Below are 63671 nucleotides of genomic sequence, written 5' to 3' on the forward strand. Positions count from 1 at the left end.
TACATTCACACAGAAAGTCTCAAGAGGCTTGCTTAATTCAGTAAAAATAATTCAGGTTTTATAACAAAAATCATTGCTTCATTCATTTGTTTACAAAATATATATCACGCTAGAAGCAACCGGTAGTATTAAGTAAAACATTCAAGTAGTGATACATTGAAACCCAAATTAAAGTTTTAAAGAGCTGTCCTGAGTTAAAAAGTTCATCGACAAGCAGTCTCATTGGCTGCATTTTAATTAGTAACACCTTTGCAATAAGGTAAACACCAAACATTGGTGTTTAGTGTCCGTCTGGGAGCCAGTAACTATGATTGCGATTAATAGCAAAACGGGAAGAAAAGAACTGAATTAGTCAGTCGAAAAAATTATGACATTTAATAAAAAGAAAATGTCTGTGTGCATGTTAAACACTACTTGTCAATGGATATCTATTATGAAACAAATAAATTAGCATCATTTTTAGAGAATTAAGCAAGCATTCCAAACCTTTCTGTGAGCGCTGTATTTAGCTGTGTCAGATCTGACCGTGTGAAGCGAATTATGCGTTTTTATTATTTGTAGTATTTGGTGCGTGATTTATTTCCGTACATACGTGGAATACAAACAATATGCATAAGCATATACTTGATTTTAATTATTATTACAACTTCTAAACCATAAAAAAAAAATGATTTGTGTTAAAACAAGATAAAAGTTTATTTTAGGTGAATTTCTAGTTTAGACCTGATACTATTTATTGTGGACTCCCAAGGAATTGTGGGTAAACTAGGAAATGTCTGGCATGACTTCTGGTATCTGATTTTAAATTCTAGGATCTGGGTTTTGCTCGCGCTCGCTTGCAGCTCTAGGTGACATTATCAGAGGGAGATGGGACAACGTCGCCAGGGAACAGAGGACAGTGACGTGTCTCAGGTATGCGTCCCTCGCACCGTGGGCCAAATCAATATGCACCTGAGCATGTAACCAGGATGGCTGCCGTGAGACCACGCACCCTGTCAGGAAGCATCAATTATTGAGAGGCTAAGGACATGCATCAAGCTTTCAGGGGGTGTGGCCACAGTCTGACATTAGTGTTACCCTACCCCAAGGTCACCTGACCGGGCCAGCCCTGATTGCCGATCTATCCCAGTACGTCAGCACCATGACCTTCCACGTGGCCATCGGAGGCGCGGACAGCTGCTGTCGTGAGGATGCCCTCGTGATGACATCACCCGCAACCTGGTGAACGCCATGCACGGTAATGTGAGAAGAAAATTCACGGCACCGTAAAAGGACTCATAAAGGGTACGGTTACTGTAATTAAACACCGGTAGCTGGCATAAATGTTGGATTCAGATTGCATGGTACCGTGAAAATTTACCGAATGGTTTTCAAGCATATCCGTCCAATAAAGTTCTTCAGTTGAAGATTGCAAACTATTTGTCCATAATATTGACAAATAGAGAACTGTTACTGATAGGAGTAGGGAAGCGTGACGTACAGCTAGGACAGGACATGGATGACCCCTTTGCTACTGGAAAAGTTGCTGGATCTGTTTGGACAGGAAGAACATGAAGCTGGAGCACTGGCCCGATAGATCATTCCGGAAAAGAGTTACTCAGGGCGTCACCTGGGGGCCACTTGACATCCCAGGGTAACCCTTACCAGCAGAGTGAACTGGAAGCTTAGGGCCAGGCAGCTTCCTGGCAGATATGTGTAACCTTGGCAAACATTCGTCCGGTTGCCGGGGGGACCTATGTTTGTTTGCCATGGCAACATCCGAAGTGACAGTGGTAAGATATTTCAGACGCCGGTGTCATGTCGGTCAGCGGGTTAGGGTACGGCTTCCAGAAACTTCTTGCTCACCTGTTTTAAGGGATACGTTTTATGCACCCCCCCCCCCAGGCTTCAGTTGTCTTAAAGGGATAGCCATGCATGCATGTCGTTAAAGGGGAAGGCCTCGCCACCGCAGTCGCTGACCTGGGCCGGCACGCTGTCATTAAATATTGAGGCTCTGTGTCCCTTATAGGAGCTGTCTTGCTCCGTCTTGGTCGAGGTAGGCTGATTAATATTTTAGACTGCAATCTCCTGCTTGACAAACTCTACCACATGATTGGACAAACTACACGCCCCCCCCCTGCCCCCCCCCCACCCCGTCCCCCCATTGCTCCCCTTTTCTCTTTTTAACCAAATTTCATTTACGAGGGAATTAATTACGGCCAGTGATTTTGGCTACCGGAGTCCCTCAACCTTTCCACTTATGTCCCCCCCCCACCCCGGCCCCCAGGGTCCTGGGGGGGGGGGGCACTCGCAATGAATAAAGAAGCATCCATTTTTTATGAAGAGCAGGTTATCCTATTTAGTCAGATTAAAAAAACAGGCGCTGTAGTGATGGCTCCACAGAAACAAGCAAAGCAGAAAATTCAGCCCCTGCCTTTCCCTCTATTCTCCACCCTCCTGCCTGTCCTGCCACCCCACCCCCCCCCACCCCACGAGAAACTGCCCCTCCCTGGGGTAGGGCCTAGCGTTTTTCCCCCCTTTCCTTTGTTTCCTCATCAGTTGGGTCTGACGGTTTCGGAAGCGAACCACACAAACACTCCCCGCTCCTCGGTGAAGCAACGGATGGAATTTATTTTAAAAATCACGGCACATTGTACTGATTTTCGAGGATTAAATAGCATATACTTGAATCATTATCATGCAGTTTATCAGTCAAATAATGCCTTGGCCTGACCTGAAGCTTACATGCTAATGTTATCTGAATTCACCAAGCACACCCATTGGATGCCAACTGCAGACACTGTGTGTGTGCACTATTTCGAATAACTCCACAGGGATGTCGACACATTTTGCATTTGCTTAGCCTTCATTCGAGAAACGTGAAACATTCCACGCATGCATTCTTTCTCGAGAAACGGGGAGTTGGCACAAAAGCAGCCAGACAGCACATACGTTCCATGGCACAAGTTCAGGAATCGAACCTGCAGCCTAGTGGCGCCACAGAGCTACCCTTTGAGCACGGTGTTTAGCACGTGCTGAGGAATACACATTAAGCGGCAACACAGAATTGGGCTTGGTGGGCTAGCCTCCTGTCTTTGCGAGCAGACGTTTGTTGGTTTGAATCCCACGGTTGGCAGAATAGTCATGATGCTGTTTGGTCCTTGAGCAAACCACTGAATCCCCTTGCAGGGGGGCACTGGATAGATGGCTGAGAAAAAGCTATAAGTGTGTGTGTGCATGCTTTAAAAAGAAGACCAAGATGGTGTATAGGGAAGCTGAACTTTACTGTACTCATGCAAACGAAGCAGCACTTACATCATATTCCTCCTAAAACCTACTGGCTGAAGTTGTGATGTAAGCGCATCAACTGAAAAAAAAAAAAAAAAAAAAATCCACAGTCTCCTCTCACACTAAAGCCAGATTCCCCGGCCAGTTTCAATAGATGCTAATAAAACATTGATTTATCCACTGAAAGAAGTGCCTTCATTTGCCCAATTAGCCCCAGCCTCCTATCAAAATGCCCATCACTCTCTGCAGACTTGGAAGCAGCTACATGAACTAAGTCAAATTCAGCTACTTTTCAACCCAATTTCAGAATTTGTTAGAAGTTCGAGAGGCGGGGTGGGGTGTGGTGATGGCCGGCCTCCGGCCTATAGGCACTCGGGGGGGGGGGAGGGGCGCTGCTAAATCATGCAGGACCTGGGGTCCTACTCAGGAAGACCGGGGGGAGGGGGGTTAAAACACGGGGAGAGGATGAGGATGGCTGACTCAGCAGGCCTGGGAGGGCCTCCAAGATGGCTGCTTGGGGGGGGTTTGAACCCTCTTTTTTTTCCTCACAACAACCACCAGCAACTGACCCACCAAAACCCCACTACCCCCCCACCCCCAACACCCATTCAGCCAAAATCATGGCCGCAGTAGCGGTCCAGCAGGACAATGAGAGCACACGCAATCCTCCATTACCTCCGTGCTTTAGAGTACACGGCCGTGGGGAGAGTCAGCGAGCGAGGATCGATGGGAAGGCCGTGTCTCTGTCGGCGAGCTGAGAGGAGCCGCCCCCCCGGCCCCTGACTCCCTCCCCGGCCTCAGCACTAAAGGGGGAGAACAAACGCAGCCACTCAGGCAGAAAAGAGCAGACATCCTGCTGGGGGCCCTCAGAGTGCAGAGGGCCGCGCTGCCGATACAGCACTGAGAGCGCAGGACCTTGGGGGCTGGTGTTCACACACTGATACTCACAGATCCACTCACTGATACACACACACTGATACACACAAACTGATACTCAGAAATACACACACACTGATACACACTGATACACACACACTGATACTCACAGATCCACTCACTGATACACACACACTGATACACACTCACTGATACACACTGATACTCACAAATACACACACACTGATACTCACACACTGATACTCACAGATACACACACGCTGATATACACAGATACACACACACTGATACACACACTGATACTCACACACTGATACTCACAGATACATACACACTGATACACACACACTGATACTCACAAATACACACACACTGATATATACAGATACACACACACTGATGCACACACATGATACTCACAGATACACACACTGATACACACACACAGATACCACACACACTGATACTCACAGATACAAACACACTGATATACACAGATACACACACACTGATACAGATACACACACACTGATACTCACAGATACACACTGATACTCACAGATACACACACACTGATACTCACAGATACAAACACACTGATATACACTGATACACACACACTGATACACACACACTGATACTCACACACTGATATTCACAGATACACACACACACTGATACACACTGATGCACACGCCCTTGACTGCATAAGAGCTGAGAAGCTCAGGGACATTCAGAAACACAGCAATGATACAGAGGACCCACAGCAAGGCCAGTAGCCCGTTCAGGGTGAGGAGAGCAGGGAAATATGGAGGCCTGCATTTGCCTGCAGTCACACACAGCTCTACCCAGAGCTCAGGAGCTTAATGGACCTGGATGCCCACCTGAATTATGAATGGAGTTATTGTGTACTGATGCATGGCATGAGGACATTGTGTGTCCTGATCACTGATCACTCTAAAGCAGGGGTGGGCAGTATTATCCTTAAAGGGCCGGTGTGTATGCAAGTTTCTGGGATAACCTTCAGGTCAGGTGTTCAATCCCAGGTGTGAAGACTCTTCAGCCAATCAGTTCTCTAATTAGTAATCCAAATTTGGGAGTTGCAGCAAAAACTTGTGACCCAACGGCCCTTTCTGGGTAAGACCGGTCACCCCTGCTCTAAAGAATCATCTTGCATTTACTCAGCCAACACTTTTGTCCACAGTGACATACAAGTGAGGAATTTTTGAAATCAGAGAGCAGCGTCAGCCAAAGTCCAGTAGCCCCTAAGCAGCTGGGGTTCAAATAGGCCCAACAGTGATAAGATTATTCTGCTAGTTTCTGGATTTGAACCCACAACCTTCTGGACACAGGTGCAGAGTTCTAACCTACTGATGCAAACATCATCCCACAGCTCCAGCTCCACAAACCATCCTTCACATCACCGTTAGGCGTTATCTGGGGTTGCTAGAAAGGATAGAACACATTTGGGTCACCATCAATGAAAGGTTCTTCAGAGAATTTCTTGTGGTTGGTTTGAGCCTTGGTAACAACCCCCCCCCCCCCCCCACCCCTACTAAGAACACAGTCCAGTCTCAGAGGAGCTGTCGGCCCTCCCAAGCCAAAAAATTGAAGAAGACTGATTTAAGCTTTTCACAATGTCAGTGTAAGATCTCATGACAGGTCTGACCACGGAACGACTGAGAAGATGCGGACGGGCTGAATATTTACAATATTTACAGAAATCACCAGGAATCCCACAGTGGCCGTAAGCACTCCGAAATATTTACCGAATTTTGATGAAACTGGTGAAGGCTTCACCGGAAAAAAAAAACACAAAGGTTTCGAAACTTGAAGACTTCTGTAAAGGCTTTTTATCTAGGAAACGGAAATGCTGCTGGACAGGACACACAGGCAGAATTTAAGAGCCTACATTTTAAATCAAAGGTAAGAGGAGATAAACACGCTCCCTTATTGACAGTTTTAAGAGCACTTCTCTAAATATGTCTGAATACTCCAGCTTAACAGATCACTCTTCCTTAGTTAAGAATTCTTGATTTAACTCTAACGGTGGGTATGTGGCAAGTAGCCAATTATAAGGCGGGGGTGAGTTTAACGTGCGGTGTCACAATGTCACGGTAAACTGGCTTCACTCTATGATGCCTCCGATTCTCGGTGACCGGGACAAGTTCCATTTATGGAAGATGGATGAGTGTATGATTGATGAAGTTACTGTACATCTGGCTGAAGAGCTGAATAGGTTTGTGAGTGGCTTGCGGTGAGGGCAGGCCGGGTTTCATTCCTCGGCTTGACCAAGTCAGTTTTTGTGAGGTTAGGATGCTGCGTCTGTGATCAGACGCTTGCTGTCCCAAACCCCAGGGTCAGCGAACTGATTTCAACCACTGAGCCCTTATGCAAAGCTACCTGTTTGACTTACTCAGAGTCACTGGGGGAGTTCTGAGCCTATCGGTGCAATGCAGGGAACAACCCAAGAACCCATCTCTGAATCTAGAAGGTCGATTACCTTTCTGAGCCATTCTCAGTGTGTTAAGCCCCACGGTGTCTCCTTATACAATCACAGAGCCTAACTACCCCCCTTCAAAACCAGTGCGTGAATGATTCAGTTGGGGGGGGGGGGGGGGGGGGGGGGGAGATACAAATAGCCTCATCAGACGGACTTGAAAGCGATGAGGTCAGCAGAGATTAGCAGCCGCTGCACCGCCACCAAAGGCTGCTCCTAGAGGAAACCGGCAAGCATCACGGTAGCCAGACTGAAAAAGCCACAAGAGTTTATAAAGAGAAACGTTGCTGTGTAAATATTTTTCCATTTGCTGTCTGGGGAATCATCAACTTTTAATTTAGCTGCTAATTAAATTAGCCGCCGTGCTGCCCAAAGGCTCCTGGAAGCAAGAGGAGGGACAGAGAGAAGCGAAGACTCGAGAATGAGTCACGTCCTGTGATTTTTAATGCAATGCCCCTCCACCAAGGGGCCACCCTCCTTTACAAAGAAAAGTTTTCAGAGTCTTGCTTGTATGACTTTGTGATTTTGAACACCCCCCCCCCCATTCCCCTCTAACCCCCGGCAACTTTTGGTTTGGCAGAGATCTTCTTCTGGAGGAAGACGGACTGTTACTGGTACTGCTACTTGTACTGGTACTGGCAGTACCATAACAAAGGAATTCTGGACTCCCTGACAAAATGTCACCTTTGGCCTCCTTGGTAAATTTCACCAAATGGAAGGGGGAGAGTCTCCTGAGGGCCCCTCCATTCCAAGGTCAGGGAAAATACACCCATTTCTCTCTCCTGGTGACAGCTCTAACTACTGGTACTGCTCCTTGTACTGATACTGCTACTGCTACTCATACTTGTACTAGAACTTCTACTGCTACTTGTACTGGTACTACTACTTCTGCTATGAGGAAGGCCGACGATGGTGGTGTCAGTAATTTGTGTAATTATAGCAACAATTATAATGAATATGCACTCATTTGCATGTCTTGGCTCCTGGGTGATGTCTGGCTGCTTTGGAATGCAGAAATCAAAGGCGTTAGAAGTGTGGTGGGGGTGGGTTGGGTCATTGTGGGGGGGAAGGGGGTGTATAGATTTGGGGAGCTGGGCTCGGGGGGGGGGGGGGGGGTTGCCCACTGGGATGGGCACACAAGGGGTAGGGTGGGGGCACACAAACACATGCCACTCAGTCGGCTGATGAGAGGACCGGGGGCTTCATTAGCGCGAGCCAGCAGATGACCCCAGCTGTCTAGCTAAGGGTGGTGATGGTGGCAGTGGGTTTTCGGGGGGGGGGGGGGGATGCTCACCGCTGTGCAGGACGGCCCCTTGGGCTCCGCCGCCCGACCTCCCGGCTCGCTGGATGGGCCAGAAAAATCAACAGCGCTCTGCTTTGAAGCCCCCTCCCTCTTTCTCTCTCTCTTCCCCCTCTTTTCTGCGCCGACTTCATGAATCATGCATGTCACCCTTTCCCCCCCCCCCCCCCCCCATATTTTTCTCTACAAGTGTCTGCCTTTTTTTAAAAAGCGGGGAAGCAACGAACAACAAAAGGTCCTGTTCCTGCCTGTGTCGCCTCTCTGCCGCATTGGGCCCCTTCCCACGCGTTGTTCGACAAATAGCTCTGCGTGGCTTCGCCGTGGAATCTGCCGTCGGGGAGGATCCGCCGCACGCCCCTGCCCCCCCCCCGCCCCAAAATACAAAAGCTATGGCTAATTAGCACGGCCGCAACTCCCAAACCCAATAAAACAATAAACCATGATCGGCAGGCCGAGGAGCCACTGGTGCTTAGCTCGCTAGCTAAATGAGCACTTTTATAAAGATCTGAGGAGCGTGATCGTTTTAATGTCATAATTGGGCTTCGGCTGGGGCTGCTAATTGCGCTAATGAGTCAGACTCCTCGACTGCGAAAAAGTGGCAAATTACCTCGCGAGGCTTGAAGGAAAGCTCGAAAAAATTACGGAGAAAGTTTGTAAAAATATTCCGTTTCGAAGTAGAAATCTAAACATAGAATATGTATGCAATTCTGGCCAACCAATTAGGCAGCACAGAGCGCTAGGGGACTATCTTCTGAGTGGGCACTGACTTAGCAAGGCAGGAACTTTGTCTCAGACAGGGGGTGCCAGCAACAATGGGTACGTAGGCTATCGCTTGGCAGGCCTATATCCATAAGTAAATTTTGGTACGGCGGGTAGATTTCACTGACTAGGGGGCTAAGGCAAATTTTGAAGGGGGTTCAAACTTGTCATTTTCCTACTTGGCCTGCTGCATGGACTTTAACGTGTGTTAAAATGTGATGTTAGAGGACAGATATGAAATGGACAAGGGAAGCTAGGACATAGTGGTCCGTCTCTGGCTCATCTTGGGGGCCGAGCTTACTAGCCCAGCCCCCTGCTGATAGCTTGTTGAGCAGCGGAAGATTACATCACGTAATTACGAATTTCCACTAAAGCGCAGCAAACGCAACAGCGGCCAGACAGATCGAGAGGCTTAACTCACTTGACCGTGAGCTTGCTGGAGACTTTGCCACCGGCGAGGTGAAGTAAACACACTGGAAACTCTCCGATATCGAGGGTAACGGCTACATCCGCAACTTGAAGAGTCGTGACCGAGAAGCGATTTCAGCCGCACAAGCGCCTGCAGATGTAGCTGTGAAGAACAGGTGCGGTGCATGTGGCAGTCATTAAGGGGGGCTCCAATCTTCCAATGCTCGTGGGAGTGTAATTAACATAAAAATGTTCTGAGGGCAGAACGAAAAATGATTCAGAGAGATAACCAATCGGACTGTAGAGGAGGTCCAAACCACTAGAGGAGGTGGAACAAAGACATTGATTGGTTGGTGCCTCTAGTTGCGTGGACCCCCCTCCTCTAGAATCTGAGTGGTTATCTCTAAACCAATCATTTTTCTTTCTGCCCTCAGAACATGCTTGTGTAAGTAAAACTCCCATGAGCTCTTCCCATCTGAAGACGGTTGGTTTAAATCCCTAGAATTGCTGCTATACTTATGAACCTAATAACCAGAATGGCTTCGGCGATGTTGACTTGATAAATGTCTACATTTGTTAGAAGAACAAAATATGTTACGAATTATGTCATAGATTTGCCGAAGATCTCACCTCAGGGCAGCAACGATTTTCGTCCCAGTCTGGCATGTTCCACTCCCCCTGAGAGTTCATACGAGTCCTGTGTGATCTCTGTCCAGTCCAGTCCCCTGAATCAAAAAGCTGACCTATGCACCACTTGCTAATTATAAATCTGGGACCACCATCGACTTCTTCCACTGGGGCCGGATCGCAGATCTTCTGACATAAAAAAAGATGTCCATCTGTTCCAGGCCTGTGGATTTGAAGACCGACTTGAGGCTGAAAAGTTCTGGGTGGACCAGAGCCCAGACTGGGGAGCAGAGGGTTGGTGGGGGCTCGGAGACCAGCCAGACAGGCTCAATCTTGGCTGAAACTGCTATCGCTAGTCGTCACGATTTTGGCAAGAGACCGACTCCCGTCCCACGGCCTGGGGACACACATCTTAAAAATATCTTTGATTGATGTGTGTTTTCTTTCTTTTGATCAGTAATTATCTTAAATGAATTATTTAGCATGGTAAAAAGTTAATAAAGAAATGCATATATGTTTATATAGATTGACTGTGTGAAGTCAGACGTCCTTTTATCGAGTTTGGGGCTGAGGATGCGGGGGCAGGTGAGATGGGCGGCAGGTGGGGGGGGGGGGGGTCAGCAAGGTGTTGTAGGGGAGGGAGTTACAGCTATGAAGTCCGGGCGAATCACCCTCTTAATTGGCAAGCATGCTTGGGCGCCTAGGAGAACTGTTACTATCATAAGAAATTGATGAATTAGCTGTGAGATAGAGGGAGAGCGAGGGAGAGATCTCTAAATCTTTTAGGAGGATAACTTACTTGGGCAAAACAGCTGTTTATGCATTATTTGTGCCGAGAGCCATTAACTACCGTTTAGGATGAAACCGGGGGTCTGGGCCGAAGGAGTCGCCCACAGGGGATGGGGGGGGGAGGGGGGTGTGAGAGAGGACTCCAGCAGTGTATCGTTTACCGAAAAGAAAAGATGAAAAATTAATTCACTGGTAGTTATTTTAAAGACTTTCAGATAAGCCTGTCAGTCCGCAGATGTCGTTTAGTGACAAACTGTCGGGGAGGGTTGGGATGGGGAAAGGGGGGGTGGGGATGGGTAGGGGGGGGGGGGGAGGGCGAGGAATCTGTGGTATGTTTTGAATGGGACGACATTCGCTCGCAAACTTTCGGCGTTGTCCTAGGGCGCCCGGCTTTGACAGGATGAAGAGAAAGTTTAAGTACACAGAGCCGGAATAAATTACACACAGTATCGCTTATAAATTTGTCAGTTTCATATCGAGGTCTGTACTGAAGCTCTTCAGGTCTGCACTCAAGGATGCGGGCAGCAGTTTCCCTCCAATCACCTGAAGCCGTGAATCAAAGGCTCTCGCTGGCAGAAGCCTGAGAGCGTGATGTCCGGAGGGTCCAGGTAATTCCGGGTTCTGCCCCTGAGCCTGTCTCGTTACTCGGATCAGAACCGCTGAGTAACAGCTGGGCCTCCGCTCCCATCACCAGCAACGAGCAGCAACTCAAACACCGACTATCAAAAAGTCACAAAGAAACGCGGCGCTCATCTGGAAACCCATCCGGGGGCAGGGGAGGAGGGTTGCAGGCCGACCTCAGGAGAAGGCGGCTTTCCCACTATTCCTGACTTCACCAGATAGATTTTCTGACAAAAGCAGTTAACGGCCTCAGCATGCGAAGCCCCAGAATCACAGCGGGAAGATCGGCAGCGGGCTTCGAGACGATCAACACAACAATGAACAACAAAATGCTACATTTCAAGCCTCCGTTACAACTCTACTCCTTATATTCAGAACATTCCGGCCCAAATGGGCCCCTCCTCGTTCGGTACCGACATAACGAGTCCGGCTGGAGTGGATAGATTCCGTAAAGTGGGCCGGGACTTCTGCTGGCCCGGGGTGAGTAGCCATTAACTACCGATTCATCCGCTCCTCGCGATTGAGATTGAGGTGCTGAAATGGTAATGTGTTTAAATGTCAGCGGAAAGGTAGGGATCTCATCAACCTTTAGCCGTCCAACCGCTTTGAATATTCTTATTGGCCTCATGTATTAGTAATGAGATTTGAAAAGTAAGTAAAATATAACCTTCACTCTACCTGAAACCATTAATATTAATGCTTCCTATTATGTGTACATGATCTGAAAGAATTTAACCCCAGACTGACGGAGCCGACTCAATCCCTGTTATATTTTTTATTTATTTATTTTCCATTATTTATTTTTTTTCTCACACCCCCCCCCCTTCCACTCCCACCATTCTCTGTAAGAGGGGGCTATTTACCATACCGAGATGGTGTTTGCCCAGGCCGGGGCAGGCCGGGCGGGGCCATAGTCGGGATTAATGAGGCGTGACTCGTGATGAGGGAGGTGGTTGACACAGGGAGACACATCGGGGAGAAGGGGGAGAGACATGACACCCCCCTCCCCGCCGGCACGCAGGCTACCCCTTGCTGAGCCCGCTGCACGCTGATCTGCTTCAAACCCTCTTCATGTTGAAGCCCAAGTAGTCAGGAATTGTACTGTCATTATTATGTTGATTTCGCCACATATGAAAACAAACGACATGTGGGCGAGGATCAAAGGACTGGATCAGTCAGTCCCCGGAGCATTTGGAAGGTAGGGGCCTTTCTTAGGGGCCCGAAGGTAAAGTCACTCTGCCAAACGTGGGATTTGAACCAGGAACTTCCGGATTATAGGTGCAGAATCGTAACCCACAGAATCACATGCTACCCACATTAAAAGGTGCTGGTGACTAATTACAGCCCTGCCTGGATCCAACTGTTCCCTTCTTGGGTTTACATAACCTGATAACTTCATAAGAGTGCCCATTTTTGGGTGTCTGGGTGTCCATTAAAGACCAATAACAATCAGATGCAATCAGCACCCTCTGCGGGTGTCTGCTATGGCCTGTTAACCAATCATACCCTCTTTGGGTGTCCATTAAAGGCCAATAACCAATCAAATCCAAATGGCATCATCTGGGGCCATCTACTAAGGCCTGATAACCAATCAGCCCTGTCTCTGGGTGTCCAATAAAGACCAATCTTGATGCTCCCCACATGTCAGTTGGTATCTTAGTTATGCTTCCTGGGTGTCTGGGATCACTTTGCACCTAACCCTACACAGTCGTTACCACTTTGCCAATAAAGTTAGTCTACACAATCCGTCCAGCAGGTCCTGAATCCCCCAGTCCCACCCCCCACCCCCGCCCCCCCAGGGCCCACTCTTGGGCTTTTATCCTGGATAATGGTGCCCGGCTACACCCAACTCAGCAAGGGCTCTGATCCCAGGCCTGATCTCGTACGGCCTTATTAGCCTCTGAATATTGATTTCTATAACAGAGGCTTCATTCCTGGCCTTATCTCATTAGTTGCGGATAATGCTGCACCCCCCGTCACCCCCCCATCCCTTTCACGCTCTAGACCCCCCCCCCTTCCCCCCTGCCATACACACATACAACCTCCATACACACACCCTGGAATCAACATCAACTATTTTGTTTTGCGTTTTGTTTTTTGTACTGGAGTTGCCTTAAGTTTAGCCCTCCCCCCCCCCCCCACTTCCCTGGATGTGGGGGGGTCACCATACTCTGTTCAAAGACCCTAGTCTTACCCAAAGCTATTAAACATTTACTAAAGTGGTCCACCCCAATGAGGACGAGAGTCAGTTCTGGGGGGGGTCATACTGAGGGTGACCTCAGGACAATATCTGGCCGGCCCGGACTCCAATAGCAGGTGCTGGTGAGGGGATTCACATTTATAAATTCATGATCTTTCCTGAACTGGATTCGGCGGAGTTTAATTCAGAATGTTCTTTTGGCCGTCCGTCCACAGCCAGGCAGCGGTGAAGGGAGCCATCGATCGGCAGAGGGTGACCCCCACAATCATATAGGGGGTGGGGGTCCATACATTTTCTACCCACTTCAAAGTCCTTTATTTTGGAAAGGTATGTGTGAGGTAGGTGGGGGGGGGGGATGCGGACAGCATGGTACAGCTTCACGTAAAGCCGCAGGCCGTGGATGGGGGCCAGGACGAGTGAGAGAGAGGGGCAACGTGAAAGATCAAAGAGATTTTCAGGGTGGAGGCAAGGTTTTTTTTTTGCGTGTTTAGCAGTAGATAATGGAGGGTGTGTTTCCTGAGGTGGGAAGAAGTTTAAGTCTCAATCAGTCGGAGTCGTGCCACTGGACTGCCATCTCAGACCATCAGCTTGGTGTCGATGATTCCCATTCCGGGCTGATTAGGAATGTTTTCCCGATTCTAGGGGGCTCTGTCTACTTCTACGAGTCGGAGCAGGATTATCCACCTTTTTAGGCTGTCCTGTGAAGACGACGGTCCGTACTAAATGCGTGTCTCTGACTGCAAGGACGGGAGGAAGCTTCCTGAAACATCGGGTTAGCATCCACTGCCGCTGCCAGTGTGTGTGCGATTTGAACCTCGCAAACAAATCGCATGACTATTCACAAAATGACTCCCCTTTTTATATGAAACTGCTTACCAAGAAATCAGTGGAATTCGTCTTAAGCATAGCGGGGAAAACATTGTTTGTTATGGCTATTCATTTCCTCGCTTAAAAACTTTTTAGTGTGAGAAGAGCACGGTGAAATGGTTCGTTGATGGGTCGGCGTTGTAGAGATTGTACACGTCTACGTTTGCGGATCTCTCTCGCTGGGGGTGTACGTAAAAGCGAAAACTTTGGCAAGTAACGAAAACAATGACGATAATCACAAACTCACAGCTCGGCAAACATTGGCTCGTGATCTCCGCTATGGTTCGCGGTCAGAAACAATTACATTTCTGCGATATCTCATCCCTTTTTTCACCCCCCTTTGGTTTTCAGTAATTTGATGTTGAAGCGAAGGCGATCGTTGGCTTTAATACAAATCATGTCTGAATCGTTACTTGAAGACCTTATGCCCCCCCCACCCCTCCACACACACACACACCCACCCCCCAGTGACGGGGGAATTGGTATAATGAGGCCAACTGGGATTTCAATCATTTCTACATCTGTTGAAAAATAAGGAGGAAAAAGAAAGAATAAAAAGAAAATCAACTATTTCTCCCCCCAAAATCTGATTCATTTTGAGGATTAATATGAAAAATCTTTTTTTCCCCCCCTTTCAGACTTTTGTGCTTTCTAAATCTATCGGCCTTGAACTCCTTTTATACATCCACATCAAATTCCCCCAGAAATTCCTTGCCCTCCTCACCCCTCCTCTTATGAAAATAAATAAATCCTTCTGATATTGTCTTTCGGGCACCTCTTCAGCGCGCTCCCCCGTTCCGCCGCATCCTCCCTCCGACTTATTCCTCGTTTCCCTTTTAAATGCTCGTCTGAATTTCACTCAGCCGAGTCTCTGGTCATATTGTGCCTTTCGCTGCTATTTGGCCCTACAAAGCAAAAAAAAAAAAAAAAAAACGACACACAAAAAACATAGAATTGAAACAAAAAAAATCCATAATCCTTTCTCTGCCTTTCCCCGCTGTTTCTATGATCTTATTGGATGACAAAAGTGTAATGATGAGTAATTAAAATAATAATAAAAATGTCTTTAAATAAAGACGGGGTCTACAGTTCCAGCAGTTCCAATATGGCATTGTAAATGTGCCCCGCTCCCCATCAATACCGCCCCCCTGCCACCAAAAGGCTCACGATGTCAACACCACGGCATGGCAGAACGGATAAGTCAATCTATTACCGTGTCGGGGATTCGTATTAACGTGCCCTGCTAACGAGTCAGAAGTCCAAACCCAGCCCACGGCTCCTGGCGGCGGGGCATCTTGGGGGGCGGGGGGGGGGGGTACCTGGTCTTTCCTAACTGTTCAACAGCGACGGGGGGGGGGGCGGACTCCGGTTTCCATACCACCGCGGCTTGAACTGGCGCTTAATTGATTTTTGCAAACTGACGCCTGGAACAGACTCGCCCAGGGTGACGTTCACACCTAATTAAAGCTTTGTTGGTATAAAATTACCGACAGGGCAGGACGCGGCCAGCCAGCCACCCCAGGATCCCCCTTAAGTTACCTTTTCTTTTAACGGCAAGTCACATACCAATATAATAATAACAGTTTTTTTACGGGGCATCGTAAAAGAATAATCATATATAACGAAACCAATCCCGGAGACTCCATAACTCAAAAACTATTCAGCTCAAAATAATGATCAGTAGCTGGCTGTTCAGATACAAAACAGATTTATAGGAGCAAATTAAATATGAATGATGTAGCGAATGCTATGGGAGCGCCATGTAAAACGGCAAATGAGTGCTTAGACAAAGAGAATACTCGATCTCAGTGAAGTGTGAGTGAGGAGCTCGAATGAGCCAAAAAAGTGCCAAAAAAAGAGGTCACTCGTTTGTTTCTCCTTTTCAATGCCCCGATGCCTGATGAATATCGGGGTTAACGCTCTCCTTTCTAATACAGACCATCAGGACTTACACGTGGAGCAGCTGGCACAGAGCCGCAGCGTGAGCAGATGTGACTGCAACAGCCCATCGTTAAACAGCCCATTATTATTATTATTATTATTATTATTATTATTATTGTCGTTATTGTTTCATGTTCATCAGGCGCATAACCACGTAGAAAAAATACGGGTGTGAATTCCTCGAAATTTGCCGGACCCTGCCCCCCCCATATTCATTTTTGGCTACGGATATGATTCTCGTATTACATTATTCAGAAGTACATGCTTACTGTCACACATATATTTAGCTACATTTTCATTACTATTAAGTGCAGTCTCGATTGAGTACTTAATACTCAGGTGTACCGGACAGTAGGTACTTATCTGCACCCTCTTTTCCACTTTCGAACACTCAGCACGCGGCTTTTTTTTCTCTCACGGCCAGTTGTTTCATCACTGTACCATCTGCTGCCCCAAAAACTTCTCACAAATGACAACGAGGTCAGAAATACTAATTAAAAATACATATCTTACCGACCCCTAATATGACAAAGGGGGGGGGGGGGAGTCGGTGCTGGACTGATATAACTTTTTTGTGTCGTCGCGCCCCCCCCCCCACCTTTCCCCCCACCCCCCCTTTTTTAAAATTTGTATGCCGACATTTTAAATTATGTAGCAGTCACTGTTGTTAAATGTTGCCCTTTCAATTTACTTAAATCGATAATTACTTTGCCAAATACCCGTTAAGCTTTTTGGGGTAATCGTGTGGGAAAGGACGATATCTATAGAGAAAGTGAACTGCCCGACACTTTTAATGCGGGGGGGGGGGGGGGGTGAAGCAGATATATTTTCATCCTGTCTGTTCGAAACCATCTTTATTTTTGCAGGGCTCTTGAGGATGATCAGTAACTGGCAATACCAGGTAAAGAGGTCATGCCGCACCCTTTCCCGGTGGCCCGGGACTCCGGCTCTTGCGGCCGCGTTATTGACCGCCAGTCTAATTGCCGCCCTCATTCTGTCCCACGGACAGCAACCAGAGCGGTGCCTTCGCTGAACGTTCATTAACTACGCCGTCTTCCCCCACCCCCAACCGAAAGACAGCAAACCCATCCCCGCGACTGTGATCTAAAAAGCGGCCCGTCCTCCTGTGGTCTGGGAGCTAACGCAGGTGCCATACAGAGTGACAGATGCGTCACATACAGGGCCACTTCAAGTAGCTACGTTTTTCTGATAAATATTAAAATATTCCGGGTAGAAGGGGTTCCCTACCGATACCGATAAAATAAAACCGCAAAACAAACTAAGTACATAACAATACCTTCTTCTCCGGTCACCGCAGAGAATCTGACTTTCAGGAGAAGAAAATGTTGTACACTTTCAACAACAAAATTATAAGTATTTTGCTGACGGGGCCTATAGCGTTCATTTTAGCATTGTTCATTTCAATTTATTTTAATGCATTTTAATATTTACTTATATACTATAACGCATTTGAACAAGTTAATTGTTAAACAAGGGTACTGTGGAACCAGTATCAGTCAGCAAGTACAGAACTTTTGTGCTAATATACTGCAACAGCGCCATCTTTTGGCTAATTTGACCAAAAGTTTGAAGTTATAAATGTCATTCTCGTAGAACATAATAGAATGGTACATATTAGTTACTGTGTTTTTGGTTAGAAACGTTTTACATATTGGCACATATTGTTGCATCTGTCTTGCAGCCATTCTAAAAAGCTTTAGCTTTAAAAAGCTTTAGCTGCACAGTAAGCGATCCCCTTCAATGTCTCAATTCTGCCTCTTCTCCACAAGATGGCGTCAAATATCGTATTTACGAATCGCGGAGCCGCGCTTCGTGCTTATATTAAACATGACATTGCAGTACTTGAGCTAAGCTTATCTACTCGAACGAATTAATATTAAAAATCGCTTAATGCTTAGATTTACATACAGGGCTTTAGATATATTTGTTCGTTTATTAAATCTACCGAAGTCTAAATTAAACCTGGGATTTGCAATGAATATATACACAGAACTATAGACTCTAAAACGGACCTTAGTTATAATTAGTAAAATGGATACAGATTGGAGGGGGCTGGACGTGACAGTAACTGAGGCAGGATGAGAGATGTGCTCCGTGCTTTCCGTGCCATGGGGACAGTATGGCGGCAGGACAAGGAAGTCAGCCAATAGGGAGCTTTCCTTCCTGTGAGCCACCGCCCCCAAAACGAATGATCAGGGCTCCCTGGAACTGGCGGTGGTGGGGCAGCTGTCAGGCTCGGTTTCCGGGCCTCGGACTGTGGGAAAGTGAGAAGCCCTCAATCCTACCACCAGCACGCCCCCACCATCTCACTTCCTGATAGGCACTAAAAATACCCAGCCTTTGTCCGTGCTTGGCCTGAAATATACTGCGACTGACCTCAAACGTGTTCTTTCCAAGTTCCTCCTAACCCCCACCCTCTTCAGAGCGTCGGGTCTGTTTTCCTGTTCTGTGAGGAGAGAGCCGGGATATGGGGCCAGTAGGGTACATCTGTGTGTGTGGGTTGGGAATGGACACTGGCGTACGGATCCAGGGAATCTGTGGGATCTGCTGGTTTGGAACTCCAGCTGCGAGTTAACTGGGGGGCTGCCTTCCCCCCTACAATTCCCAGTGCGCAGATTTGCAGGCAGGCCGGCCGTAGTGTCCCCGAAGGCGCGACCGCTCAATCAGCGCAGCCTGTGCGCCGGAAACGCCGGTCAATAGTTCCAATCTGACTACGCACACAGCTAAGCGACAGGCGTCTACCCCGCCGGTCGCCCCACTAGCTGTGATCCTCTCACGTTCGAGAACGTGCAGCCTAACCAGCTGCGTTTCAGCTTTGGCAAGACGGCAATCGTCAGGATGTGGAGAATTTGATAACGGGAAGATTGTTTTCTCAAGTCCCCGGAGGGAGCTGCTGTTACTTGCTCTTCCGAAGTAAAATTACTGGTCATATTAATGAGCAAAATATATCTGTTTCTTTGGAAAGCACAAGTTTAGCAGCAAAGGCAGAAGGTAACAGGGTGTCTAAGATCAACAAGTCATAACCTGAACTTTAGTACCATGAGCCTTACCTTATTTAAAATATTTCACCTAGAACATCCTTGCAAGCCTTTGTCATCAGCTGTTGCCCTTTAGCCTGAAGGACAGGCTCGCTACTTCTCTCCCACAGAGGGTCAGAGGCACTGTCCAGTGCCGTCGAAGCCTCGAAGGGGGGAAAGAATCCCAGGAATGCAGATCCGTTTCCTGCCTGCGAGCCACCCAGGAATACGGATTAGATTAGATTAGCAACACATAAACACTCACACACACACACACACACACACACTCCACTGGGACAACAAATGCAAACAGATACTTTCAAACATATTAAAGCAATCACAGTTAAACCTGGAGCAAAAAACAAAAATAAGGGGGAGGGGGTTGTAATTGTACATGGCTTGCAGATCACCGCGCGAAATTGTTACCATGCTGCTTCGAGGGACAGACCAGAAACTTTGTTGCTGTGGCGGGCCTCCAAAAACGCGTGCGACTCCAAAGAAAAAGAAAAAAAAACAAACAAAGGAGAGGAAGAGGAATGTTAGCGAGCTTCTCCGAGGTCCCGATCCGGCTCTGTCACTGTGAGAAATTCGCTCCGGGTCCCAGAGGGCCAGTGAAATATTTGTTGTTTTCTCAGAACGGCGGAGGATGTTGGATCACCAAAATCGAGAACATCTGGTTAGGATGAAGAAGCTCTTTTTTTTTTTATTTCTTTCACACACTCGTAACCCCCCCTCCACCCCCCATTCAGATCCTCACACACAAATAATGCATTTTAACAGCAGAGCTGTGTCTATAAGCACTTGATACTCTAACACCAACAAGAAAACGTTAGTTCTATCTCATTTTGAAAGAAATGGCTTATCTGCAGAAACTCACGAATATAAACAGTACAGATAATTAACCACTAATTAGAGTGGCAGGATTGGGGGAGGGGGTAGGAGCTGGAATGGATGCTGGTATCTATCCGATCCAGTCCTACAGGGACCCAAGTTTGACTTAAGAGAGATCTCTCCACCATCTCTGTTTTGTGTCCGCTGGTCTTGACTGGTCTCCACCACAGCACACAGCGCACAACGACGAAATGTGTCCTATCTAACCCAGCTAACCCATATGTGCATCTAACAAATATGTGACTTTCGGGACATAGCAGGGGGCAGCTAATCCAGCACCTGGAGAGCAGTTCTTGGGGACAGTACCTTGCTCAGGGTGCCTCAGTGGTGCCTTGCTGGTCGGGGATTCGAACCTGCAATGTTTCAGTTACAAGTGCGCTTCCCTAACCATTAAGCCACCATGAGAAGAAAAAGGAGAAGAATTAACGTTCCCTAAATCAGTGTCTCTGAATCCAGTCCTCGTGGACCCCCAACTAGTCCGCATTTTTGTTCCCTCCCAGCCCACAGCACCTGTACCAGTTGTTTTCCAGAGTTCTTGATTGACTGTTAGCTAGGAGGGAGAGAAGAAAAACAAACGTGGACTATCTGGGGGTCCCCCGAGGGCCCGGCTGAGAAACGCTGCGCCAAAGGGGTTTTCAGATGTGCGCGTTCATGGAGACGCGAGCGAACATTCTATGTGAAAGGATGCGCGTTTGGCTTTCCGCGCTGAGGTCAAGCCCATTCGGCTGACTTTGCAGTGTGGGGAAAAAAATAAACAGGAAGGCTGGGAAGAATTTGCCAGAACAGTGAAGAATGTGCTTCAGCGGCTCCAGAGAATGTTTGTTTGGACAGAGGAAGGAGGATTAATCTTAAAAAGGAAATGGCACTTTGAGCGCAGAACAGGAGGACAGGATTATTATTATTATTATTATTATTATTATTATTAACGTACAGAAGTAAAAGTATGTCACATAATGTACGATCTTGGTTTTACTGGAAATAACAGGACTTCATGGTGGTTTCACTGGTAATATTATAGCAGCATGTCAGTTCTGCGGCCTTTTGCCCTGTGTTACCTGGGATGGGCAGCAGCCCCCTCTCAAACCCCCCCCCCCAACCAGGATAAGAGCTTTGGAAATGGATGGATGGATGGATGGATGGATGGATGTAAATTGTGGGGGGATGGAGATGCAACTCCCCAGTAATCAAAAACTAGCCAATACAACCCCCTGGACCCCCTTAAATGGGTGGACACCCCAATCCCCCCAAGCTCAACCCAAAGTTATGCCCTTGGATAGATAGATAGATAGATAGATAGATAGATAGATAGATAGATAGATAGATAGATAGATAGATGGGTGGATGGATGGATGGATGGATGGATGCTGGCTTAATACTAGAACATCATGGCGGCTTTACAGGCAGAAATGGGACGCTGTGTTAGTTTTACTGGAAGTAAAAGTATGTCAGCGTTTCAGTAGTAGACACAAAGCACTCCCAGGTGCCCTCAACGTCTTCACTCCCAGGGTGGAGGGCCCCGCTCTTCCAGATCCAAACTCTCCCACCGAGGGCACAAAACCCGAGTTCTGCAGTGAGGAGTTCAGTTGCGTCTTTCTGTGGCTTGCGGAGCCCAGATACTGCCGCCTTCACGGTGGCCCACCTTGACCCAAGCAAGCTTCACCTTAATGTAATATGAGCACGGAAGCTGGACCGATTGAATTGCACGCTAACTTAAGTGAATTGCACGCTAACTTAAGCATTATATCCCACAAGCCAAAGCACTTCCCCGTGTCACCTTAACTGTCACCTTAACTGTCCCCTTAATTGTCCCCTTAACTGTCCCCTTTAATCCTGGCATAAAACCCACTCTCAACCCTCCATATTACAATATGGCTCATGAGCCAGGAATATACCGCAGAGGAGCGCCCTCCTGTGGCAGCCCAGACTCCGGTCACCCTCACACCGCCATAACCGCCCGGGCATCACCTAGAGCAGGAACGGCCGATCTTATCCGCAACGGGCCGCTGTGTGCACGGGTTTTCCCTGCAACTCCCTAATTGGATTACTAATTCGAGGACTGATTGGCGGGGTTTGAACAGCTAACCTAACGGTTACCTCTAAAACCTGCATACACACCGGCCCTTTGCGGATAAGACTGCCCACCCTTGACCTAGAGGATGATTTGACACCTTTTATTAACAATGGAAATCCGATCAGTAGCCGATCGATGCATGCGTGCGTCTCTCTGCTTTCCTGTCCCCTGGAAGCAGCTTTTCCTCACACGGAGGGAGAGTTTTTAACGTATCATTCAGGCATTTTATTCCTCACCAGATTTCATACGCTATCGGGACGCGACATTTAAGCTAAGCATTAGCGGACTGATACTGTATTAGCGTGACAATATAATCTCCCGCCGAGAGGGTTTATAGTTGGCCAGATTGATAAAATACAGTTATTGACACTGGTGTCGTGGCGACTCAGTGGGTGGGGCTACTGTCTCGCTCCTCCAGGACTGGGGGCTCAAAGGCTGCCTTGGTTCCCTGTGTGTGTGTGAGTGTGTGTGTGTGGATGTTGCTTGTTCATCTGACTTCAAATGGGTTTCCAGTCATAGTCTGAAGACTTGCGGTTAGGCTACTGGTGTCTCTTAATTGCCCATACTGTGTGTGTGTGTGTGTGTGTGTGTGTGTGTGTACGTGTGCCCTGAGATGAACTGGCCCCCACCTGTGTTGTACCCCCCCTCCCACATTATGAATTGGCATTAATTATGTGTTTTAATCATGCTTCACCTAAAGGCCAACTAGTTTGTATACAAACTGTACAGTTTGTTAACAAACAATAATTTAATGAGTGACTACTTACCCCACAGTGTTCAGTGCTTCCATCCTTTGCGTCAGTGTCCTCAACCTGCAACGTTTGCTGTGTCCACAGTGCCTCCCCATAGGTGTGTGTTGACTTGGACTAAAATCTAAATACTACTTAATGAATCACGTAAGTAATTATTAATGACTTAACCTCCTTGTTAGAGATTGCCTAATGTGCATTGACCGCGAACTTTTATTTCATGATGAGATTCCTGACCCACGCCTCACCAGTGAGGTGACATCAGTTAGATTAAGGCGTCGGAACGCATAGCCTGTGTGTAGAATCTGCCTCTTTCTGGCTGCTTTAATTTTAATTTATATGTTCAGAAAGAACTTGCAGAATGAGTCGGATATTTTGTATTTGATCCACCTGCTGGGATGGGTGGTGGTGGTGGTGGGGGGGGGTTGATTTTTTCTGTCCATAACATCTGAGGACGAGAACAATCCCCGGAGCTGGCGAGTTCTGAGCAAACATTAACCTGTACTGACAGGATTACATCTCCACCGTTGGAACATTCCCCACGCATGTGTTCTTTCTGACCCTTTTCAGTTATTTGTAAAAAGATGAAAAACACGGAGTTTTCTGCAGCTAATGGGCAGAAGAGAGTGACAGATACTGAAGAGTGGCTTCTGGGTGTGATCCTGCAATCAGCCCAGGCTCTGAGGGGGGTGTTGATGGAACGTCTGATTGACAGCTCTGAGGCTCTTGACTGACGGCTTGCATTGTTTCCCCTCCATACAGTGGGGTTCTGGCTCTGACCCGGGGCTGGCCCGGACACCGCCTTTGAGGCGTGACAAGAGCCACTTGGGAGGTGCGGGGGGCTACGAGGGCAGAGGGTCCAGGAGGGGAGGGGTCAGGGCTCCCAGCCGACACTCTCGTCGTCCATTGTCACTGAGGGGTCAGGGGTCACGAATCGAAAGAAGCCAGACTCACTAAAATTCCCCCCAGGCTGCCAAATCTTTCAGGAATATAGTTTGGGGAGTTGGGGGGGGCGGGTAGTGGAGAAGTCATTTGGATTTATAATTAGCATCAGAAAAAAGATGGCACCGAGATTAAGAGTGCGGCTAGCTTTTCTAATTCTAATATGTATATTCACGTAGTCAACGAGCAGGTGTACTATGAAGTCGGCCTGGCGACAGTCCGTACGAGACCCTGACGAGCAGCCGAACCTTCACAGAAGGAGCTAGAAGTTTGGGGGAGGGCTGGAATGTGAAGGACAAGCCCTCGTTTGTGACGGGGCCCGACATTACTAATCTACCCTTTACCACTCTGTGAGATGCAGGCTCTCGGCACAAAAGCAGGCAAGGGGCCTTTGTAAACTCCCCTCAAAGACGATGTGGTGGTGGTGGGGGGGGGGGGGGGCTTGTCACTGGAGTGACATCTGCGAGCGAATGTCCCCACTGCACCCCACTGAGAGTATGGTACTCTGCGCACACCCTGGAATCGCTCGCGGGTTATAAGAGAGAAGGACGGCGATGTGTAGCTCGGCTGCCCCACTGGGGTTGGTGTTCGTACACAGCGTGCCATGTAGCTGCCGGACATGTGACTCGGGGAGTCGAGAGAAGGACGACTGTCACATAACGTCCCCTCTAAGGAGGAGACACCATTTCTTGGTGGTCCAGCAAGCACATCTGTATTCGCTTGTCTTGAGATCCATTAGAATGACTGCCTGGCCTTGATTACTTATTTATGGCACAAAACAGCTACATGGAGGGGGGGGTGGGGGTGAGCTGGGGACAAAGACTGCCCCCCCCCCCCTCCTCCAACACCAGCCACCCCCACACACCATCTCAGGAGGGAAATGCCCCCTAGAACACCCCTTAGAAGCAGGCGGGTATCGGGCCGATAACTTCCGGATTCCGGTAAACTCCGCGGACCTGTCGACACTCACGCACGCCATCTTCACAGGACCCACCCGGCGACCTCCCCCCGCCCCCCCCCCCGCCCACGGCCAGCACCACCAACCGGCCAAGAAGCCAGACTCAGGCCGCTTGAAAACATATTTTATTAGCTGCTAGGCTACCAAGGGCCAACACAGCTGTGCAGGAAAAGTCAGAATTTATCAGAAGGGCCGTTCCTCCACCAATTAAATAAATACCTCTCTCATAGTAACAATTTAAATAAATATCTGTGACCTGTCAACATCAGCAACGGAAAAAATAAATCTAAAATTTATATTCATATATTTATTTATATAGAATCTTATTTATATATATATATATATATATATAGATATTTCATATGTTCTTTAAATTCTTTTACACCATACAGGATGCCAGTTGTACCAAAGCTATGCTTATGAAGACAACAGGGAGAGCTGACAGGGGTTAGCTTACGGTCGGTGTACAGCACTGTGCCAGCAGGGGGGGGGGGGCACCCAAATGCTGGCAGCAGCACCTGGCACGGCATCCCTTGCCAAAGCCCCGGATGGGCAACAGGGTTGGGGGGGGTAGGTGGGCTGCCTTTCGACATGCATTACCAAGGGGTAGGGGAGGTTCTTCAGAGGGTGGACAAGGGCCTTGATTGGCGCCACCAGTGGGACTCAGCAGGTGTCCCGTAGATGGTGCCTCCCCACCACTAGGTGACCGGGTGCGTGCCCATGATACAAGATGCCAAACCAGGCCTCCCCACCCAGCAAGGCAAAGCTGACTTAGAGCACAAGCGTCGAATAGGACTGTCGACTCGTGGTAAATATCAGGAACTATTGGAAAAATGCGGTAAAAATAACATCCATCCATATACCCATTTTCTGAAACTGCTTATTCAATTCAGGGTCATAGGGGGGTCCGGAGCCTATAACGGAGGTTATGGGCACCAAGGCGGGGAACAGCCCAGGATGGGGCACCAACCCATCGCAGGTAAAAATAACAATAAATTGATAATATGTACATACAAAAATATACCAAAGTAATTTGAAGAAACAGGACAACTATGCATACAAACAGCCAGACACGCAGCTGACCAGCGGGCATCTCAGCGGGTGTCTCACAGTCCAGCGGGTATCAGTGCATCGGAGAGGCACGCTCCCCCCCCCCCACTTCTTGTCTCAGTCAGTGTGGAGTCCAGGCTCACATCGAGAGCAGCTCTGGTTTCAGATCTGCAGTGGCGCACGCTATGTGGAAACCAGCCCCCACCCCCTGCCTAACCCGTGCATGTTTTTTTTTATCTACATGCTGTAACAGCTACCCCCCCCCCCCCCCCACACAGATAAAGCTTTGACTCAAGGAGCCAGACGGCTGCATGCACACACCCAGGTGTCTTCTCTGTCCCCGGGCAGTGTAGTATCTGAAATGCTTTGTGACCCCCCCCAAGAAAAAAAAAAACACATTTTAATTGCTGTCCAATCTCACATGGTTAACTTGGTCTGTCCCGCGATGACCAACTGCCCTAAGTGAGATGGTACGGACGGGGGGTGTCTGAACCAGTCTGAGGGGGCTAACCCCCCCTCCCCACGAAAAGTCCCAGAACAGCTGTACTCAGAATCCAGGCACCTTCCCAGTGTGATCCCATGAAGCTTCAGCATCCTGCCAGTAACGTCCTGCACATTTGACCAGCTCGTCTCCGAGTTCCAGCACGTGAACCATGTCTGGATTCCCAAAAATGCCAGAAGGAACAAGTATCCTGGCAGTGCACGCAGTTGCTTTGAGCACTTGGTTCTATGTCTGAATCTGCTTGCCTCGTCTCGCCATTTTGCCTTCTTGCTCATTTTTTTCCCCGCACTTGTGCAGGAAGCAGCAGGCAGTGGGTGAGACGAGCGACCATCCCATCATCCTCCGCGAAACCTGAGGGTACGATAGCTTGTATGCATTTCCTTGCATTTATTCCTGCTGTTGCAACGGCACACAATCCGCTCCACCTATGGCGTTAAAGGATGACAAATAAATAAATAAATAGACTCAAATAAAGAAAAACATATATAGTATGGTGTTGTGGATGTGGTCTAGGTCTGCTTGTTTGGTCAGGTCTTGGTTGGTGATGTGGCCGTTTCAGCATTGAGTCTCACGAAGAAGCTTTGGTCCCTCCGTTAAGTGGATGTGGGGTTGGGATGCATGGGGGTGTCATCGGGATTATCGGGGACAGGATTTAGAAGTGTGGTTCGTCATCCTTGTCATACTGGCTTCTCCAGGGACTTTGGGAATGTAGTAGGGTTGGAGGAAGAGATCTTCCGGCACACTGTGTTGGTATTGCTGCAGCGGCAGCCTGGTCGGGTGGCCCGGTCGTAGCCATGCTGGCACAGGGCGAGGCACAGCTTGGAGGGTGGGTAGCAGCATAAGCAGGGCAGGCAGAGGGATAGGAGCGCCATGGTACCCCAGCGGGCACAGGCATGGGCAGGCCCACAGGAGCAAGGGCGGTCAGCGCAGTTGTCCTCGTCGTCAGCAGAGCAGTGGTAGAAGAGACCCTTGATGCAACAAAGGCATGTGCCATGCTCCACGGCAGCTTCAGCTGAGCACAGGCAGCGCTGGCCACATGCCCAGCAGGACGGCAGCCTGCGGGGGCTGCTGCATTCGGGACACTTGCACTTGCCGCAGTGCTCACAGATGAAGAGGTGGCTGCCCAGATCACCGCCCACGGATGGCACTTTCCCCAGGCCTTCTCGGGACTTCAGGCCACTATCGGGTTGGGTGCGCACCGCCAGGCCCGAGTGTGAGGATGCCAGGCTGGGCAGCAGGCGCTGGTCGGAGGTGGCACTGCCGCGGGACACTGAGCTCACGGTGCTAGAGCGGCTCATGTGGGACGGGTAGCAGTGATGGGGGTGGCTCTGGCTGCGTGGCACCAAGCCGGGCCGCTCGTCACGGACTGGAGGGGTTGGACCCATCTGGGGGCAGAGCTCCAGAGCTGCTGGCCGATCCACGTAGTCGTTGTTAGCTCGGATGGTACGGATTTGGTCGATGGACAACACTGAAACCTGCTGCAAATCCAGGCTGTCAGGATCCATCCTGTAAGGAGGCGCCAGATCCATCCTGCTGCAGGGGACACCGGGGGTGGAGCCGGGGTGCAGGGGCCACGTCTATCAAGGCACATCAGACAAACCTGGAATTCCCAAAAGACAGAGTCACCATTAAACCAACCCAAGCATGCCCCATCTGTTCAGTGTCATGGGACACAGCATCATTCAGACACATGCCAGCAAAGTGGTATGCAGCAGAGGTGCGTATCCATGCCTGCAAAATTTGACACTTCTGGGGGCAGATGTTTGTACACAGCGTGCTGCATAGCTGCCGGACATGTGACTTGGGGAGCCGAGAGAAGGCCCGTGGTGGGAAAACACTTAAATTGTGAATGAGCACAAAAAGTTTGGTGGAGGGATGAGGGAAATTATACGACTGGAGCATGGGCATGAACTAAAAGTTATCATCTTAATGTACACAGCATGACTGTTAGAAGACCAAGAATAAGATCACTACAAGGGCTGTTAGGGACGCAATTATCACTGTCCGCTTGTTTTTCTTATAAGTGGAATAACTAGAAAATGCTCAGGGTGATTGTAAATGTGAAGGATATTTTATTGATCATTTCCTCCGTTCAAGAAACAATCTACCCTGACGTCTTCAGGCTTGTCAGTAATTAATGTGCTCGTACAGTGTTTCATGCCGTGACATTGAGCACTCACATCCGAATTTACTAAGAGCTCCCTCTCCATGAATCTGAGGAGGGACGTTTCCAGTCCTGGATGCTCCCAAATCCAGGCCCGTGCAGAGCCCACCAAAATGGATGTGGTGGGCCATTCCGCAGGGCATCCACGTCCGCAGCGATGTAATTAGGACAAATGGAAAAGCGTTTAAGCGGCAGATAGAGACAGGAGAGACGAACGGTCCGACGTAATGTCGAACGGAAATCCATACGCAGGAACAGCAATTAGAGAACGTGGAATTAGCCCAGTGTGCAGGCTATCTGGGTTTCAGGCCCCTGGATCCACTGGCAGGACGCATGGATGCTTGTTCAAAAGTAAGATAGCATCCCAAACAAGCCAGAGATAAGCCGATCGAGTCCGGATACATTAAATACATTTTCAAATTATGGTGGGGGAGGAGCATGTCTAAGGTCACCCAAGAAAGTAATCTCATCATATCACAGTGTACACATCCAACTGCTTGGGTCTGTAAGACAACGATGAGGCTTTTTCTTTCCATTAGGTTATCTTAACAACCTATATGGACCATAAACCAAAATGCAGTTTGATACTGGGTGCTAACAAGCGTAATGGGAGCGCTGGTGTATTCTGTTGGAGGTTTCAGTACCCTCAGAATACCCTGATTTGCCATCTGGCAGCATTTCCGGGGATTACCAATCGATTGTCCTGCACCGTGGTTTTTATGGTGCTCCAAATAAATCTGGTACTGAATTGAAGCTCAGTTGGGGTCCTTTCAGCTTCCATTTCTGGGCATATTTGGGAGACCTAAACTCCCAACATCCTGAGGTTAACCAGCATCATATTTGATACACACTGACTTGAAGACTGAATGTCTAGTTTGGCATAAAACTCATTATGTAGCAATTATACAGCACACCCCACACCCCCTCTATTCAGGCCAATCCTAAGACAGTTCCTTAGGGGTGACGGCATTATGGTCGTGCGAGTTTGGGAAGTAATTACCCATTACCCAGGGGTTCCTGCTCCACCCTCACGAGAGATCATGTCTGCTCGCCATTAAGTGCACCGACAGTGCTGTAAAGTGAGATGTAGAGTGCCCATCCACTGTGGCTCCACGCCCAAAGCCCCCAACCCCCACCGACACCATAATCATCGCACCGCCATGGGCGCTAAGAAATCAATAAACAACACTCCATTCTGTGAGCAGGAGATGGGACAGTGAGCAGGATAGCAGTCCACTACCGCTCCCAAACGATCAGGATTTGAGCTTCCTGCAGTGCCTCCTGGAACTGGCCACCCAATCAGTGGATGGGCACCGGACCCCCATTGTTAGACCATAGTTATCAGTCCATGTGCTAACTTTGGTGTTCAGTTACATCTGAGCAGACACTGCAACATTTTTCCATGAGGAGAACTGAAATTGATGACAACCTAGAACTGTTAAATTCGATAAAATTAAATTCCATTCAGTTTATTTTTATATAGTGCCATCGCCAATGATGATCCCCAAAGGTCTTAATGTACCATTAACCAAACAACAAGTTAAATTAGAAAAATAAATAATCAAACACAGCCAACAAACATGCTACTTATCTTATAAGATAACACAATAAGTTTAGGGATTGTTTTCAGTCACAGAGCAGTAATTTCCTCCTGCTTGATTCTGTTTGAGGTTTTCTGTTCAGTCTGAGAGACAATTCCAAACTGTACACCCTTGGGGTCATTTATTTGTCTGGGCAAGTTTCTTCCTTTATTCCACGTCTACTTCCTTCTGTGTCTCGACAAACCCCCCGTCCTTTTTTCACAGTGCCGGGGGGGGGGGGGGGGGGGGAGGGTCAAGCGCTTATCGACGAGCATCATAACCATGGCATCTGACGACAGACTGTCTCCTAGCTTCGGTTTGGTAGCTTCAAAGCGTAACCTGAACGCCCGGCCACCCCACCCCCCTTGCCCCCAACTTCCCCACCTCCCACCCCAAGCCTCTGACACGTCAGGTTCTGGTAGCAACAAGCTAAAGGAGCCACCGAAACCCAAGGTGGTTGAGCTTATCTCTCCATGTCGATCAACTCATGCCCCCATTGGTTACGTTACCGGTTCCAGTTGGTTTGGAAACAGGCAGTAGTCGATGGAGCGTGGCAATGCCACCCGTCATGGCTTCTGATGCCTCATTTCCCTCACTGCTGAGGCTCCGGCGGGAGGAGGAGGACAGGCGTCAGCTTGGGGTGGGGGAGAAAGGGGCGGGGCCCCAGTGAGAGGGCTTGTGTTTATCTCAGCCGGCCTGCTGCGGGGGTAACCTGAAGACCGGCTCTGCGCCAAGGGAGTATAACTGCTGACAGAACTGTGCCTGGAAACCCAGCCTGGGGGTAGCTTTGCCAGTTACCCTCCTCACATCCTTGGCAGGGTAACCTGATCCGGCGCAGGAACAGGACGACGAAGAGCACATTATTCATAACAATTAGCTGTGCGCTACCGGCTCTAGGAAATTCAAAACCACGAACTTGAACGAAAGAGGCAGGAGGGTGGGGGGGCGTGGCGGGGGTTGGGAAAAAAAAGCCAAGAATCTGAAAGGTGAACGGAAGCTGTTTGGCTCTCGATGAATGATATGTAACCTTTTATTTAGATATTGTATTTTTTTTATTCCTTTTTAGCAGCACTGGCTAGCTAGCTGTCCAGGCCTGGGGCTTGCCACTGTGAAGAGGACGATTCTGTTTTGGATCTTCGGCACTCAGCATGAACAATGACACAAAAATGTCAAGCTATTTTAAACCTCCCCATGTCCGTGACCCTTTCGCACTGCCGTCTCTGATGTTATCGCTGATTACAGTCCACTACCACTCCTGAACGATCAGGATTCGAGCTTCCTGCAGGGCAACTTGTCATTATAGATATCAATTTCTCTCTCTCTCTTTCTCTCTTGGTCTCTGCCCTCTCTCTCTCTCTCTCTCTCTCTTGCCCCATTCCTCTCGCTCTCTATTTGTCTGATTGATCTTTCTTGGTGTCTCTTGTCCCTTAGCTGGTATTTCCCCACTCAAAGAAGCCAAGAAAAAGAAGTCGTTTATATCGCAATATCCGGTTCATTAATCGATTGCATGCCGGGGAACGGCTTGCTTGGAGACCACTTCCCAAAGTTGCGGTGCGGGAGGAAGCGCTAATTTTCCGGGGCCATGAGTGCAGCCAACACACACTGTCCGTACGGCTTTACTCTGGCAAATAGCAGTGCCCCCCAGCCAGTCGTGTGCTGGGTGTTCAAGGAGGAACAGGGCCAAAGACGACCCAAATGCACGCCCCCCCCCCCCCCCTCATCCCCCGCCCACCCTGCCACTTCCCTCCCTCCCTGTGACAGCACCCTGCCCTTCAGGACCCGGGGCCCGTCTCCGGGGCCCCTGTGGGAACAGCAGGATTGAATGACAGTAAATTGTATGAGATTCCGGATGCACTGAATCCAACCCCCAGGATGGACTGAAATAGACACTGCGGGTCATGGGGGAGAGATTCCGGGAGAGAGAGGAGGACGAGAAACAGCAGAGAACACATCAAGGGAAGAGGGGAATAACAAAAGGGATGGAAGTGGAAATGTCAAGCACCTCCACCTCAGGAACACTCTGTATCACCACCTTACTGTCAAATGGTCTGTCTCTCCATCTTACAATCAAATGCCTGCTCCCTCCAACTTACAGGCAAACGTTGTGTCCAAATGTTAGTCAAAGAATGCAATGAAATGCAAACCATCCCATAAATCCCTTCCCAGTATCCTTTAGAACTTTATGTTGATTTTGTTCAGCTTTTACCACCTTTTAACGTCAACAATCATTTGCCGATTATAGATCATTTCCTTTTGCATTTCTTATTATTTCTGCAAAACCAGCCTAGACCGGCCATCTTACTAAGACCCCCCCCCCAACCAAACACGAGCGCCGACGCGTTAACTTATCAAACCTAAAGGATCCTTCGGTTCGACAGCATGGAGTAAGCAGGTTCTCCTCAGCAACCAAAGAGGAGCGAACGCACAAAAACCTTGCATGAGTCCTTACCTTTGAACGGATGGGGAGCCATCGTCCAAGAGAGTAGATGCACTCACAGCTCTGCAAGGACACTTCCGTGACTTCACCTTGGGCTGCTCGTGGTGGGAAGTGGAGCGGGGCAGGTGGGCGTCGGAGACCAGAGGGCACGGAAAGAGCCTCAAAAGTGTCCCACAAGACCGTCCAACCCGAGTGCCGAGAGGAATGTAGCGAGTCGACCCGACCACCTTGGATGGACTCTGACCAGCCAAATCTCACTTCACCCCAAAATCAAAATTCAAGTTTTTCCTCTTTTTTTTGAGATAGCGTTCTTGTGAAATATCCCAGTAAGAATATTGAAGTTCCTTCCTTGTATGTGATCACTGCTGGATGGTGATAGTTGTGGTCTGTAGATTTTGTCCTCTCAGTGAAAGCAGAAAGTGTTGAGACTGGATGCTATCTCTCTCTCTCTGTCTCTGTCTCTCTCTCTCTCTCTCTCTCTCTCAATCAGTCTTTCCTGGCCCTCTTTATCTTCTCTTTCTCTGTAGTCTGTTTAAAATCTACTGGAGAGAGTGGACTCTGTTTCTGTGTATTTGCGTGTGTGTGTGTGTGTGTGTGTGTGAGAAAGAGAGAGAGAGTGGGATGGGGTGGGGGGAGGACTTGAGGGAGGTAGGATATGAATGGTAGATAGAAGCTGGGGAGTGTCTTGGAAGGGGGGGGGGGGGTGGTGGGTTACACTCGCTGGAGATAGTTAATGGCTGTGTGGCGTCACCGAGCCGAAACTGAATATCACATTTGCCCCCCCCCCCCCCCCCCCCTTTAGGTTACGTTTTATGCGAGTCCCTGAGCAAAGCCGGGAGAGGAAGAGCAGGGGAAAAGAGAAGGAGAGACAGGAGGAGTGTGGGGGGGCCGAGGTCGGGGGGGGGGGGGGGGGAGGTGTTCGTACTGCTGGGGACGTCTCAAGAAAATGACGGGGGGGGGGGGGGAAACATCTAAAGAAAGCAGAGAGAAAATAAAGGATGAGATTCAGCCCGGCAAGGGAGTGATAACAGTGAGAGTGGGGGCTCATGGAGGAGGTCCGGGTTGGGGTGGCCCCTGTCAGCCACACGACTGGGGGGGACGGGGGGGGACGGGGGGGTCATGTACCCAGAACATGGCCTCTCCGTTTTAACGCGTCAGTGACTGACTCGACAGGAGCCGCATGGTTAAACATACAGAGCAGTGCTTTTAAAAAAAAAGATCAACGTGGTTCTGGATAAATGGGATTAAAATGTTTTTCATGGCAACTTCATTTCCATACATTCCCATTCATGGGAACATGTGGATGTTCACAATCTCATTTCAAAGTCACAGAAATGACCATGTTGGAACATGAAATTTAAACTTCTTCCAGCTTAATTAAATTGGAGGGGATTACCCATCGGTTTACTGTTAAAAACTTAAAACTAACCAAATAGCTCTGCCGTGCTTTACTCTCACATATTCACACATAGGTATTTCTCTTAAACTTGATTCGGGGATGGCATGCTGGTCCATCGCAGAATAAAATGCTCCAGACTGATGGAATGAGTCGCTTCTGTCAGAATTACAAAACTCTGTCACACTTGTAAGGTTGAGAACCTTGTCCTTAGGCCTAAGAGCAGCTTCCATCCACCCAGTGTCACTTGGCAACAGATTAATTCTTCCTCTTTTTTTCTGCAGTAACTGGGGCTCTAGCCCTCGCAGTATCCCTGTTTTGTCTCTTGTTATTCACACTGCAAAAACAGCAGGGACAAAAAACATCCTTTTAATGAATCACCTAGCAGACCGTCGCTCAGAGAGACCAGGCTAGCTTTTACTTCACTCGTGCAAAACTGCAGAGTATCTTCAAGTGCATTTCCTAAGGGCACAACTGCAGAGCCCTTCCACAGGTTCACTGATCATGAACCATCATGCCACCTGCTGAAAATAATACTGTAAACCAGTTAAGCAAACCACATATGTAAAATCTTTCTTTATCGGATATTCTTGCCTTTTTCCTGAAGGCTACAACAGCAGACGCTTTTATGTTTTTACAGGAATTCAGATTTTCTGTGCTCCGACGCTTAGGACTGGAGGCCAACAGGCTGACTAGTCTGAACAGGCCACGAGACCACGCCCCCATTAAGTGCATCTTACCTTATGGGGAGCGTTCCTCCACATTAGGGCAAGAGAGGAGCGATCCCGCGTGGTCCGTAGCATTATGCGCTATCCTCAGCGTGCCCGGATGTTACTGTGTCAGCACTTAACCTCCTGGGATTTGAACCGGTAATGTTTGCGTCAAAAGCACAGCCTCCACCTCTTACCTCCCACCCGCTGTGGGTATCGGATTCAATCACGGCGATCTGTTGAGTCATGATGGTGTGAGCGTGCACGAGTGTGCCCGTCCGTGTAGAAGGGTTTGGGGAGGGGAGATTTGGGATCGACGTTAAACTGCCCGGTTAATGCCAACTGACAAAGTCATCCATTCCTGCTGGCAATGTCCCCACCCCCACCCCCACCCAAGCCACATTTATGGTGTGCACCTCTACACACTGCACTAGCTACAGTGGGGGGTGGGTCCTTCAGGGCTTGAATCACATTGCATGATGCTATCGGACCTCAGAACATCTCACTGCAGATTAGAGTACGCTGACCACCATGCTAGCAAGCAGGCTAACGAGTTTGATAACAAGCATGCTAAGAAGCAGGCTAACGAGTATGCTAACAAGCATGCTAAGAAGCAGGCTAACGAGTATGCTAACAAGCTTGCTAAGAAGCAGGCTAACGAGTATGCTAACAAGCATGCTAAGAAGCAGGCTAGCGAATATGCTAACGAGCATACCAAGAATCACACTAAGAAGTGTGCTAACGAGTGTACTAACAAGTGGGGGTGGTGATGTGGATCGGCCCAAGTGTACACAAACGGCATCTGTATTTGATCAGAAATGATTCAGACCCCCCTCCTCCCCCACGTTGCCCGCCCCAAAATGCCCCGGTCCCGTGCCCACAGAGTGACGACCCCTCCCCCGACCCTGCCACCGGCACCTCCCTAATTATTTCTGATATTTCGCCGGAGTATCCGTGTTCCATTAAGTGACCGAGGCCCCCGCTGATTGGCTCTGGACGCCCCTCGAAATAGCAGGCCTGGCTTCCTGCCAGCGATTCATTTCCTGCCTGTCTGAGAGCCTCCCGTCGGTTAAGCTGGAAATGCATTTCCTGACTGTGTATAAAATTTTTATTAATGGCGGAGAGTGCATCCGTGGAGCCCGCGGGCCGCTGACGGGCCCGGAGGAAGAGCGAGTGATGGATCGGGCCAGGGACGGGGCTGGACCGGAGAGCGATAGAGCGGGTAGAGGGAGAGTGAACGAGAGAGAGAGAGAGAGAGAGAGAGAGGGAAGGGGGTCATTCTATCTTAGCAAGAAAGAATAGAGAGGAGGAATGAGATGCAAAGGAGGCAGGGGGAGAGGTAAGAGTCCCCCGAGTGAGAGTTCAGCTGGGGGGGGGGGGGGTCCCTCTGTAATTAAAGAGGAACTTGCCCTGGCTGCCATTTTGACAGAGAGGTGGGGGGGGTTGACAGCCCACTGCAGGGGATGTGTTTGTAAGGTCAGGGGTCAGCTAGGGGGGTGGGCATGGGGGGGATCTGGTCAGCATATCGCGTGTCTGTTTAGCAGGTTCATCTTTGGGTGGGGGGTGGTTCACTTTTTAATATTGTCGATGTCGCCTGTCATGAGGAGGCCGTGAGTCGCGATGCACAGAGGTGTGACGCAATGTTACCAGCCCCAGGACCCGGGTCTGGACCAGAGTCACAGCCCAAGAACCGTGGTGGACGAGGAGGCTAAGAGAGCAGCACAGATATCAGGGCAACAGGTCCATGGAGGCCAAACTGCATTATTAATGACGGACCGTGGAAAGCAAGGACAGGATGCTCTCAGGATGCTCTAACTAAGCATACCTCCCTCGCCTTCAGCTATCAGCTACCCTTACCAGGGGTCACATCCAGGATCTGGATGCCGAGGTGACACTAGTTTTCTAATTAAAAGAAACAACCAGAAAAGCAAAGAGCGATGACAAAACCAGGCAGTGGTGGGGCGTACCACAACTGCAGTGGGCTGAAAGCGCCAGTAGGGGGAGCTTGAGTTAATTACCCAGAATGAAGTCAAGGGATTTTCTGTCTCCATGTGTGGGCAAGGATCTGATGAGATGCTGCCGATAATGGAGCTTTGACTAAAACAGAATTATGAAAGTACTGCCCATGTGCGAACCATACCACTGTTTACATGGAGAGACTGGATTAGTTTATGTGAAATAACTTTCTTAATGGTGTAACGATAGTGGCCTTTGTGGGATTTAAACTGATGACCTTCTGGGCACAAGACTCTTAACTCACTCACTACTCTGCTTGGTGAGTCTCTGTTAGACCCGTAAGGCATCTTTAGGAGTCAGCTTTACTGCCACTGCTTCTGCACTTTATATGAAGTGTTGAGATTCGCTGGGTCTGTCCTGTTGGAACTGGGTCCCTCATAGGACCATCTGTGTGAAGCCAACCAAGCTTCAGGTCCCAGCCACAAGCAAGTCCACCCGGGCCCAATAGCTCCCTCCCAAGTGGACCTAGTACCACAGAACCCGGGACACTGGTAAGGAACAGTCACATCATGGTTGTTCCATAATGGGAACTCTGGGAACACATGCTTAAAATGTGATCTGTAACATGGGGGGGGGGTCAGTGCGAGTTCCATAAATAGTTTATTTCACAGAGAACTCCATCGCCGCAACCCAGAGGAGACTCTCTCCGCCTGCAAAGGCGTGTTCTCTCTGGTCAGTGCCGCCCGGCTGCAGAGATGGCTGGACACGAATGTTAATGAATGAACAAACGAACAAAAAAACAAACACACAGACAAACAAACATACCTTCGCGTGCATTTAAAAGCACAGGACGAGCATCCATGCACTAAGAATTCGTTTACACTGTAAAAAATAAAAATGACCCCTGTGAACCAAGAGATACGCCCATAGCGTGTCACATGACAGCCTTGGAAAGCACTCACACAGGAAAACGGCGAACAGACCCTGATGCAAGCGAACACACACACACACACACACACCCTCTCTGCCTGTAAACTCAATATCCTCTCCAGCCCCGAGGGCAATGAGTGTACAGCCATCGCAGGAAGACAGAGACTACATTATCCAAATCAAAGCTCTGTATCATCAGCCATAATCAATGCTTTTCCATTACCGCAGCCTAGGCAGTGGGTAGGCCGGGGGGGTGGGTGGCTAAGGGTCATGGGGGAATTCAGGGCTGGTGGGTGTGGGGGGGCAGGGTGAGAGGCAGAAAGGGGTGGAGAGGACCTGGCAGGACAGGGATTAAGTGGGCAAGAGCACGAGATCCAAAATCGTACACATAAGCATGACCATACCAGACTGTACCAAGTCGATGGCCCGGGGCCATTGAGATGGGCCTGCACACACCGGACCGCTGCCAGTCGGGATGCCATCGAGACAGGCTGGTACACAGTAGACGGTCAGTGGTCTCGGTGCCATCGAGATTTCGGTGTATTCCTATGTGTGACATCATGCAGTCTCGCCGCCGACACAAGGACACACCCAGGAGCTGGGATTTGGAGCAGACAGGTTTTTCTTTACACCATGTCAGCACTGGTAATGGCCACGAGAGACAGGTCTGGTCAGGCCCAGTCAAGTCCACTCAGGATTGGCCAGATCCAGTCAGATCTAGGCAGGCCTAACAAAATCCAGTGAGTAAGGTCAGACCCAGTGAGGCGCCATTGGGCCCCATCAGATCCAGTCAGATCCAGACAAGTCTGACCAGATCCAATCAGCTCCAGCCAGATCCAGTGATGTCCAGTTAGGCCCCATTAGATCCATTCAGATCTAGGCAGGCCTAACAAAATCCAGTGAGACCCAGTCAGATCCAGTAAGGCCCCATTAGGCCCCATCAGATCCAGTCAGATCTAGACAGGTCTGACCAGATCCAATCAGGTCCAGCCAGATAGAGTGAGGGCCCATTAGATCCAGTCAGATCTAGGCAGGTATGCCCAGATCCAATCAGGTCCAGCCAGATCCAATGAGGACCCATTAGATCCAGTCAGATCTATGCAGGTCTGACCATATCCAATCAGGTCCGGCCAGATCCAGTTAGGTCCAGCCAGGTGGAATCTTCTTTAGCCCTGTCCAGATTTTCCTCATCATCAGTTCTACATCTTCGTTCCCCAACATGCATAAACTCATGTCAGAATACTTACAGTGAAACACACGAAAAATGAGTGCATGCAAACACAAAGCGCACCATCTTGGCGTAATCTGTATAACACTCATAATAATAATCCTTACAGCACATGGGAGAGTGGGATGTGGCCTGACCCTTAGGACGGTCGAGTAGATATCTTATCAGAGGAAGTTCACTCACATTCGTCTTCCTGTAGGTTTGCGGTCGGCAGTCTGACATTGCAGCACCGCAGCCTGCACACAGTGCTGTGCTTAAACAGGGACTTGATATGATATTATCAGTATACAGCTGGTAAAAACTGTACTAAAGCCCACTGGCGTTACCCAGCACTGGGAGTCTGCTTAGTTTCAAAATTATGTCCACATTAACATTTAATGCAACACGGACAGCAAAGCCACAAGCTCTCCACATATGTACACATACCTCTACGATGCGGCTCTAATACACTGTATCTATAGGCTGACTGCAGCCTTAATTTTATCTTGGTTGCCTCCAGATCCAAATCAAACACTGATATATACGTCCAGGGGCCCCCACTTGGTCAACTTGGGCCCCTCGATAAGGTTTGCCATTATCAATCTAAAGAAATATGGGTCCCATTGCAGAATTGGCAGAGATATTGTACATCCCAAGCCTATAAATGATCATTTTTCCTATCTTGGAACCCCTATAAAGCTACCAGGTTGACTAGTTAACAAAAGGTTTCTAATGAGGTTCCACTTTGGAGTATCTCAGCACACTGTTGATAATGCATTGTGTGCTAAATTAAGCACATTGTTCCCAGCTCTCCGGATGGACAAGCTCTGCGTATGATGTAACCATCGTTTTCCAGTCTTGAAGAGTTGGTTATCAATGCGGAAAGAGATAAACCCATTTCTCTGCTTCGCCCCTGGCCCTATCACCACACCAGGACACCCCAGGGATCCTTAGCGACCGGAGTGTGTGCTTCAGGACCCTGGCAAGCATGTGACTTTCCATATTTGGTGTTTTTTGAGGCTTCGATACAGCATTGGAACCCCATTGGAGAGAATGCCGTGTGAAGCAACAAATGCTTGGATTAAGTGGCCAATCTCCAATTGGGGCTGAACCCCAGAAAAGTTAGACTTTTCCGAAGTATTCAAATAAACCGTTTGTGAGGCTCTCGCGGGGTTTCCGTTTCATATGATAGGAACGCAGAACTCCCGATCAGAGAATTGCCGTTTTCACAATGGCTCATAATAACTCCGCAACACTGCCTTTCAGAAATATAATGACCTCATTCATGCTGAATCAAGCTAATCTGTTATTATGACCTAATGTTGGTGCAAAGTTGTGGCATTCTGGCGCCTCCTACAGTCGCAGACTTGGCACTGCTTCGAAAAGCAACTCCCTCAGCATCAGTCGCCAGTAATGGGAGAAATGTGGCTGCAAAACCCACAATATATAGGTGTAATGCGCACAGTCAATCGCAACACAGTTTAACCTAACAGAAGCAATAAAAAAACCAACAGGAAGCAAGCTACACCGTTCAATGATTGACGATGCGAAATGGTCCCACCCCCACCGCTATTAGATACCATTACATCGTGCCAGTGTCCAATCAGAAACATGCTGAGATAAGCAGTTACATCAGCATTACAGTAGCTTGAGACGAGACAACTACTGTAGGGTTCTGCATTCCATCCTGACAACAAATCATGGTGGTGAAGCAATTTTAATGTCTTCCCACAATGCTCAGCAGTGTAAAGAGTAAAAAACCCTTCCAATTGGCAATCTGTAATAGAGAAGGACCACGGAGCTGCTTAACGAGACTGTTGAGCCACACGCACCTGCTTGAGGGCAGTGTCTACAGAAATCGGTCAATCAAAGATCAGGAGCACTTTCAACACACCCATGGGAAATCTTAACAGATGTTTTATCCTGTTCGTTATATACACACCAGTGGCCAAAATTGTGGAAACACTTCCAATTTTTAGAGGTTTCAGAACTTTATTGGTCTGTTGCTCCAGTGACCTATTTAATTGTCCGATGCACGATATTTGTAGTATTCTTTGATTGTTTATAAACAATACAGCCAATATTCGTATAGCAATTTTCAAAGTGTATTGCTAAAGATGCTAGGTCTTTCCATAATTTTGGCCACTATCGTGTCTCAGAAAGTAGTAAAGTGTACCTTGTAAATATTTAACGAAAGTTCACCTAAACATTTTTGCATTGAAATAGTTTTGTAGGGTGAAGAAAAACACAACGGAGAATGAGAAGTATTTGTAGATGGTCATTTTAATGAGATTAAACACAAGCGCTGACTTCCAAAATCCAGTGTGATTCACAAAAGCAGTACGGCAAGAGACTGAAGCCCTTCAGAACCACCGTGTTTTGTTCTTCTGTGATTATTGGTTTTTTTTTTGCTGTGAATTAAACCATTTTTTTGGGTTGTTAACAATTGCTGGGCCAGCCCCACTGTTCCCAATGGATTATGGTGCATTATTTCACTGTGTTGTCACAAAGGCACTCAGAAGGCTTGCAGTGATATCGTTTAGTTACTGACAGACTTGCCATGTGGTATTGTGGCTTAATTTTCCAACAAACTGTCAGTAATCGGTCCATCACCCTTGCTTGCCGTTATGGATCCTCATCTCAAAAGTGACACTTTTGTTTTTACAAGTGAAACGAAAAGCAATGAATTGTACTCCGGGGGTTATAAAGTAAGTCAAGCGCAGAGCAAATAAAACACAAATAAAGTCACCGAATGCTATAGCAAAATACGTGCAGAACTGGGCCCAGCGTATTAAGATTAAATTAGAATTTTAGCAGAATTTTCCCAGTTTCATTAGTTTTTTTTATACCTCTACACTGAAATATCTTAAATTACAGCTCCTCAACCAACAGATTTGAGAAAGATACCGATTTTATATACCTTCTAAATAGCTGACGCACAAGCACCAAGTAACGTTACCTTTATAATCAATGACTTCAGCAAGGTAATTATGAGCTGAGCCCAAGTGATAGCCTGTAAACCATATAGCCCACGAGAACCGGAGCTGGATGCCCATGTTTCGGAATATTCCGGAACCATCTACTCCGCGTATGCTCAGAGGACACCTTCGATGGTCAGCTCGAACTGGAATTCCTCCTTTTAACGATCCCACAACTGTACTGGCCACCCGCAACCAAAGTTTAACATAAACGCCGCAAAACACATAGCAATACATAGACATTTGTGCAGAAGCAGATTCTGATGCAACACAATACTTATTAAGGTTAATAAAGGTAAATTTGCAACAGCAATCTAAGCAGCAATCTGAACAGTTGTCTTTTAGATTGCTTAAGATCAAAAGTATTCTACAGGTAGAGAAGCCTCACACTCAAGGAGCAAAACATCAGCCCAGACTTGCAGAACTACAAGCACGTCGGCAGCCTCATGTTTTTTTGCAAAACACTAAAACACATGTGTACACACCACACGCAGAAACACAACACGATGACACTTCCTTGCCATGTCAAAGCACTGGATTTCAAAATTACCACACCTATGAACTAACTGGTTAAACACAACCAGCAGGTGTGCGGACACATAGGGGCTTAATTGCGGAGAGGGAGAGGGAGAACGGGGATGAGAGGGGGAGTCCGTGGAGGAAGAGGCGGAGGTAGAGGAAGACCCAGAAGAGGGAGAGGACATGCTCAAAGAAGAAGAGGACCGAATTTATCAAATGAAATTTGTGGTGCACCAGTCGACCGCGTGAAAAACCACGGACTAACACTGAGGGAGGCTGGACGGAAAGTTCAGCCAAATCTCAGCAGATACACAATGACATCAGTAATTCGTACAATTTGTCAGGAAAATATCCAGGAAAACGGGGAAAAATGCCTCCTGTCTACAGTAAACCAGTAGCTCGCTGCATGCACTACATCGGCACTTTTTGGTATCCATTCCGGTGATATTTCACAGTAGGCTGCCATCACATACAGTGGGGTCCTCCATCGCCATGCCAACTTGGGTCCTTACAATACCACCCTCATTCTCAGATTATTACACAGATTGATTTGCTGCTGTGACGATATCGTGCAAACGCATCAGGTGTGATACATTGCCGTCTGGGACAACGACTCTTTCCACTGATCTCCTCTGGTCCAAAACTGGTTCCACCAACATCCACAATTTACAATCCAACGCCTTCCACCATACTCCCCCTTCCTAAACCCCACTGAAGAGTTTTTCTCGGCATGGCGATGGAAGGTTTACAATCTCCAGCCCTATGAGCAGATACCCCTCATCAGGAAGAGGACTGTGATCAAATTGATGCAGCATCTGCACAAGGATGCAATCGACATTCAGCGTTTGTCTTGCCAATGAGAATATAACCTGCAACGGCGACAAATCCTATAGCCAGATCCAGATAGGTAAAGAGGTAATGCCTCAATGTTTCTTTTTTTTAACTGTATTGGGCACCGTGATTTATACCTTTGTCTCTCCAAATGTTTGATGAGCTTACAGTAGTAGCATGAACACTGGGACGTTTCTTCTGAATGTGTTTTGTTCTGATGTTCAGTATCAGGATATCAGACAATCCTGAGTACATGGAGAGAAACACAGTAAATAAATATTTCCATCAGTCTGCAGTATTGGTTTCATGTAGCGCTAGGTGAATTTATTTTCGTACGTTCTCTGTGTGTTTTAATCATTAGGAAAGCAGACATGATGAAAGTGTTATAGGTTGAGCACAGTCATGTGTCACTCATTCAAATAGAATCCAATCATATGCCTCATTTGTTTCATAAATTATTGTAGAGCTTTGACTTAAGTGTGTCATTCGGCAGAAGATCCGAGGTCTTCTGCTACTTGGGTGTGTGGTTGGGCTAACTGTGTAGTGTTTAGACAAAATGAGCCCCTGTCTTCAAAATTGTGCTTAAGTACTCCAAGAAAAACGATCACATACGATTTAAACTTTGGCTAAAAAAAGTTACATTCTCTATTGTGATGCTGCAGCGCCATCTAGTGTACCTGGGGCGTAAGTGCCAAATGGATTGGAGGAGGAGAAGGTGTAGCGCTGTCACATATCATTGCTATATATTAACAACCCCATTGATCCTTGAGGCTCATGCTGCTCAGGTGCGAGACACGTACTTTGCCTGCATAACAGCAATAAGCAGAACAGAAAGGACAATTTGGACATGTTAAGAACTACATGCTTCTGTTGTATTTCCAAATAAAAGAGACATAGATGTTACTCCTGCCTCTTCAGCCACCTCCAACACATCCAGAGCCGAGGCCTCCAGTCTTTAACATCTCAGTTTCTCTGAGCTCTTTTCCCACACTCGTATTTCACATCCACCCCGAAGTAGACCCCTCTCCCACAGCAATACCTGATTAGGGTGAAAACACCTACTTAAAACGTGACAAGTTGCTCCTGGGGTAAAAGAAAAAAAAATAACGTGGCACTTTTCTCTCAACAGAACGATTCTCCACATTCCAGGCATTAAATGTGTCAAAACAGTTGTACACCTTCTGTCATTAAAGATCAACAAAACACGAGATGGCAAAAGACCAACAAAAGCAACCATGAAAGTACACATAAATTACCAAAAAAAAAAACAACACAAAAAAACAATAAAAGTTGCGGCATTGCTCTTGACAGACGAGGTAAAAGCATCGTAAAGCTTAAGGCGGGTAGGACTTTGACGGCTCTCTTGAGGTTGCAGGAAATTCAATCTGCCTCATATTTTTAGATTTGTTTTTACCCGCGGATTGCACTCATTCATGCAGCTAAATGGAACCAAAATAACCAAGTACTTTGCAGGGGTGACACTGCTAACCCACTCAGGGGAGCTGAATATGAATCTACTTGAAATCCTACTCCTGACTAACCCCGGCTACCACACAAGAGCAGCAAAAAAAAAAAAATCAGCTGATTTAGCGTCGATTCTTCCTAGACAGGTGGCCATATTGTCTCAGTAAGTGAGCCGCTTTGCCAAATCGCACGTGGCGACCTGAACCACGGCTTCACCTAGGAGCCCTGCACCTGAGAAGCAAAAGAGAAAGGGAACAAGGAAAAAGGACCGCAAGGGACTGCAGGGTTGGCATCTCAATCTTCTGGCTGCGTCTTCCTGTCAAAGAGAAGAGGATTTCTTTAATCGTAATAATAACGTCCCATCCAAAAACCGACAACGTGGCGAGTATTAGTGCATGGCCATTAAATCTGATAAGTTCTACAGTACTACTATTTTAACCCGAGCTGGATAATTTGTTAGGATATGACTCGGAATATAATCTATGTGTGGGCAGAAGTGTTAAGCTAATACGGCCGAACATTAAGGGAAGACCGAATGCAAACATACAACGAAAAGGACCGGATCCCAACATGGTCATTGGTAGTGATAACCAAATGAAGCTTCATTAATCATTTGCTGGATTTTGACCGTACTACAGTATGTTCTTGGTTTGCTTTGGGGCATTTTTGAGCTCTTTTGTTGACCAGAGTGCACCATCTAGTGGGGATAGAAAATACTGCAGATGGTTCAATGAAGCTTAATTTGACCAGGACTGGTCATTGGCATATTTGTGTTATCAGCTGCTCAAACCCAGGTCCAGCAGGGACAGTAATCTCCTGCAGGCTACACTTTTGCTTTAAGTGTGTTTAAATAAATTTTGCAGACTTGAGCAGAGCATTCTCTGGCTAATTAATACAGGTCCCTGTATTATTTAGTAATGGCCAAATGAAGCTTCGTAAACCACTTGTATTTTTCTGACCCTACTAGAGTTTGCCCTCTTTTCAAAGAAAGGGCTCAAGTCATGCCCCAAAGCAAACCGAGAGCGCCATCTAGTGGGGTGAAAAAAAACAGACCGTGGTTCATGGAGCTTCATTTATCCATCACTAGTATGACTGAATTCATGAGCACATACACATGCATATATAACCATTCATACTTCTTATGGATCTGCAAACCATTACATGAGACACACATTCACAGTGGGCAATTTGTAAACTTCAACACCATGCAATTCAACTTAAAACTAATTCCAGTGTTTAGCATCATTAACCTTTCTGTCTCGGCGCAAATCTACAATAAACAATACATTTTTACCTCAAGCAAAATTAAAAAAAAAAAAAAAAAAACACTCCGAGCTAATAATAGCATGATAATCACAAAGTGTCAGCACATTTGATCACCGTGGTTACGACATCGCAGAACACCAAAGGGTTAGAACAGGGCAGGGCTGGCCATAAATCTCACAGACAAAAAGGAAAGGAATCTCGTGAAAGTTGTACATTTTTAAAATAGCTTTAGTTCATCATTTACCTATGCCACGCGTTGCTTCTCAGCTCACAAATGCACACGCAGAGCAAATCTCTGAAATTTTAACAAGCCTTGAGCTTGTTAAATTACTTGAGCTACTGAACCTTAAATATCAACATCTGGTTCTACTTGTAGTATCTGCATGCAGATAAAATTAAAGATCAAAATTAAGGATGTTTCACATCTGTCTCCTGTGAGCTGTGATAAACGAAATATTTGACCCTGTCAGCTTATTTGGTTCCTTTAAATTCATATTGACAAATGGGCAAATAGTGACCTCTGGTGGTCAGAAAGAACACGCAATGGCGCTGCAGTCTGCACTACAAAATACCTGTTATTTTCGCAGTTCTCCGGACCTTTCGATCACAATCGTCTTGGATGATTGCACAGGGGACGTGGCCTGGTAGTCGTCACTGAGAAGGCCCAGGATGGGGTACTGGTTGGAGAACCTACGGGAGTGGCAGGGCAAAAAGTCATACATTTTGGTCCTATGTCTGGTTGAACTACCCTGTACATGGTAACGTTTTAAATAAAAACCATGAATAAAAATCTAAAAGATGAGCAGTACGGGAAGCTCACCTGGATGTGATAGTGGTCCTGCTGGACCAGTCATTCTTCTCTTGCTTGAGCCTCCTGATTTCCTGTCGTCAGAAAAGCATTGGTAAGTACTAGCGATGGACAAAATGACGCTTCATGAAACAATCGCTGTATTTTCGGATCCCACCGGATGGTGCTCTTACTTTGCTTTGTGCCCTATTTCGAACATCAGAGCTAGATAAGATGATAACAACTCTGAACTATTAGTTAAGTTCTCCCCAAACGAGCTTGATGGGCCGTTTGTAAATTTCTTATGTTCTCATCTGTTAGAGTCAGAAAATACAGCAAACTGCTCATGAAGCGTCACTTCATCCATCACTGACACAGGCACTGCAAAAAGATAGCATTAGTATGGGTTTTAGCATAGCATATAAAACTATTAGCTTAGGCTAGCAGGCACAGTGGACACCCAAAAGTACACCACTGTGATTGTAGGTTCATTAGCCATCAAGCTCTGAAAAGTGGCACGCCCTGTAAGCAGCCAAAGTAATCTCTGACCTCCTCTTGTCTCTTGATGAAGGTCTCACGTTGCTCCAACTTGGTCAACAGCTCCGTGATTCGCAGCTCCAGACTCCGGTCTCCTGTTGTCTGCGTGGAGTACTCGGTCTTCACCTGGATGACCTGGGACTATGACGCCACATGCACATGCAGCAGACAAGCCCCGACACACCGACCCGGGCAAAGACAGAACAACGACCACATGTTAGCCATAATTACTGGAGCCTTCTCCAACTGACTTGACAAGCCTTGACAGGACGATATGACATCACCTATAATTAGCCACGCACTACAGACTGGTGCCAAGAAAGCGGGGAAGGGTGAACCTACCCGTAGACTCTGGATCTCCTTGTCCTTCTCGTGCCGCAGTGCATTAAGCATGTCGTTGTACTGCTTGGAGAGTTCTTCCGTTTTCTGCTGAAAGCCAGTGATGTTGCCCTGACCGGCCACCTAACGGAGGAAGAAGAAGATGACGACAAATGAATGACTGTATCCCATGTAAGGAATCGATCGCGTGAAAGAACTGAAATCAGTACTGCCGCTGTTTCTCTCACCGGCCAACCCAAATTGACTTGGTACCAAGATGTTCAGGACTAAAGAGGCTGCATCATCGCAAAACATCTGAAAAATGTACCCAAGGCCGGTGTGAAATTCCTGAGCAGTCCCAAAGACACCCTGTAGCTCTCTGTGATGTGAAACCTCTGCTCCGAGAACTCAGCACTCAGTACATCAGACGCAATACATGTTTCAGTTAGCCCTCGATGAAGTTTGCTTGTCCACATAGTTCTTTGCATGATCACAGACCACAGGCTACAAAGCATAGAAGATGAAGTTGGCCTCTGACCTTCTGCCTCAGTAAGCTGTTCTCTTGCTCCAGCGCCCTCAGGCTGCCCTCCAGCTCCTTAATGCGATATTCACGGTTAGAGTCTGAGCCCCGGACAGACATCACCTGGGACTCCAAGTTATTCTGGGTCAAGGTGCTTTCCTTCAGGGACACCTGGGACGTGAGGGTGGGGAGGTTGACACACAGAGCTGTTTTAGTGGCATATGTTGACCTTCGACAGCAGCTCCTTGCAATCTCTGACTTCATTTCCCCAGTATTTCTTCAGAAGCTACACGCCTATAGTCCAGAGCCATTGTCACACCCAACACCGTTTGGGTTGCATTCTTCCAGGGAAATCGACTTTGATTTCACCAAAAGGAGCGGGAGAAAAAGTACATAACATCCTACCTGCAGCTGTCTGTTGTTCTCACGCAAGGAGTCCAAAAGGCGGTCGTATTGCATCGCTTGGTCTGCCTTGTAGCTCAGGTCCTTCTCCAGCCCCTCCTTCTCGGACTCCAGGCGCTGAAAGAAAGAGATCGCCCGTCACTGCCACGCTGATGGAGAAATCGCAACCCGCTTGTCATCCACTTTCCATCAACTCAAGTTCACTTTTCTACTTCACTAACATCAAGCAACCAACTCCAATCTGAAATTCCTGCCAAAAAATACATTTTTCTTTAAAGTATATTAGTTATTACTTCAAACACTTATTCAACACATTTAATCGAACTCCGCAGGCATACGAACTAAGTAAACAGCTGACATTCTAATTAATTTAGCTTCATCAACATTAGAGTGATTTGACAGCCCTGGGCCATAGCAATGGATTTTAACACCCCGTTAACAGGAGTAAGGCTCACCTTCAGGTCGTCCTGCAGGTGGAACAGCTCCTCCCTCAGGCTGTTGAAGGTGGCCAGGAGGAGACGCATGGTCTTGTCGGCAGTGGAGCGTGTCTGAAAGCGAAAGGGGCGTAACCGTGACGCTCCGCAGGCCTTTTCGTCTGGGGCTGCGCAGTCGGTTTCGCACAATTTCCACCAGCTACGCTAATGCGGCTTTACTGCCCTTTTGCAGAACGCGGACCCTACATAGCCCAGTGAGAGGCTGCAACACATTTACCTGCAGTAGGTAGCGTATCTGCTGCTTGGTCAGCTCCGAAATGCCTTTGGGGATCAAGTCCTCAGTGTCGTCTTTCTCCACCTTCAAAGGGCGGGCGGGTGGCCAGATGGACAGACAGACAAACAGACCGACATACAGACAGACAGGGCCTCATTGAGAGATATTCCCTACAATAACTTGAGATGGTATGCAGTAAAAAAATAAATAAATAAATAAAACTTGCCGAAAGACAAAAAAATGACCTTCATGCAGTGAATGTCTCCACCATCTTACCTTGTAGTCGATGCTGGGGTCCAAGAGGTGTTTCCTATTAAAACATAAGGCAAATGTATGCACACATTAAATGCTAGCTGGTTACTGGAAATAGCTAAATTACCCCTCGGGGATAGCAGTCATGCAATTTATAAGAGTATGGAATGCAACTTCGGCGAAAACAGATATGTGAAATATATGTCAGATCCATCAGAGACCATCTGAGGTTTGGTTTTGGTGTTCAGGGCTATTCTGGTGACGGTGAAGCTTTGAGGTTGTTTTACAGACTGTGTATCAAGTTCATATGTTTAATGTTACAGATACATAAACGATCCCTTGGAAGATCACAGATAAAATAACGTCGAAGACGGAGGCTGGCCGAACGCCATACGTACCGTCCCCGGATCTTGACCACATTGTCCGAGATGTAGTTGTGAATGTCGCTGTTTTTGCGCCACACCTCTGCCAGCAGCTCTCCGAAGAAGCGCGTGTCTAGCTTCTCCTGCTCCACTTCCACGACTGGTAGCTTCACCTCAGGCAGGGTCTCCACTGGGCTGTCGAAGTTCATGCTGCTGTTGATGTTGATGGTCTCCTCAATCTGAGAACCAGCAATACTGTGTTCATTACTGTTACACCACAGTTTGGTCAGAACTATAATATGATAACATTTCCTTTTTTAAAATAAAATGTGGGATAATTCTGCTCATTACTATAAATCTAAAAAGAAAAGAAGACCAATCTATAGAAAATGTAACAATCCGAGGACAGAGCCCTGAGGGACCCCTTCTTCTATAGAGCAGTTTATCAGTGAATACGGACAGTGTCTTTTCGGGAGGAAAAAAGCACCATTATCGGCGATGCACAATGAAGATCTCACCATGCCGCAGCAGAAATCCTTTGCACAATGACTCAAAATGTTAATTTGGTAGCATAGTTTCAGTACGAACACAAAATCCAGCTAAACAAACAAGTCATCCACTCAAAATGACTATACAGTAAGTTTTATCACTTTCCTCATGCCTCATTTTCATAGCAATACATCTTGCAATAAAAACAGCTGTCAAGGCACAATAGTGAGAAGTTCATAAAGAATTTTTGACGGCTAAGGATTTACATATATGAGATAAGGACAAGTGTGGGCAAAACTGAGCCAGAGCCTCTCACACATCTTCCTAGTCAAACAAAACTATCACAGCAGAATGCAGGGATTAGTTCTTGTTTGGTTGGACTTTGATAGTTGGATGAAAGGCATATGGAAGTCATCCAGCGTAAGGGGAGCCGTTTGTGCATGAGAGCCATGGTTGGTTCTCTTTGTTTTTTTGATTGTGTTTTGCTAAAGGGTCTTAACGAGGCACAGTTCTTGCACAGTTCATGCGTAACTCCACACGTCTCTAAACCTTAACGTTTTTTTCCACCATGTTGATGCACACGTGCCAATTGGTTACATGTGATACATATACAATGCACTTTAAATAGTTAATCATGGGTGGCAGGAGTGCTTAATTAGAGACCTTGTTACCCCCAAAACAGGGACGCTCCTTCAGCGACATGCACAAACAGCACAGGAAAGCGATTAAGAGCAATGTACACGCAACGGCCAAAAGCAATTAATTTCATTAAGGAGGCTTAACGAGGGTTAATGAGGTAATGGCATGAGTGCAGTGCAAACGACGCAGTAAATATCTGCCAGAGTGAGACAGCAGGTATCAGGGGACACCGAAGACAGTTCAGGGGTTTGTGACATTCGACTTGCTCGCTGGGTGTTGCTCAGTGTGGCAGCAACTGCACCCACACCCAAACATCTCAATCACCTTAGCTACATCAAGTAGCTACGTCAGTATTGTGGGTGGTAGGCGATGACATTGAATCACGGTGTGGACCAAGAGGTTCTGCAGGACAGTTTACAAACCATGTTTTACTTTACTGGTCTCCGTTACCAGGGAGGGCTCAAGGTAGAAGCAAACAAAGCAACTGTTCAGGGCCCAGGAGCCACCAGGGGGCGCTCTTATCTAATCAGTCTGTCAGAATAGGAAGGACGATGACACCTAGGTTAATCAAATTTTGCTTAGGGCCCCAAAAAGGGTGGCACTCATACCATTACCTCAGCCTCGTCTTTTACTAACCATCGTTATCATTTGTCATATGAGAGATCAAAGACTAAATAAGCCCTCGGGAATGGAATGGCTTGCGATTTCTCCAGTTCAAGATCTTACACTTGGGAAACGTTAATATTTTTTGCCGATTAGTTGATATTTCTATTTGAAGTGACTCTTCCAGAGGGACATTTCACCAGAGCTCCATGTTAACATTTCAGGCCACGTTAATAACCATATATCTACATCCACCAGCTACCCTGCATTTACGTTCTGCTCTGGTGGAGGGGACTCGATAAAGAAAGCAGGTATATATGGCCCAGAGCCTTGCAAACAGAGGCGGCCAATGGGCGGGTCTAATGGCTTGTCGGCCCACATTCCACTGCGGAGACGCCCCATCAGCAAGGCAACACTTGTCTGTCGTTGAATCACCCTTACAGTAAAACGTAAACGCACCCTAGTTGGAGCAAGCAATCCCTACACTCCAGTTTCAGATGCGGCAGGGGGAGCACTGAACCCCGCTGGGAAACCAAGAATACGGGATAAACAGGACAATCTCCCGAGGGAATATGACACTGCCGACCACACCTTTGGAAGTGTCGGCCATTTCCGCACAGCATCACCTTATCGCCGGCCAAACCAATGGGGCTCCTAAAACCCGAGCATGCAGGTGAACGCAATAAAACTTTCGGTGGCCAAAACTTCTATCAGTCTGTGGTGACAACAGTAATAACAGTAGTATCATCAAATGAGCCTCATTTCCTCGTACTGGTTTAATATTACCCCAGGAATGCACGGCGGCTTCAACCAAACCGCGCCCGGCATCCTGCTTATCATCAAACCCCATCCTGATCCAACACAGCATTCCCACCTCCAGCTCCAGAGGTAGAAAATAGCTCCGGGCAGCAAACCAGATATGAAAACCAAAACCCATCAGGGTGAAACCTGATACGGGGAACTTCTACCTCGCAAGCTATCCTGCCAGGATATCGATTTACGCTCGTCATTGTTAATCTGGCAAGGCGTTGGCTCTCAGTATCAGCGCTGAAATGGACCGGCAGATAATGGACCGGGGTTACGGCTTGCAGGCTAAAGGCAGAGGAGGAGATCTTGAAACCGAAACAAAGGCTGAGGAAAAACACCGCATTCTGCGCGTTATTTCAAAATGAGAAATACAGCTACACAATAAAGCCAGTGTTGTTTCTGTTTAACGCAAATCGTCCTGACGGCATTAAAACCTGTTTCATTACCACGGGCCTCAGCTCTCTCAACTGCACCTCACATTTTACCGACACACCAGCGTGGGACCCACTGGGCTTTTAATCTAACATGCTCAGTTTTGGGTGGGACCTTGCCAGCGGGAGCAGACAGGCCCCAACGCCTCCACCTTTCCGGCTGCCACGAACATTATCAAACTACAAGCTCAGCTTCCCAGGGTTGTTTTTTTTTTTTATTATTATATTTTTACATTTTTTGACATCACCTAATCATTTTCCTGCCTGCTGGCTGAACCACGGCAAGTGAAAAACAGCTGAACCCTGTTGTTAGCTTGCAAAGCAACATGTTAAAGTAATTTGTGCACCTGGGTATGAAATAATGCTCTATAAGTACACTGATTATGCGGTGTGCCGTTAATGTGGTGTTCAGTGCTCTCTTTAGGCGGTGTGCCGTTAATGTGGTGTTCAGTGCTCTCTTTAGGCGGTGTGCCGTTAATGTGGTGTTCAGTGCTCTCTTTAGGCAGTGTGCCGTTAATGTGGTGTTCAGTGCTCTCTTTAGGCAGTGTGCCGTTAATGTGGTGTCAGTGCTCTCTTTAGGCAGTGTGCCGTTAATGTGGTGTCAGTGCTCTCTTTAGGCGGTGTGCCGTTAATGTGGTGTCAGTGCTCTCTTTAGGCGATGTGCCGTTAATGTGGTGTCAGTGCTCTCTTTAGGCGGTGTGCCGTTAATGTGGTGTCAGTGCTCTCTTTAGGCAGTGTGCCGTTAATGTGGTGTCAGTGCTCTCTTTAGGCAGTGTGCCGTTAATGTGGTGTTCAGTGCTCTCTTTAGGCAGTGTGCCGTTAATGTGGTGTCAGTGCTCTCTTTAGGCAGTGTGCCGTTAATGTGGTGTCAGTGCTCTCTTTAGGCAGTGTGCCGTTAATGTGGTGTCAGTGCTCTCTTTAGGCAGTGTGCCGTTAATGTGGTGTCAGTGCTCTCTTTAGGCAGTGTGCCGTTAATGTGGTGTCAGTGCTCTCTTTAGGCAGTGTGCCGTTAATGTGGTGTCAGTGCTCTCTTTAGGTGGTGTGCCGTTAATGTGGTGTCAGTGCTCTCTTTAGGCAATGTGCCGTTAATGTGGTGTTCAGTGCTCTCTTTAGGCGGTGTGCCGTTAATGTGTTGTTCACTGCTCTTTAGGCGGTGTGCCGTTAATGTGGTGTTCAGTGCTCTCTTTAGGCGGTGTGCCGTTAATGTGGTGTTCAGTGCTCTCCTTTGGCTGTGTGCCGTTAATGTGTTGTTCACTGCTCTCTTTAGGCGGTGTGCCGTTAATGTGGTGTTCAGTGCTCTCTTTAGGCGGTGTGCCGTTAATGTGGTGTTCAGTGCTCTCTTTAGGCGGTGTGCCGTTAATGTTGTGTTCAGTGCCCTCCTGAGACAATTTTAATATCATCTGACGTTAACTACCATCCACAATTAATTTTTAAAAAGGTATTGATCAGTTGTACTTGCAGAGACGATAACACTAGATGGCTGTGAACCAAAATTTTTAAATTATTAAATCCGACAATCCCTGCCCTGCCCCCCTCTGAATCAAAGGCTTTTCGCAAGATGAGGTGTTATTTTAAGAGAAACTATATTGATCCCAAAGGGAATTTACAAGAATTCTGCTTACAGAATTTCTATATCTTCAATGTTCCGACCTGCTGATTGGGCATCAAATGTGTCAATGTTTCGCTCTTGCTTCAGTTTGCGCCCCTCATTAACTCCGAGCACGACGCCAAAAACTCCACCCAGAAGGAAATACTGAGATGAAAGATACATTTTTTTATTCAATGCGTCTGATTCATTGAGATCTGTGGTGATAGTAGAGACCGTGCCAGGCTCGCTTATCTGTGATTTCCCACGGAGACATAAGGGCAGAATCGCAACACTGTCTATAATTTCCCAACTTCATGTCACATAACTGCAGGATCTCAATGCAAGTATTTCTCGCCAATGTGGCAGTACGCTACACACAGCTGAGACCCGCAGCTAAAAATCTGTTTGCAGGACTAGTGAACGACACAGAGAAATACTCCTGAACACCGCAAAGAAATACTCCTGAACACCGCAAAGAAATACTCCTGAACACCACAGAAAAAAAACACCGAAACACTTCAGGTATTTCACAAAGCATGACCTCAGGTCTCCATGCTTGTGTCTCTCAGAGCTGCTAGTATTCACAAATGGTATATTTCAGTATTGAGAGAAAAAGATTTAGAAAACAATAAATCTTTAAAAAAAAAAAAAAAAAAAAACACATAACCAGTTGTGCATGTCACACCTTGACACGCTGCGAGGGCCTGCAGCATGACCTTGCTCCGAACACAAGTCCCTTCAGGGAGACTCGCAGCCACGCCTTCCTTAGTGCTACAGCACTACCTCAGGCCAGACACGCCCACTCCATAAAGCACAGCAACACGCTGCCCTCTGATATCTGGGAAAGGCATTTCCCACTCACACGCTACGCAAGTGTGCGTGTCATGGCCAACTGCGGGCTGGACGGCCGCATGCGCGGAAAGCCGCAGTTCTAGACTGGCTATTTAAGTGGAACGGGCCCCTTGTTAAGCCTGCATGTTAATGAAGTTAAATGTAAAAAAAATAACAAAAAACATGCTTGGCCACATTTCATGGCTACTATTCCCCCATTTGGGGGGGGGGGGGGCTGCCCTCGAGGACATCATGCATAACTGGGCTGCCGTCGGTGCAAATAAAACGAAGGAGAATCAAACCAAATGAGCCACTGCACTCAGCAGTTGCACTTATACTTAGAAGAAAAAAAAAAAACTACCCCCCCCCACCTCAAATGATGTAATTCAAGCCCCATGTCCCAGGTTTCTGAATCAGGCACGTAACTATGTAGTAATATTACGAGTTTGAACCCCACCCTGAAATTCTTTTTGCCACCCATCAGGCACATAGCCAGTTACCAAAATCACAAGTTTCAACACCCCCCCCCACCACCGAGAATCCCCCCCCCCCCACGGTTAGTGAGATATACCCAGAGGGGTCTGGTCTTAACGGCTTACAGAGCTCAATGTTAATATACTGAACCTTCTGAGCTTTTATTTCCAGCATTCGGCAAAAAGCATTACGAAAATTATTCCCGGTAATTAAGATGACAACGCCCCTCAATATATTACCGTCAGTGAGGGTAAGCAGTCCTGACAACCTAATAAATCAGGCATGGCGACAACAACTCACTCCTCGGAAAACATGCAACGCAATCCCACGAACTTCACCTGTCAAGGCCTCAACCACGGCCTCAGTTATTTGATAAAATGGAAATGAGGGCAGATCTAACAGGCAAAAAAAAAAAAGCCTAGGTGGTACCACTTCAGTAGCCAGTGGGGTGGGGTGAGAATTTCTCTATCTAGATCATGTGACCCTGATGAAAGTTCCTTTTCATTATGACATCATAATCCCTAAACACAGATTAAAGGATATACACCTAAAACACGTTTCACCTTCGACTAGCGCAGCCCTACTTTCAACTAGCCGTCTCACATTGCCAAAATATTGTGGAAAAAGGAGTGTCTTTCTTTTGCCTGAACCCTGCATGTTATCCTGGCTCTGTTTTGGTAGCTAAGGCGTGGCCTGTCTGACTTTTCCTTGCAGATCATCCAAGCGAAAGCCTACATCGTACCGCTCCCAGAGTCGCCAACTCTGACTCCGGGAGCTCACAAGCAGGGAGCGGCGTCGCGATGCCACCCGCCGTGATTCACCCTACCGAAAAAATAACAATAGCGGCCCTTCGTCTCGCCCACGCCTGTCCCCGTAGACGGGCGCTGCCAGTGCAAGGCCGAGGACGCGGGAGGCAACAGAACAAAAGTGAATTCGCATCAAAAAAAAAAATAAAATAAAAAAAACCGCAAGACCTTGTCGTGTAAGCCTGCAGACGCGTGTCTCCGTGCCGGTGCCCGTTTACCTTTGATGACGACTTGACAGAGGATGGGGACTGGCTGAAGACAGACGGCGTCTTCTCACCGGCATTCTGCGAAAGGCAAAGTAATGGAAGTGAATCGAGGGATGCGAGTGGAGCCCAGGGGAAGAGGTAATGCAGAGCACAGTGACCAGGTCATGTCCACACTGATCTAACGGCCATGAGGAATAACACCAAAAATATGCCTCAGAAACTCTGAATGAAAAGGTGTGGTGGAAAAAAACACCATTCTACAAGGGCGTCACCTGACGTTTCATTGGGTGCCCGCTGCCTCTTTTCTTGGATGTGAACCAAAATTTGAAAATTATTAAATCAGACAATCCCTGCCTCACCCCCGTCCCGAATCAAAGGCTTTCCACAAGATGGGGTGTTATTTTAAGAAAAATAATTTCGAAGCAACTGCCAGAGTCAGTCAATGGAATCCGGCCAAGACTGTCTCCTATCACATTCCCCACCAGTCCCACTTTACAGTGCATTAGTGAGTATTTTTGCACCAGTAATCAGCAAAACGCAAACTGTCACTGTTGATTATATATATATATATATATATATATATATATATATATATATATAATATATATAACAAATGTGTGTGTATAAATTATAGCAATAAATCATTATTGATCTAAATCACTTAATGCCTCCACTTTTCTATACACTCTTAGAATGAAGAATACTTCTCAAATATCTTCTTGCTACGTTCAACAAAACAGGTTATGTATATAAGGGTTTAAATAGAGTAAGCTTTGTATTTTCGAACTGGCCCAAAATGACGCGTGACCTTTCTTTCGTTTGGTCGGTAGTGGAGGAAAAAAAAAAAGAGCAAATATCCCGCCAAAACACAAGCTCGTCACAAAACAAGCGAGAGCCGGAGGGAGCAGGAGAACGAAACGTTACGTGTGTAAATGTTATTTCGCAAAAAAGTTATGCAATATGAAAGCAGTTTTGTTGCAAGGGTTATTTCAACTCGCACACTGTGTATGTTATCTGGAATCTTACAATATTATAAAGCAGCATAATAATAACAATAATGATAATAGAAAGGTAATTATTGCTATTTATAGCAGCATAATTATTATAGTTGTGCAATCGTATTCAAAATTCATTTTAGATCTCTTTTAGATCTTTTTTTTTTTGATGTCTTAAAATCCAGGTGAACGCCAGCCAATCCTTTCGTACGGTCTTTTCCTAGCAAAAGAAGCCCTGGCCGATTAGTTACAGTATCTGTTTTTCACCCGCAGCTGAACCAGTTTATCAGGTGGTAAGTAGTTCAGCTGTAACAAAACCAGCACACGGCAAACGTGATAAATATTATTCATTAGAACTCACTTCAACTTCGATGTAGCGCTGGCTATTGATCACTTCCGAATCCTCCATGCTGTTCACCGCGTATCCCTGGACTTTCTGCATATAGACCGGCGACATCATCTGCTGGGCGTTATTGACCAGCACGTAGGACTCCGGTACGACTCTCCGCTCCACCGGCACCAGGTAGCGCACGGTCTCGTAGACCATGTTGTTGTCGGCGGGGACTCCGTTCGAGGCGTACTGCACACGGGACATCGGCACCTGCATCGGTACTTGCATCGGCACTTGCATCGGCGACAAGTTCACGTACTGCATCCCCGACGGCAGGATCTCTTGGTCGGAGGAGACGCTCGCAGACCGATACGTCTGGGTAATAAACTGCTGCGACATGCCGACCTGCCGAATTAAATGCCTGTTAAGTGCACGATTAACGCCAATCTAACTAATGTACCGTATACCTAAATGTCCCCGGGAGGGACACGAAGCGTGTGCGCCTAAAAAAACAGTATTTAAAAGTAATAATGGAGAAGGAAAGAGCAGATACGGTGTACGCCGGGCCGAGGCTGGATCCAGCGGCTGAGCGACTTCCTTGATCTCAGCGTTTCTAACGAGATCCCGAGGGCGGTGTGTCCAGACCCGCCCCCGTCACACCTAGTCTGCCGGCCTTCGGGAAATTCTTGCGAACCTGTCTGCCGTCAAAGAAGCAACCCAAGAAGCCTTGTTTTAATGCACCTTTTGCATTTCATATAAATAACAAACTTTAGTGCATATAAAACCATGGCGATTTACAATTTTATTTTGGTTGTGTGTTTAGCCCTAAACGCAAAATGCAGTGTTATTGTATATTTAATATTCATATAGATAAAAAAAGATGTATGTTTCAGTTTGTTACACAGATGTTGTTTTAAGAGCTGCTAACGTTCACAGTAGTTTTGTGCATGTCTGACCAGAATCAAATTAACTTTTAAGCAAGGGCATAGATTTGAATATGGAAGGTAGGCGCATAATCCCTATTAATATTGTGGGAGTACTGTGTGTTTGGGGGGGGGGGGGGGGGGGGGGGGGGGGTTGGCGCTGATTTGGTCCCTGCCGATGTTGTAGCCAATCCGTTGCCATTGCTTTTATGTACTGAAAGGTAAGGAGATTATATTAAAACAAATACACGAAATGAGTCAGTTTGCAGAATCAGTAGACGGTCTTAAGTCGGGACTTAAGAATATACCACGATTTGAATTGGTAGAAGTTCAGTTCTTATATGTGGCGTTACGTGTTCTTGATGAAAACATGAAACAAACAGTGAGCCTAACGTTCCATTGGTCCATCTTTCAACTGCTTGTCCTCCTTAGGCTCATGGGGAACCTTGATGAATATAAAAATAAACCTCTAGCTTATACAAGGACCTAAAAATATATCTTCTTTCAAATAAGGATATTATTATAGTTAACTCAGAATAACTCCGAATAACCGTTCGCTTTCTCTGTGTGTCATATAGTGACTATAATAGTCATATAACAAAATATTTACCATGCCTTGACGGATGATTTTGTTGGGGGTTATAATTAATGAAATAATACATTTTATGCATCCCTAAAAGTACTGAAACATTAATAAGCCAGTGCAACTGTGGTTTTACTGTAGTTCTCCTGGTTATTAACTGATTAATTTATTAAGCGCATAAACACAATTCCCGAAGTTCATTTCTGTAATAATGAGCGATTCATCAAAGTAATACGTAAAACCGTAAAAAGCAAAATTGCTAATGTACTTACTCGTATCTGCAATGCCGCTTCTCGCCACAGACCACGTGTCATGATTATATTGTGACTAAAACCTAATCAATAAATTGGTTTGAGGCCGTTTCTGGGCAGTTTTACTTGAAATATGAAGTCAGTGGAAAAGACTAGAACCACGAGATCACTGTAACAGTTGTATGCAGTGTGATGCATTGAACAGTGACATCATAGTACTCAAAATACTTTTCATATTTTAGTCTTGCATCTCACATTCTCCTCTGCGACAATTATGAGCGTGCGACACAGAAACAGGGCAGACAGTGCGTCGCTTTTTTGTGGGATGACCTTTCCTTTGTAAAGACTGAGTAGGAAAATCGGTCAACGTGCAAACCAGACAAAACTGTTTTAGCATGAGAAACGTGGCTGGTATGCTGCTAAAATGAAAGTTGCGGACGGTAAGATCGGTAGGATACGGACAGGTTTAATGAAGTGAGGAGAAAAAAAAACATTTACGGTGGCAACAGAGAAAGGAATAAGTGGACTGAATCAAAATAACCAAACGTATCTCTTTCCAGAACATTCCCTCATCTCACACCTAGTACACCAAACCGGTTCTGTTCAAACCTGATCGCCTTGCAGAATCCCATCACCCACAGCGGTGTTTCCCAACCCGGTCCTCGGGGACCCCCAGACAGTCCATATATTTGCTCCCTCCCAATCAAGAACATCGAATATCTGATGTGTTGGGACATTGATGGGAGAAAAAAACATGGACCGATCAAGGGTTCTCTAGGATCGAGCTAAGAAACAATGACCTACACCGTTCCCCTAAAGCCTTGAAGTGTAACAGAGTAAAACAGCATTTGAGAAAATCTTATTTTTGATTTATTATGATTTACTTTGCCTGCTGGTTAAAAAAGTCGTCTTATTTGGTTCTTGCTTTGTTAGACGCTGCTGTGTAGCTGTTGCTCCAGGACTGCTTCTCCGGGCATTCGCTGGAAGCTCAGCCTAGCTGCACTTCTGCCTAGTCACCTCCTTGACAGTCACATGTTTGTAATGCGCTATTTGCCCCAAGACGAGGTGTCTCTGGACAAAAGTGTTTGCTACATAAACAGAAAAGCGAATAATTTGAATCCCCGGTCAGATCGTCTAGTTGACGCAACGCGTGCACTCGTAGAGTCCGTGGCGAAGAATGCTGACAGTTAGACCACATTACTCACTGAACAAACAATTAGCGTGTACCACAACATGGTGTCAGTTTTAAAAGTAAGCCGCATACCTGTGTCGGACACCTCCCCGAAAGATCTGAAATCAGCCAAAGGAGGCACGCCCAGATCATTAGCAACGGGACCAAGAAAGCTGACAACGAACTGCAAAGGACACTGAAGTATGAAGCTGCTTAAGCATGGAAACATGCTTCCTTTGGGGGTGTGACCGCCCCCCCCTTCCACTGAATGCCTTAATTGTTATTGTGCAGGTAGGAAGCACAGCACATTAATTTTCCACTTTTCCCCCCTTAATGAAGCATGCGGGAATAAGTGAGGGTGCAACGTCGGGGGTACTGCCACTGCTGCAGTCCATTTTGGGGGTAAGGCCCAACTTTTGATATGGGAATCCAGCTGGGACTCAAACTAGCAACCTTCTGGAGAGAAGCAGGGTGGTGTGGGACAGGCCAGCTGCGGGCGAGGGAAGAAGAAAACATTTTAATGGTTTTTTTTTTCTTTCCTGACAGATGCAGTTTGTTGACTTTGTTTCTCTTTCCTTCACTGCCTACAGCCTTCTTCTCTCTCTTGTGCTCTTCCACCCCGTAACCCAATCGCTTAAAGCCTCAATTGCATGTTTTAATTACACGCTTTGTTAGCACGGGAAGAGCACATATACGAGTCAGAAAGTAAACTAATCCAATTGCTCCGCAGTGTGGGTGGATATTTCAGTCTCACTGGAGAACAAGGGGGTCTGTAGACGCCGGAATTCATTATCTCTGCGTCTGCATGTTCCACCAAAGTTTTAAGCACCAAGTAAAAATGACAAAAAAAGTAAAAAAAAAAAAAAAGTTTTTTTACTTCTAAAAATAACGTGCTCTGGTTGAAATTTTATCCCGTGCATTCAGAGCATAAGAGTGATGCAGGTCGTGAAGAGAGACAAATCCCTTGACGACCGCCGGTCAATCAGAGAAAAGAATGTTTAGATGGTGCTGCATTATACAAAGAGGGTGGGACAGTGCAATCGTCCAAAGACTCCAATTCACACCTACTGGCCTATTTCTAAGTAATCACTGCCTTACCCCAAAGTCCTCCCAGTACTTGTGAGCTAATCCGGATGCAAATAATTTTTGCTTCGCCAATTTCCTCCATTTCATATTTAATCCGTAAATACATAATTCTGCGGCTTCAAGCCTCCTCAGACGCCTTGTCAGTTACTTTCCAGTTCGGTCTTGTGCCGTCTAATCCTCTTATTCGCTAATGACCGCATGACACGTTTTAGAATTCCTGTCTACTGAGGTGCGGAACGCTAACGAAACACCTCGGACCTCGCTGCACCAGTTAGAAAGCCGAGCTGCTCCTCCAGGGTCTCTCGCACACTTGTAAGTCAATAAAAGGTGTCTCTCCCCCCCCCCCCCCTCAAAAAAAAAATTAACAAAGCAGGGTCAGAGACTCATTAAGGGAACACGGCCAATATTAAGAAGATCAGCACATGTACCTTTCTTTTAATTGTATTGTGGATGCAATCATTTCATAAAGCAAGAGTCCATCTGTTCAAAGACAAGAATTACGATTTTCAATACAGTACAACTAAATCAACCGAAGAGTTTTTTTTTGTGAATAACAAATAAATACACCATCGCAAAAAAGTAACAACTTAGTGCAAATGACTAAGAAACTTAACAGGCCTGTCATGGTATAAAGCTACGGCTTACCACGGTAAAAAATAACATTATATTAGTAATATAACAGCAACGATTTTATGCAACTGACGGAGACTGGAGGATGGCAAGTTATTAGTAGATGTTCAAGTACTGATGAGACACAAAGCCGGTGCTTAATGTAACATTTCTCCCGATAGATTAGACTCGAATCGGCCTTCGACGCCTTCCGCAGCCTAAGTGCCACGCGTTGCCGTAACTCTGCTCCCCTCCTTGCGCTTTAGCCTGAGCTAGCTGCACCAGAAAAGATAAAATAAAGGAAAAACACCTGTACACTCCAGCTACGTAGAGCTGCGGGACTAGCGGCGTCTGCGGATACTGCTGACGAGCTCGGCTGAGGGGCCTTTATGACCAATGATCACGGATAAACAAGCTGATAATGAGCAACAAGCCAGCTGGCCATTGGCTACCTGGGTTAGCGAACCAGCCAATAACAACGGGTCATACAGATCCGCAAGTAACAGTTAAATGACCAATGAAGAGCGGCAAGCCTCTGGCTGTCTCCTTGGTAGCGGCACGTGGCCTGGTGGCCAGGAGTAGGAGTACTGGGGGGGGTGACAACATGTACGGCCTGGGAATCCGGCAGGTGGTTATGTGGGGCATTTCTAACGGCATGCTTGGAGTGGTAAGCTTGGGCACAGAGGCCCAGAGCTTATGGACGCATGGCTCTGTGATCAGTGCTGTGCAAAAGGACAGAAATGGAGCTAAAATTGACTGAATGTCGTTTCTGCTGAAGCACTGCAGCAAAAACATATAAAATGAAAACAGAACGAATAAAAGACTTTAAAAAAAAAAAAACACTCAAATATGGCTCAAAAAATGCAAGTGTGGTTCTCCTTGTGCGTCTGACACGGACCGTTCCGACTTGAGAGCGCTGCACTGGCCCTTTGGCACTGAACGGGTACCCCAGACACACACTGTGATCCCCCTGCCTCGCGGCGAGGCAGCTCATCCTTCTGCATCGGAGCAAACCGGCAGGTGGAAGAGAGAGAGAGCAGGCCGACAGAACCTTCCGGATAACAGCTGGTTTCTATGTCTCCTCTGAGACACTCAACCCAAAACGGGCATTGGGTTGTCCGATCATTACAGGTATGCAGTTGTGCTG

The 63671-nt window shown here is 47.2% G+C and overlaps 2 protein-coding genes across 4 annotated transcripts; both read right to left on the minus strand.

The window, feature by feature from the left end:
- Nucleotides 1–26132: 26132 nt before the first annotated feature.
- Nucleotides 26133–33168, minus strand: LOC125729779 (protein sprouty homolog 3). Of its 3 annotated transcripts, none has more exons than XM_049005689.1 (2): nt 32571–33168; nt 26133–27977 (listed from the first exon to the last, which is right to left on the minus strand). In XM_049005689.1, exon 2 carries the CDS (start codon nt 27904–27906, stop codon nt 27055–27057), a length of 852 nt encoding a protein of 283 aa, XP_048861646.1. In that variant the 5' UTR covers nt 27907–27977; nt 32571–33168; the 3' UTR covers nt 26133–27054. The 3 variants fall into 3 exon arrangements, with proteins under 3 accessions (XP_048861646.1, XP_048861648.1, XP_048861647.1); XM_049005691.1 differs by lacking the exon at nt 32571–33168 and adding an exon at nt 30631–31047; XM_049005690.1 differs by lacking the exon at nt 32571–33168 and adding an exon at nt 28558–30473.
- A 7854-nt stretch (nt 33169–41022) lies between these two features.
- Nucleotides 41023–58513, minus strand: pof1b (POF1B actin binding protein). The gene is made up of 13 exons (XM_049005688.1): nt 57932–58513; nt 56588–56653; nt 49738–49940; nt 49364–49397; nt 49091–49171; nt 48835–48927; nt 48383–48496; nt 47996–48148; nt 47482–47601; nt 47152–47280; nt 46636–46697; nt 46388–46505; nt 41023–44865 (listed from the first exon to the last, which is right to left on the minus strand). Exons 1-12 carry the CDS (start codon nt 58298–58300, stop codon nt 46391–46393), a joined length of 1539 nt encoding a protein of 512 aa, XP_048861645.1. The 5' UTR covers nt 58301–58513; the 3' UTR covers nt 41023–44865; nt 46388–46390.
- Between the last annotated feature and the right edge of the window lie 5158 nt (nt 58514–63671).

The sequence above is a fragment of the Brienomyrus brachyistius genome, unplaced genomic scaffold, assembly GCF_023856365.1.
Source record: "Brienomyrus brachyistius isolate T26 unplaced genomic scaffold, BBRACH_0.4 scaffold713, whole genome shotgun sequence".
NCBI classification, from domain to species: Eukaryota; Metazoa; Chordata; class Actinopteri; order Osteoglossiformes; family Mormyridae; genus Brienomyrus; species Brienomyrus brachyistius.

Bases quoted from the DNA above. Each gene is read 5' to 3' on its own strand.
- pof1b (XM_049005688.1), bottom strand. From the start codon at position 58,300: ATGTCGCAGCAGTTTATTACCCAGACGTATCGGTCTGCGAGCGTCTCC. The intron at 49,941-56,587 runs GTAAACGGGCAC...GCTGGTTCTCAG, and splicing joins CTGTCAAGTCGTCATCAAAG to ATTGAGGAGACCATCAACAT. The intron at 46,506-46,635 runs GTGAGCTTCCCG...CCACTCCCGTAG, and splicing joins AGGACCACTATCACATCCAG to GTTCTCCAACCAGTACCCCA.
- LOC125729779 (XM_049005689.1), bottom strand. From the start codon at position 27,906: ATGGATCTGGCGCCTCCTTACAGGATGGATCCTGACAGCCTGGATTTG.